At 40.9% G+C, this 72,089-nt stretch overlaps 2 protein-coding genes, 1 long non-coding RNA gene and 2 pseudogenes across 3 annotated transcripts; 3 read left to right on the top strand and 2 right to left on the bottom strand.

Annotated features, from left to right (window-relative positions):
* Window positions 1-12,180: 12,180 nt before the first annotated feature.
* Window positions 12,181-13,840, top strand: LOC115692939 (probable aspartic proteinase GIP2; annotated as a pseudogene).
* Window positions 13,841-27,191: 13,351 nt separating this feature from the next.
* Window positions 27,192-28,807, bottom strand: LOC115692938 (probable aspartic proteinase GIP2). Its single transcript, XM_030619925.2, has one exon. The coding sequence runs from the start codon at window positions 28,668-28,670 to the stop codon at window positions 27,360-27,362; it is 1,311 nt and encodes a 436-aa protein (XP_030475785.1). The 5' UTR covers window positions 28,671-28,807; the 3' UTR covers window positions 27,192-27,359.
* Window positions 28,808-37,798: 8,991 nt separating this feature from the next.
* On the top strand, window positions 37,799-39,123 carry LOC130140305 (probable aspartic proteinase GIP2; annotated as a pseudogene).
* A 689-nt stretch (window positions 39,124-39,812) lies between these two features.
* Window positions 39,813-46,443, bottom strand: LOC130140312 (uncharacterized). The gene is made up of 2 exons (XR_008818324.1): window positions 45,959-46,443; window positions 39,813-40,098 (listed from the first exon to the last, which is right to left on the bottom strand). It is a non-coding gene; the product is annotated as an uncharacterized LOC130140312 (long non-coding RNA).
* An 8,092-nt stretch (window positions 46,444-54,535) lies between these two features.
* On the top strand, window positions 54,536-56,090 carry LOC115664527 (probable aspartic proteinase GIP2). The gene has a single exon (XM_030586451.2). It carries the CDS (start codon window positions 54,572-54,574, stop codon window positions 55,895-55,897), a length of 1,326 nt encoding a protein of 441 aa, XP_030442311.2. The 5' UTR covers window positions 54,536-54,571; the 3' UTR covers window positions 55,898-56,090.
* Window positions 56,091-72,089: the final 15,999 nt, after the last annotated feature.

Raw genomic sequence — 72,089 nt, 5'->3', positions numbered from 1 at the left:
AGGACAACAAACAACGCATGTAGATTACGGAAAGCACTATATGGGCTCAAGTAATTGCCTAGAGCCTAGTTTGAGAGATTTTCCAAAGTTATGAAAGCTTTGGGCTACAAACAAAGCCAAGGTGATCATACCCTCTTCATTAAGCACTCAGCAATAGGGAGAGTGACAGCACTTCTAGTGTACATTGACGATATTATTGTCATGGGTGACGATGATAAGGAGAAACAGGAGCAAAAACGGTGTTTGATTAAAAAGTTTGAAATAAAGGAGCTGGAAAGACTCAAATACTTCCTTGACATTGAAGTTTCTCACTCTAGACAAGGAATTTTTATTTCACAATAGAAGCATGTGACCAATCTCTTGAAGGAAACCAAAAAACTTGGTTGTAAACCAGTAGCTACACCTATTGAGCCTAATAAGAAACTTAGGGAGGCAAAGAAAGAACCTGCTGCCGATCGAGAAATGTATCAAAAATTGATTGGAAAATTCATCTATGTAGCTCATAATAGGCCCGATATTGCCTATTCGGTGAATGTGATTAGTTAGTTTATGCATGACCTAAGAGAATCACACTTATAAGATGGCAATCGAGTGCTACATTACTTAAAAGGAAGTCCCAAAAAAGGAGTCCTGTTAAGAAGAAATCAAAAACTAGTACTACAAGCTTATACCGATGCTGACTATGCAGGATCCATGGTGGACAGAAGGTCAACATCTATTGCACATTACTTGGTGGAAATTTAGTAACTTGGAGGAGTAAAAACTAGAACGTAGTTGCAAGATCAAGTGCTGAATCAGAATTTCCAGCAATGGCCCAAAGTATATGTCACGACCCGCGACCTTCAGGGGTTATTGTTGCGACGTCCTAGGCTCGTTGCCGTCCCATTTCTTTTACCTTGTTAATTATACATATGCGAAAATGTGTACAAACTAACTCCCAAACAACACAACAAACAAGCAGCTAGGAAAACACCATACATAACACACTACTTCCATATTGACTCAATATATTTGCAAGCTCCTCTTTTTTTTCTACGGGCACTTCTTGTTTATATTATCCACCTATCCAAAAACGTAGGCTAGGGGATTCTTATTTCCTCTAGCAATGCTACAACTCCAATACCGGTACACCATGACGAAGAGGAGGTGAGACGTCCATAGCTACAAGTCTAAAAAGACAACGGAGTGAAACGAAGACTCAGTAAGTAAAATTAATAATCCTAAGTTAGAAGGATGTCTCATCGTCGAACCTAGCATGGGAACATCACTCGTGTAACAGTTTGAATTTTCGATCATTTTTCCGGGATTTAAGAAATGAATATTTTGGCCAATGCACTTATAGTGAGATCTCACCCGGAAATGCGCATTCACGGGATGCTAACCTTAGGGGTAGGGCTATTACGGGATTGAGTTCGCACGACCAAAGAACTCGACTTGGGTTCGATCTTCGACCATAGGGATTGACGAGGGAATGTTTTGAGCCAACCGAGACCGGTCTATTTGATTGATCGTGTCCGAAGGGAACTAGCGACAGACCCTCGCAATTATATGACAACCGAGGTCGTCCCGGGTAGAGTGAACTTAAACGTGATTTGACTTAGTGTCGGTCACGGGTCAAGAGCGCGTAATCCCAATAAGCCACCCGTTAGCCAGAGATAAGCTAAAGTCGCAATTGTTCGATTTTAGTAATTTCTTGGAATTTGGGCCCGGGAATCGAGAATTTTGAAAGTGACAATTTTGAGCGGCTGATGACATTTTTGGCTTGGCCAACCTTGGGGCCAACCATTTCTGCAAAAAAATGGATTTCGGTTCAGGACCGGAAAAATTACGATTTTGCGCCTCGGGACCCCGATGTTGATTCTGAGGCCGTATGAGGTTATTTTTCGAGGCCGATGCCATTTTTGGGTGGCCATGCATATTTAGAGTCATTACGGTCAAAAATTGGAATTTTGGCTCGGAAGTGAAAAATAATATTTTTTTATTCCCAGGACTTTGCAGTCGATTTTCGAGGGCTTAAGAAGCTATTTTCACTATTCCGACGCCATATTATTTTGGCCACACATATTTAGAGTTGATTTGGACAAAAATTGAAATTTCGCATCGGGACCGGAAAAATGACCATTTTGCCCCTGGGCCATTTTCAGTTCCGAATTTTGGGAAAATTTTGGGGATAATTATTTGGATAATTCAGCTCAATTATTGGGGCCAAAGACCAAAATGCCCCTCAATTATTTGGATAAGATCAACCAAGACCGTTGGATTAAGTGCGTTTTAGTCAAATCTCCCGGATCGGCGACACGTGTCCCCGCCCAGCCCACTTTTTTTAGCAATATTGACTCTCTCTCTCTCTCTCTCTCTCTCTCCTTTTCACCTCCTCATTCGGCCACTCCCCCAACCAGAACTCCCCTTCCCCTCTCTCTCCACAATTTCTCTTCTTTGCCGATTCTCCCTTCGCCGATCGTGAGCTCGCTATCGCCGGAGCTGCTGGGCCGGCTGTTCCAGCCGTTTGTCCAGCCCGTTTGTCCGCCTTTTCAAAGTAAGTGAACTCCCCAAATGTTGCCTAGGACCTCGGGTATTGTTAGACTGGTTTAGGGCTCGGTTTAGGGTGAATTTAGTGGCTGGTTTGCTCGGTGGTGCGTGTTGACTGATTTCCGGCTAGGCTGCTGCTGCGTCGCCATATTTTGATATTTTTACTGTGACTTGTGTGGCCCGAATTTGAGGAAGTGTTCTTCATGAAAGTTGTTTCCAACATCTTTAAGTATAACATACTTTAATTTGGGAATTTTTGGAAATCATTTGAGGCCATTCGGAAGTCCATCTTTGGACCGAAACAAAACTGCCCGATTTACTGTTCACTCCACCTTTTGGTCTGTTCGAATTTTTATAAATTTTTCCAGGACTATTTTCAAAATACTTCCTTCACAAAAATCGTTGGGGACATTTGTGGCTATAACATATAAAAATTTCAAGGCTTTCCAAAATGATTTGGATACTGAATGAGTTGTATTTTGATGGCCTGAGGGGCTGTCCGAGCGAATCGGATTTTGTCCGACTTTGAGTGTCAAAACGAGGTGTTTACGGTTTGAACTGGGTTTCTAGTTCTACACGGAAAATGTTCATTGAGATGTTTTGTACAACATATTCAAATTTCATAATTTTTGGAGTTGGTTTACTATTTATTTCAAATGGATTTCTGTCACTGCGCAACTGCCCAGTTTGGACCCGATTTTACATATTCTCAGTTTTTCTCTCTCTCGAGAATTATTCGGTGTTATCGTGGCATTTTGACGGGTAGTTTGATGCTTGAATGAGCTCGTATGTGTGATTGTGTGGCTGTGAGGTGTGGTGGCATGATTGTGCATTGAGTTCGCGTGCCAAGCTTAGGTGTTTGTGTGGTGTTCGCGTGATGAGGATGGGTAATTGTGAAAAGTGTGTGCGAGATGTGAATTTGTGTGTGTGACCGTGTGTATGTGTGGCCGTGTGGTACGTGTGGAGAGTGTGGAACGAAGGTACGGGAATGTAGGATTGATGGGAAAAGTGATACCTTGAGGCGTGTTCGTTTACGCGGGGTAAGGTCCGTCCTAAGGCGTGTTTGTTTACGCGGGACGATGCCGTCCCTGACGAGGTGACGATGCCTGACGTGGTTAGAAGACCGTTGGCCTGATGCGTTTTACGCGGGCGCGGTAGAAGGAAAGTGTGTGTAGGATTCCGTCCTGAGGCGTGTTCGTTTACGCGGGACGATGTCGTCCCTGACGAGGTGACGATGCCCGGCCTGACGGGGTGTTTATGCCTGACGAGGTCAGAAGACCGTTGGCCTGATGCGTTTTACGCGGGCGCGGTAGTGGTGGAAGAATTGAGAATGAGCGGGAATTGGCTTGAGGTGCGAGGTTTGAGAAAGTGACGCGTGGTGTGAGTTGGTGTGCGAGTGTGTTTGTATCGCGTGGTGTGATGCTCGATTATGAGGTAAAAAACTGCTAGGCATGGTATGGGACGTGCCCAAGTGGGTTTTGCTCTATAATTGTGGCACGCGCGCGGCTGTGATGTATTTCTGTGGCATACTGGCTGTGTGGTTGACTAACGTGCAGAGACGTGCATGAAGAATTCCAGGTAGGGTCGCGTGTGATTGTTAGTTTGGTTGATGGGTTGTGTGTTATGCATATTTTCGTCTGGCGGTACGTGAATGCCTGTATGGGGTTTGGGGTTGTACACTTATTGAGATTCGTCTCACGGTTGTATAACCGCCACTTTCAGACCCCCAGCCTTAGACCCAGGAGGCCCGCCTCCTCTTTTTGGAGTTTTGAGGAGCCGCCCAGGTTGCCCAGTGAAGTTGCAGGCGATGCCTAAGAAGTCTTCCGGAGGATCGAACCAGGCGAAGTAGGAGCATGAAGAAAGGAGGATGAGCCCTAGGTTTTTCCTAGGGTATTATAGGGGTTGTTCAGACTAGTTTAACCAGTAGTGAAGTTAAGTTAACCAGACCCTGATATTTTGTTATGACGGTGATTTCGGATGCTGGTTTGCTGTATATGTTTGTAATATAATGTTTGTATATTTGGTGCAGTAGTATTGTATGAAATGCTGTTATTGTTGTTTGTCTGTTCTATTGTTCTACCCCGTTATCGTCATCTTTTTGTCCGGGGGTTTTTATATCCGCTTCCGCATGTGGCTCTGATGTTTGGGTTGGGTCGGCGACGCGTCCTGGGACGTCGCAACCATTCGACCGGAGCAGGGGATGTCGCAAGCTCGATGGGGGTTCAAGGCGTGACAACTCGCACAACAGCATCGATGGCAGATCAATAGCAATACTATTGTTGTTCCTCGACTAAATGCATGTAATCAATTTCGGCTTGCCATCAAGGCATGATTTACCTTCGGCTTATCTATAAACTTAACAGCACACATCAACATGCATTAAGGGTTCATTAACCGTCTCACACGGTTTTTCCCATACTTTCAGGGGCTTTCAACCTTAGGCTGGGCATCCAGAATCCACCAGGCATCCTATACTCTCAGGGGCTTCCCATACTTTTATGGGCTTCCAGCTTCAAGCTGGGCATCCAGAATTCACTAGGCATCCCATACTTTTAGAGGCTTCCAACTTTAAGCTGATCATTCGGAATCTACCGGGCAACGTCACCAAAATCCATTGACGACGGCTATTTCCTTTATGTGACCACACAACAAGCATTCACGCAAGCTGGATTCTTATCTTTGTTTATTAGCTAATGCAAATAAAGCCCGAAAGCATGTTCATACGGGTGTGTGTGTGTCATAACCCTCACTATATGGTATGCCGGGAATAATCCTTGATTCATGGCTTGAACCGAATGGCTAACACCAATTCCTGCACCAAACAAAACTTGGAACCGGCACACCTCAATGCCGACCAAGGTCTTGCAGCTTAGTTATCTTGCCTTAACGTTGATTCCATGCAGAGCAAACCTTGACCTTGTCTCAGGACATGAACGCACTCAAGCATGCAACATGAGCAAACCATAGCAAAGATCTTCATAACACGTTCATGGCTTTTATGGGTGAGTACACAATTAAATCGACAACGTAGCATATAGTCCTAGCCAAGGGTTAGTAATTTCACTTACTTTTGATGAACTAAAGATGTTTTGCCAAGGAATGGCCAGCTGAGGAGGTGGATGCGCGAGGAGGTGAAAAGTGAGAGAATAAGCCAAAGAGTGGAAATGAAAAAGGGGGTGCTTCGATTTATAGACTCCATCCCCATCATTACTTGTCCAAATAGTCCAATAGGTTTTCTTGAAGTGGCATGCCTATAAGGATGAGATGGCAAGGTTATTGGATGAGTGGCAAGTCTAGTAAGGATAGGTTACATGTCTATAAGGAGGAGGTGGCATGCCTAAGTATTTAGGGGAATGATGGAAGCCAATGTGTGCCATTCCAAATGGTACACTTAAGCCATGAATCACTTGCTTCTTCTCCAAGCCAAATCTTAGGCCATCATTATCAAATCTTCATAAGGCCACCTAACCCATGAATTACTTCTTCTCCAAGCCAAATCTTAGGCCATCATTACCAAATATTCACAAGGCCACTTAAGCCATGAATTACTTGCTTCTTCTCCAAGTCAAATCTCATGGCAATGATTACCAAATCTCTTCTTGGCCACCTAAGAGGGTGATTCACCCCTTGCATTAATGACTAATGTTCTAGAGTCTTCAAGTGGCCTATGGCCAGTTCATGACCGGTCCACGGCCAAGTATGATTGATCCGTGACTGACTCTCGGTTGTCATGTAATTGTATGAGATCAATCATTCCGTGATCGACACACGATCACATGGATCGATCCATAACCGTCTGCGGCCAGTACATGACCATGCAAAACTACCCGCGGTCGAAATAGGACCGCACGGGATCGATCCATGATCGTCCATCGATCCACGGTGATTCGTGACTGTCCAATGACCAACCCTTATGGTCGAATGTCCATGGCCAAATAGCTCGGGTCACTTGTGTGATCAGTGAATTGGTTCACTGCCGATCCCTCGATCATTCTAGGGCTGATCCATCAATCATGCCATCACTGATCCCTTGGTCACCCTTCCAATCGGGTCGATCGATCCATGACCATTCCTTGTTTGGTCTAAGGATGATTCCCCCCACTATCGGCACACTAGTTCCATAACCATTTATCATGACCAAAATCATGAATGTCACAGCATCTGTGAGCTATTATGGCTCAAAATCATCCTAGAAGATTTGAAAATTGAATGGGAGGGTCCTATGAAGCTGTATTGTGACAATAAATCAGCAATTAACATTGTCCATAACCCCGAACAATATGATAGGACAAAGCACATTGAAATTGACAGACATTTCATCAAAGAAAAGTTAGAAGAGAGGTTGATCTGCATGTCCTACATACCTTATGGAAATAAACTGGCAGATGTACTAACCAAAGAACTTAATGGTGGGTTCTTTCATGAAATAATTTCCAAGCTGGGAATGGAATAGGAATGGAAGACATCTATTCCTCAACTTAAGGGGCAATGTTGAATTATCCAGATTTATAGGACTTGATTATTAGGAATATTCAATCCTAGGTTTAGATTATTAGGAAATAGCTGTAAATATTTAGTTAGGAAATGATTTCTTAGTATCCCTTAATTTGAGGGATTATAGCTGTATTTTTCAAATCTGTTTTTTCCCAGTCTATACTTAAAATAATCCTATAAATAGCTTTGTAATCGTGGTATAAAGCGAAATGAGAATTATCACAATTCTTTTCTCTAAATTCATCAAGTTACACAATTTCCTATTATTTAGCAACACTTATCTACAAAAAGTTATATATCCGAAAATATCATTACTAAGCAGTTACATGTCGATGTCAATGATTTCATCCCCAGTGAAGGTTCTTGTCGATAACTGATGTACGCTATTGATAACTTTATTGGAGAAATTGTTGATTCTCTTCAAGTTTTCGACTGTTCAGCTCATCCATGACTCCATTCACCAAGCTTTACTATTATCAACTAAGGTTTTCATTTGTCTATTATTATCAAAGGTCGTTTTTGGGTGTTGTCTCGTGGTGAACCACTAAGAGAACACTAATATATTATTAGGTGAGAGCGAGCAATTACTCATTTAAAAATGGCGGCGTGGCGTGCCTAGCAACGGACTTTAATAAGCCCATACCAATCGTAACTTGTGGTTTTAATCTAACATGCAATTTCTATACCTTTTGGAGCTTCCACTAATCGGTTATGGATTGATTAGACACTCAAGTAAAATGCGGAGTATATTTTACTTATAGTAGCCAGAGATTCATATATATGGGGACTTGATTACGCTAGACTACTCTAAAACCCTTACCTTTTCACCTTATTTTGAAAATGTTTTGCATGCAATTTTTGTCAATTTTAATCCTAAACCACTAATAGGTGATGGGTGACCATGTGAGTGCACAAGCAATAAAAAAACACTTAATAATCAAAGCGAAAAATTAATTGCGAAAAATTTAAAGAACCCAGATACGCTAAGTAAATAAAAGCGAAGCCTCATTATCATCCAATGAAACAGGAATTTTGTAAATTTTGACTAGGAAGCAAACAACAACTATATGATATATGCATGTCCTAGATATGGCTTCTAAATGTAATTATGTAAGGACAACAAATTGATATCATGTAAATCTAATATGCATGTTAGACTAATATTCCTTACTTTCTTTTCTTTTTACTTCATAGTGATGATGATAGATTAGTAATGCATGACGTAATCATAAAATTCGAAGACAAATAGTTCTTTTTGGATTTTCTTGTTTATGAGATACACATAACTCAATTTAAATGCTATAATTATATGCGTTCTAACCTAACATGCATTAATGAAATATTAGAAAATCCTAATGGCATGCATACTATGCTATAATAAATTAAATACAACCTAAATTCAATACTAATATGGCATGAATGCTATGACATGAGATAGAACTAACATGGATTAATCCTATTATTCAAAATATGTGAAAGGCTATCTTTTGATGTTTTTTCTTTATAAAAATGAGGAATTAAATCCTAAGACACTAAACATGACCTAATGACTTTAATTTATCAGAAAGATAATGATTTACTGATGCAATGCTCATACATTTTTTAGTATTTTTCATTGATAATATGTAAACTATATGCAACATGAATAATGTATGAGCGGCAATTATTAACTAAAGCTATCTATGTGGAATGCTTAGTAAAATTTAGTCCTAAAAATATGCGACTCTTTAGATGACATGCAATATGCGACATAAACTTTACATTACTAATTAATCCTATAGCTAAATGATTTTTATATGAAGTCCTAATGACATTTTTTATTTGATTTTCCATTTATAGGAGAAGATGATGCAACTGTGTGCTGGAAGTTCATCATCGACATTAAGGGCCGATCCCTCCACAAAGACAGATTCACAGCTCCACCAAAAGAGGAGGTGTCCGAGAACGTGATGGGCTACACCCTAAAGCAAAAAAAAATGGTCATTGCAATAGCCTATTTTCTGAAAAAAAAAAAAAGTGACATAAGGCAACGAAATGTTTCTCAATTTTGTCGCATTTGAATTGCCTTCTGTCGCCTTAGGGTGGCCAAAGGAGACGTAAGGCAACAAATAATTTTGTTTAGGGCAAAAGCCAGCAAAAATCCTATATTATGCTCAATGTGACATATTTATCATAAATTTTTTTTCTATGATACCAAAAATCCAAAACTTGTACCTGTATAACATATTTACTCTCTATAAAAGTTCAATCAAAATCTGCCTACATGGATGCTAAAAAGTAAACAGTGTAGACATGGCATCCGCGTGACTTTAGTGAAATAAAAATTACATTTTTTTTGGCTAAAAAATCATCTAACTGATCATTGATGGAGGATAAATGTGTCACATAGGTACAAGTTTGGGGTTTTTTATATCACAAGAAAAAGTTTAGAGTAAATATGTCACGGTGGGCATAGTTTGGGATTTTTTATGTCACAAAAAATATTTAGGGTAAATGTGTCACAGTGAGCATAGCTTGGGGTTTTTTTTATGGCTTTTTCCCTTTTGTTTATTCTAAATACATGTGTGATATAAAGCTATCTAGGCAGGCATGAACTGTTACTTATTAAAGAGATGGTATTGTCGCTTAGCGCAAACTTTCTCAAACTCATATCAATTGCAACTTTAGGGTTGTAATTAAATCATCTGACATGTAATTCTATTCATTTTGGAGTCGCCATTAGTCTATTACGAGTCAATTATAAACCAAGTAAAATGTAGGAGATCATCTTACATCTCTGAACCAGAGATTTCATGGATAGGTGGACTGGATTACCTTGACAAATTCAATGCCTTTTCGGTACCTTTTATCTTTATTTCGAAAATATTTTTGCAAACAGTCTTTATCAATTTTAATCATAAGCAACTAATATGTAATGGGTGATCATGCGAGTGCATAAACAAAAATTTAACACTCAACAATCAAAGCAATAAATAAATTGCTAGAAAAATGGCAAAAACCTCAATACATTAAGCAAAGCAAAAGTAAAGCTCCATTATGTTATATACATTAAGTGTTCTGCAAAACGTTAACAATGTATGCATGACCTAAACAAGATTTCTAAATGTAATGTCAATCAATTTTTTTTGGGTTTTCTTTTATGATAAACAGGATTTCATTTAAATTATATGACTATATGAATTCTAACTTAACATGCATTAAATGAACTAGAAATCTAAGTGACATGTATGCCATTAAATTATTTTGAATGCAGCCTATATGCAATTCTAAAAGCAAACATAAGGAAACAAATTTAATTGAGGGTCCAATCTTTAGTCCCATAGATCAAATCCCCAATAATCATGCATATATATGAAACGACTGTAACAAGAAGATTGTTTATTCTATAACGTCGAACAAATCAAATCAAATTGAGTTAGAATCATATAATTTCAAATTAGGTAGTTAAATATTTTAATCGAGCATAGTTTAGGAAACTACCTAAATCGATATCTCGACTTGAATGACAATCAGCGACAAGGTTCACGGCAACGTCAAGGGTGGTGAGAACCTGGCAGGCACAACGAGGAGATTGTTGCGTTGAAAGGCCAACGGAATGCTTGTTGGCGCGAGTGGAATGTCGAGACTCGAGGCTGTAGCGACGGAACCGCTGAAATCGTCTGTAATGCACCCGTTGATTGCCGGAAAACCGTTAGAGAGTATGCTGGGTGCGGCAGCAGGACTGGTGCTGGAACTTGGGTATGCTGCAGGAGACGTGACCGTGTTGTGAAGGACCGACACTACTGGAAATCGCAGACACGAGCGGAGGATCGTCAGGCATCCGAGGCTGAGGCAGGAGCTCGAAGCGATGCCGGTAGGGGTTAGAGCGGCAGAGCTCGGCCGCGTGGGAATGACCGTGGAAAAAGTAGAGCTTTTTCTCTTGCGTTTCTTTTTTATGTGAACTGTGCTTCTTTTCCCTATATTTGCCAAAAACCCCCCAATTTTGAGAAAACCTTAGGTTTATGTGAGCATGGATTGAGGCTTTCTCTCAAGATATCACTTTCGTATTTTAGCTCAAAGCGGTCACATCTTAGGAAATAATTATCTCCATATAATTAAATTTCCAAATAATAATAACTTTATTTCCCCCAATTTTGATCAGATATTGCAATCTTTCCAAATCAAGCACTCCATGTGCCCCTCCACATGCAAATTTAGGCCACTAAGGTCGTCGATGGGTTTTGCTGAATTTTATGTTCTCACGGGCTTAGACCAAGTAATTAAATTAAGATCAAATGCCTTTTGCTTTGAACCATTATCCGTAGTCAAATCATAATACAATTTATGAAATGCTCCTATTATGAATTAATAATATTTTGTTTAGGGGTTGATACTGACTCCAAATTTTTTATGCAACGAATGACTATATGAGATCGCCAAATTTTAGGTGTCAACACCGCTAAAATTAAAACATTCAGCGACATCCAGTTTGGTGCCACTATTTCAATTCGCTACAGGTGTAATGTGGCATCCATTAGTCGCAACGTAAAAGTTTTAGAGACATGGTTTGGAGCATTAGTGGCATGACAGTCGTGCGACTAAACGGTTAGTTCCTTGTAATGCCTCAACACAACTTCAATCTATTTATATGTCTGGGCTTCAATTGAAACTCCAATTTAGCAAAAAATTCAGTCACAAACTTGACAAATTGGATTTAAATTACGCAGTTTCAAAGGAAATATGATTGTGGATGTTTATTTAGTGATTGTGTATAGTATAACCCTTGACGAAATTGATCTTAAACTTAAGTCAAAATATCGATGGAATCGTCTCCATTTTCTTCAATCTCAACAATTACACCATTAACTCGAGTAATGATGGACAAACCGACAAAAAATTAGTTGTCACCGACTTCTTTAAATCTCATTGACACGGATTCGAGAGAGTTAAGTCAAACAAATTGCACTTTGTCAGTCCTCCCCGTGCCTTAAAATCCGCTAAAGATGAGGTCTCTAGTCCCAATATATCTCACTCATAACGTTGCTTCTTGACTCGTGCCACAGTTACAATTGACCTAATTCATGAGATTCAAAAGGTTATGCTCCAAAAATATTCAAGCGCCTATAAAAGACCCACCAATCCAAACCATCAAATCCACCTGCAAGCCACTTTGCATCCATGGCTTCTTCTAGTAATTTGCTTTTCCTTTCCTTTTTCCTCTTCCTCACAATCTCACAAACTCAAGCCAAAACCTTTCATCCCAAAGCCCTCCTCCTTCCTGTGACTTAGGACTCCTCATTACTACAATACACCACCCAAATCAAGCAAAGAACCCCTCTTGTGCCCATTGAGCTGACCATTGATGTCGGAGGCAACTTCATGTGGGAGGAGTGCGAGAAGGGTTATGTCTCCTCTTCTTATAGGCCTGTCTCATGCGGCTCTAAATCTGTAAGATCTCACAATCTGGGGCTTGTGTAGTGAAATGCCCCCCTCCGCACGTACCGGGATGCCACGACGACTCTTGCAACCATCTCTCTTACAACCCATTCACCCGCATCTCCACCCTCGGTGAGTTGGCGACTGATGCCGTGTCGATTCAATCCACCGATGGGAGGAGCTCCGGGCCCATGGTTTTAGTTCCAGGGCTGCTCTTCTCTTGCACCCCAAGTACTCCTTCGCTTCTCAGAGGCCTCTTTAGTGGGGCTAAGGTATGACGCACTATAGTTAATAGGCCGTATGACAGTTGAAGTACTCGCCTAGATTCGGTCTAATTTGGACCATCTCAATCATATGTTGGATAGTGATGGGCTGCACCATCTCAATCGCGTGTGGACCACACATGATTCCCAAGGTTGTAATGATTGTTTGATAAATTCGGTCCATACATAAAACGTGACGGTCGATCACATTTTATTCCAAAACCACATTATATATAGACACACACATCATTAATGTTTCATTAAATAAATGAAGTGCATTATATATTGTCTATTGATTAATATCATGGCTAAGGTACATGCTAACACGGACTTGACAATGTTTTGCTCAGGGGATTGCCGGGCTGGGAAGATCGCTAGTTTCCCTCCCTTCGCTGTTTGCTTCGGCTTTCAAATTCCAACGGATCTTCGCCATGCATGTGCTTGAGCTCATCCTCGCAATCAAATGGAGTCATCATCTTCGGCGACGTACCATATGAATTCCAACTCAACAAAGAGGTCTCTAAGTCCCTCATGTACACTCCCCTAATACACAACCCAAAGAGCACAAGAAGATTTTACTCCAAGGATAGCCCTTCGACGAACTACTTCATCGGTCTCACCTCCATCAAGATTAACGGCCGAGCGGTTCCACTAAACATGTCGCTACTGAACATCGACAAAGAAGGCAAGGGGGGTACGAAGATCAGCACCTTTGATCCGTACACCGTGATGGAGAGGTCAATCTTCACGGCAGTCCTCAAAGTATTCATGGAAGAAACTAAGGGCATGACTTGGGTTCCTAGTGTTAAGCCGTTCCAGTACTGCATAAGCTCGAAGAACCTTGGGAGTACAAGAGTCGGACCGCCCGTGCCCACCATTGGTCTGGGGTTGCATCATAAGAGTGTCTTGGAAGATCTTTGGAGCGAATTCGATGGTGCAAGTGAAGGATCGATGACGTCTTGTGCTTGGGGTTTGTCGACGGCAGCTTGAACCCGAGAACTTCTGTGGTTATCGGAGGGCATCAATTGGAGGACAATCTCTTGCAATTCGATCTTGTGAAACGGAGGTTGGGGTTCACCTCCTCGCTCTTGTTCATGCAAACCAATTGTACCAACTTCAACTTTACTTCTTCTGTTTAAAGATGCGGAAACTTTAAAATAAACCATCGTCGTGCTCGTTTTCCACCGCTTAACGTTATCCTTGTGCTCGGTTTCTCATTCTGTTAATTTTAAAGTGGATTATCTTTGAGTATCCAAAAAAAAGGTGGATTTGGTTCTGCATTGTGATTAAAAATGGCCCTTCCTTTAGATTAACGAGAAAGTTTTGTTTTGATATAACATATGCCACATCAACGTGATATCCAAATTTAAATTGATTTCTCCAAAAAGTGCAACTTATCTCCAGCCTAGTGGGCGACCCTTAACACGTTTTGCGAACATTAATGCAAAGTACCGGGAGAGAAAGACGCGAGCTCGCACCACGTAGTTGTGCTGCAAGAAATTTTACTTTCAGTACCAATTAGTTACTGTTTTAGTAGTGATTTTAATCATCACTAAAAGTGTAACGAACCCGGTTTGACGAAATTGAAGAGTGAATGCTAGGACCAGAGGGCCCACATTAGAAGCGGTTTCTAGCAGGCTTTTAGGATGATGAAAAGGACAATAATGAACTGAATTGCACCCCGAACAGGGGGAGAGTGATTTTGAGATATATGTGTGTGTGTGTGAAAACTTGAATTAACTCACAGATGTGCTTTTTGATATAGTGGCAATACTTAAGTTTGGAACTCCAAAGTTAAGCGTGCTCAGGTGGGAGCACTACTAGGATGGGTAACTTATTGGGAAAGTGTCCACATGTACACCAAAGGAAAAAACCTTGAGATTCGGTATGAGACGGGACAAAGCAGATAATACCTCAAGTAAGTTAAATCTAGGACGTCATAATATGGTATCAAAGCGGGACCCCCTACAGTAGATGTGTGGTTCGAGGACGAAACATGCGAAAGCTAGTGGGCCTGTACCAACCCGGTCCGACGAGAGCGAGGAGTGGGTGCCGGGGCCAAAGGGTCTGGAAAAGGAGCAGCTCCTAGCAGGGTTCTAGGATGGTGAAGCGAGGCTGGAATGAACCAAACTACACGCCGAATAAGCGGAGAACAGTTCTGAGATAAATATATGAAAATTGAAATTAGCTCATGTCACGCCCCGAACCCTACGAGCGTGCGATCATCCCTTAAAGGTCGTAATGTATGCGACATCTCAGGACTTGTCGCCAACCCAATCGAAACACTAGCGATTAAACGCACGCGGAAGCGAATACGAACACTCCATACAACATTCAAATAAGTGGGGTAGTAAGGAAAACACTTCCCATAAAAACCAGCAAGTCATTATAAGCTCACAAAGATAACTCAAGGAGGTTTACACAATTATGAGCCTCACATGAAGCCACTTCCTAACGAGGCCACGGATACAAAAGGGAGGTTAACTTAAACTCCTCTACAACAGGGCATCCAAAAGGATGATACATCCAATGCCCAACATCACCCCAGAACTCCGAACCGCACGTGATGACTACTCGTCATTCCAAGCCTGAAAAATGTTTAACAACGGGGGATGAGATAAATCTCAATAAACAACTACCTAAGCCTCGCTTAGGCTAACACGTACCTCCAGACAATCCTAAACGTGCAATTCTAACAAACAACGTGCCATAGACAATCACAGGCGTCCTTACCTTGCCTTGGCACATGCACACGCCCTGCACGTTAGTATACCGCCATAACATGGCAATTCGCTCCTCGAGCACATAATACAACCACATGACGTAAACGTGCATAAAACGGTTATTAATCCAAACATGCTCAACAGCAACACAAGCACATTGCATTTCCCAATGCATAGCACACGATTATAAATGTCCAGATTATTAACGACCCCTCGGGCCACCAAACCCCCGCTGGTCTTCTAGCGTAACCAGGCATCGTCCCGCTACTTCGGCGACAGCAACGTCCGAAACCCCCGCCTAGACGGCATTCCATAAAGGAGCATCGATCCGGCCTCCACCGCGATCGTCAACGTCTAGAACCCCTGCCTAGACGGCATCCGAACCCCCGTCGGGCATCATCTAGAACCCCCGCCTAGACGGAACGTGTCGTGACGATGCACACACTCAACAACCATTACCGATTCTTATCTTTATGAATTAACCAAATGCCAACTAAGTTTGTACTCATCAATTAAAAAGCCTCGCCTTTCTTTTGTAACAAAATCTCCAAAAAGTCCCCGAGAGAGAGAAAAACAGAGTATATACAGAATCGGGGCCAAATTGGGCAGTTGTGCAGTGCCCAAAATCCGTTTGAAACAAATAGTAAATCAACTCCAAAAATTCTGAAATGTGGATATGTTGTATAAAACATCTTGATAAACATTTTCCTTGAAGAACTCGAAACCCAGTTCCAACTGTAAAAACCTCTTTTTGTCACTTGAAGTCAGACGAAATTCAACCCGTCTGGTCAGGCCGCCTGACCATCAAAATGCATCTCATCCAGTACCCAAATCATTTTGGAAAGCCTTGAAATTTTTATATGTCATAGAAACGGATGTTCTTAACAATTTTCATGAGGAAGTTTGTTGAAAAGAGGTCTGAAAAAATTTATAGAAAATCGGAAAGACCAGAAGGTCGGGTGAACAGTAAATCCGATAGACTAAATTCGGTCCAAAAATGGACTTACGAATGACCCTAAATGATCTCAAAAAATTCTGAATTTAAAGTATGTTATACTTAAAGATGTTGGGAACAAATTCCATGAAGAACACTTCCTCAGATTCGGCCCACAATGATCACCAAAAAAAACAACAAAGCGCAGAGGTACAGTAACAACCAGAAATCCGAGAATCATTAAACTTGCACCATTAAGCAAATCAAACTTATACAACCACTAAACCAACTATCCACAGCCCCTAATCCATCCCTAGACATGCCATTAGTAACCCACTAGCCTAACCAAGGATTAGGAAGTCACTTACTCTTAGCCTAAGCAAGGAAACCAAGAAGAAAAGGCAGCAGCAACTCCGGCGGTGTGCTGAGCTCACGGTGGCTGAACGGCGTGGCTGTGATGGTCAGCGAGCAGCTGGTCTGGCAGGATGAAATGGAGAAGCAAGAAGCCGCAGAAGCCAAAGGAAGCAAAAGCAAAATGAAGGAGCCGAAGAAGCAAAGAAGAAATAGAAGGGAAGAAGAAGTAGCAGCAGCAACGTGGGGGTAGAATTGAAGGAGAAACAGCAGCAGGCGTGGGGGTGGTCAGCAAAGCAGCAGCAAGGGTCAGCAGAAAGCAACAATTGAGCAGCAAGGGAATGAGTGGAAGTCAGTCACAGCAGAGGGAAAGCAGAAGCAGCAGCAAGCAACGTAGGAGCAGAAGCAGTCAACCAACATGATCAGCAAGAGCAGAAGTCAGCACAACAGCATGGGTTCAGCATGACGCGATCAGCTCGGTTGTCATGTAATTGCGAGGGTCAATCACTAGATTCGAATGACGCGATCGTTCAGATTAGGTTTAGGATCGTTCGAAGTTTATACAATGGTCAAACGGAATCACCCGCGACCCAATTGCACGACATTTGCGAATCGTTCAATAACCATCCTTGAATCGGCCTTTAACGGCCCAAAATATTCCCTCGCCAGTCCTTATGGTCGAAGTGTCAATCCATAGCCAAGTTCTTAGGTCCACATACTTGATTCCTAGCTAGCCATTTCCTAACGGTTAGTCTACTCGAGAGTGATCAATTCCAAGCAAGATTTCACTGAAAGCGCATTGAAGAAATATTCATTTCATAAATCCCAAAAATGGGTCGAAATTCAGAATGTCACAGCTCACATATGGGCATTTTGACGTAATGGTAATGCAATTGTTAAATCTAAGGTGTCACAAAAAGATTATTACATAATCTCTACTATGGGCAGTGTCACTAGAAGTTCTAGTACCGATAGTAGCAAATGTTGTTAATGTCCACCATAAAAACCGCTAAATTATATGACAATAAAAATAATATATCTATTGTGACCTTTACAAATGCCGCTAAATAATAATAATAGTAATCTATGGAATTGAAATCGAGAATTAAATTAATTATAAGACTATTATATTTGTTTGAGAAGATGCCATGCCTTCACTCGGACACGAACTGAGATGCTCTAGCAATGTAGTATTATTGCCATTATTTAGTATTGTTATTAGTAGTAGTAGTAGTTGTTGTTGTAATAGTACTAGTACTAGTAGTTGTAGATATCAAAAGCAATGGGTAATCAAACATTTTTCACTAAAATATACTTTCATTGATTAAAAGCCGACCCAATTTCGAGAAAAATTAAATGAAGAATTCTTCTAACAGTCTCGAAAAGACCACAACAAGCCACATTTGCAGTTTCCTTTTCAAATGAGAAAGAAACCTCAACATAATATTCATGAAAAAAGTAACTAGGTAAAATAAAATCAAAGAATAACTCTGCAATCTCGCCCATGGAGAGTCACCAGCTTGAATACCCCAATATTTTCCAATAGTCTGAATCTAATGTAACCTAAAAAGCAAGAAAAATAGTTTGGCTTCTACACCAAGAAAATAATCAAATAAGTCACGATTTGTAGGTGAATACATAGATGCAGCTTCCAACGGCTAGGAAAATCTGGTACATTATTGTCCAAAACCATATCAACATTCTCTGATCGTTCCTTGAATCTGAGATTCGATTCCGCGAGACCCGATAACCTTGCTCTGCTTCGAAAGTGCCATTGTGGAACAGACGAAGACTAAAATTTCTCGGCTAAGCAAGCATGCTAGAGCAAGTTGCACTTGGCTGCACTAAACGCAATAAGATTGAAAGTAAGTCCCTACACGTGACCTGTCAAAATAGGTTATGAACTCATTTCTTAACCCATATTTGATGGGTTGGATCACTATATGAATTAGTTATATTCAGTAAATTGGTCATAAATGGGTTTAGCATTGTGAGACCTAAAATAATATTAGTATTAAATTGATTTACAACTTACGTAGACCCAGCCAACCTCTATGGCTCTCTCTTCGCTCTCTCTTTCCTAATGTTAAGAATGTGTAGCAGAAGCCTGATACCTTTACCTGAGGAGATCGCCAAGAGGGAGCTCAAGTCCGAGCCCGTTAATATATCCGGTTGGACCCACCTTCACTCAAAAGCTTAATCCAATAAGTTATGGGCCAACTAGGATATATTAACTGCTCAACACTACATCAATTATCCGATGTGGGACTTCTCTAACACAACTCACACGTGTGTTTCAACAATTTCCCCCTCATATGTGAGCTTAGTGTTAGATTTACTCCCCATTAATTTAGGTATTCTTCTACATTAGCTTATCTCAACTTGAATCTCCAAGTCATTGCAATGCACCCGCAACTATACACAACAACCATCATTAACTGCTAACTTGGGATTGCATCACCCATGGTCTCTATCGCATCATCAGACCAATTGTCCATGGTCACTTCTTGCCAGACCAACCGTAATGGCAATTTCCACCCGAAACAAGCGTCAATCATGAGATTTCTTTCTTGAGATATTCACCAAACAACAGAACAGATTGGAGGCCCACCAATCAACCATCGGCTCTGATACCATTTGTTGGGCAATGCGCAGCAGAGGCCTGATACCTTCACCTAGGGAAATCGCCAAGAGGGAGCTCAAGTTCGAGCCCGTTAATATATCTAGTTGGACCCACTTTTACTCAAAAGCTTAAACCAATGAGTTATGCACTAACTAGGATATATTAACTGCTCAACACCACATTAATTATCCGATGTGGAGCTTCTCTAACACAACTCACACGCGTATCTCAACACCTAAATTGGGTTAAATATAGAAGTGTTTTAGTAATATGAATTAGATAAATGTTAGATTAGATATGGGTTGGCAAGGGTCGGGTCGGGTATGGATCACTAGATTTGTACCGCATGGAAATGAGTTAAAACGGGTCAAATGTATCAATTTGGGTTAATTTAGTCATTCCGCCCAATTTTGGCCGGAATTTACTGACGTAGAGGTTTAATTAGTGCCGAATGCCCGCCGATAGCGCCACATAGGGCGGTTGACGCTCACATGGATAATTTTTTATATTTTTTTATAATTTTTTTTGAACGTTTTTCTTTTTCTTTTTCTTTTCTTTTCTTTTTTTCCTTCTTCCTCTGGCCAGTTGTTGGGCCTTAGCGATGGCCAACGACCGGCCAAAGCCTCGACAAGGCTCGCCCTAGCTGGATCTAGTGAGCCTCCTTGCAGTCACTGGGTGAGGCTCGACCCTCGCCCTGAATTTGGCGAGGGTCAAGCCTCACCGGTGGAAGGGTGAGGTCACTCGAGCCCCTTACCGGATTTGGCAAGGCTGACCTCACCTCTAGCCGGTCGTTAGCCATCGCCGAGGCCCGGCGATAGGCCAGAGGAAGAAAGAAAGAAAAAATTCAAACAAATTTAGAAAAATAAAAAAAATGTAAAAAATTATTAACGGCAATGCTAGCTGTACCACATAGAACGGCTAGTGCTAACAATATCACCACATCAATGATTTCCGGCCAAAATTGGCTGGAAGAAGTAAATTGGTCAATCATCAAAAGGCTTACAACTAAATTGGCACAATTAAAAGATTTAAAACTAAATTGGTAATTTGTCAAAAAAAAGTTACCGAATTAGAAAAATTGAAATGTTTAGGGTTAATACCACAAAAAACTCCAAACTAGTACACCTATAATAAATTTGCCCCAAATTGCAAAAAACCCAAACTAGTACAACTATGATAAATTTACCCTCAATTTGTTTCCGTTAAATTTTACTGTCAAATTGTTTTGTTAAATGACACACGGCAATTGATAGATGTACCGGTTTTATGTTTTACCCTCCGTTTGTCACAAGTGTACTAGTTTATGATTTTTTATGGTATTAATCTAATTTAACAGAAACTAACAAAGGGTAAAATTGTCACAAATATACCAGTTTGGGATTTTTTATGGTCAAAAAATTAGTTTAAGGTAAATTTATCGTAGGTGTATCAGTTTGGGGTTTTTGGTGATCAAAAAATTAGTTTGGAGTAAATTTGTTACAGATGTACTAGTTTGGGGTTTTTTGTGGTATTAACCCAAAGGTTTATGACTGAATTGACCGCCATAAAATAATTTTAGGACTTTTTGGACAATTTTCCCCTCATTTGACTCATAAATATATATTAATATCTTAGTTCCTTCATGCTCCTTGAGTCCTTTTAGATTTCGGTTGTAATCGTAGTTATCATTTTAGTTTTTGCCTCCAATTTGACATTTTATGTTTTTCTTTTCTCATGTAATTGGATTCCGCAATTCAACCACTCGATGACACCACCTAACTATCTCAAAGCGAACATCGGCAATGAGCTTAGAGATGAGGTAGGTAGTCGAGGTTTCATATCATTGAAGAATTAACTATTAATCATTTGAAACGAGTGATCAAATCTAAGAAAAAGCACGGATAACAGAAAATCGAGCAAGAAAAACTTACTAATTACAGGAAAACATAAAAGGGCCGTCCGTCTAAGACTGAGAGTCGAGCAAGAGCCGAGTGCTATTGACATCGAGCAAGGCGTGAGACAAGAAAGAAAGGCGTCGACGTCGAGCGAGGCAAGGCCGTGAGAGGGACAGGCATTAACGTAGAGCGAGGCGTGAGACAAGAGAGAAAGGGGTCAACATCAAGCAAGCGAGGGGTGAGGCGAGAGGAAGGAAAACTAGGAATTGGGAAAGGCATATTAGAATTAGATTAGGGTTTCTTAAGAAATTAAAAATAAAATAAAATAATATATATATATAGTCAGTTCTGTCGGTCCAATTCTCACTCTAGAACCGAGAACTGAGCCGACCGGACACCGATTACAAAATAGGAACCTTGAACCTGATCGGCACCCATTGGAACCATCCAAAACCGGCCGGTCCAATCAAGGTAATTTCCGGTTCGATCGGTCCGTCTTGCTCACCCCTAATATTTACTCTCTCCTTCTTGGATACTAAACCTATCAAAATGAGTCTTATACACATTTGTTAACCCAAATTTGTATAAAAAGGTCATATATTGATCACCTTAAATTTGAGGGCTTAACCATAAGGAGACCTAAAATAAAAAGCCACAAGTAAATGGGCTTAAATTGGTAATGTTATAACTTATTTCCAACCGATTTAATATGTTCTCAGACCCACGCAATAAAGAAGGTGACTTTTCTTCCTTCTTCATCTTCGCTAGACAGCTCTCAGACTTCCTTCTCTCTCTGACTCACTAGCTTCTCCCTTGCCACCCGCGATCTCGGTGGCACTGTCCACGGCTCCCTTGTCGCCAGTCGTCGACGAGCGCACGGCCACTACGGCAACAGCGGGGCCGAGCAGGTGCGCAGATGGCACGTGGAGCTCACAAGGTTCAAGAGCCGGTGCAACGGGACGTTTTGGGGGTCCCATAGGTACTCGGAGCAGCACGGGCGCAGCTTCAACATCAAGAAGATGCGGAGGGAACAAATCTCGAAGGCCAACCCCGTTGTAGTACCCGAAAACTCGAGAAAATATGAAGGAGCCGTTCAATTCCGTTTATGACTTTCCCAGTGTTGCATATACTTCACGCCGGATCGACTCTCGTCGGCGGACAGCGGAGTCATCAGATGCTGGTGATTTGGGGGCGGGGTTGTTGACATTTATATATTTATGACGACATGCCAAGCTGTTTCCGTTGAATTCCGATAGAACGTATTTGAATCAGCATTTGATTATTCTCTTTACTCTTGCTTTTGGCGTAAGCGTAATTACATGAAAAAATTAATATGCTTTTGTGATTTTCTATTACTTGATGGAGAATAATTTCATAAGATTCTTTAGGCGTAATTAGACTGAGGAAGCTGTTTTAACTAAGCAGATGGAATCATTGGAAACCACTTGCTTTCAACGAGGAAGACCATGTAAGTCTAGACAATGCCCACGAAATCCCCGTGTCGGTTTTCGGTGCAGGTCGTTTAGCACTTTGATTGAAATCAGCGACTCTTGTGGTGAAGAAAGCAGCCTGACCAACCATCAGCTGTTATTTTTGTTTTGGCCATAGCTGTTTGTCCATTTGACTTTGTTTTATGGGTCGTGGTCCTCATGTGGTGAGAGTGGAAGGTTGTGAAGGGAGAACATCTTGCCAATGATTTGGTCTAAGTGCTTGCCATAGCATGGATATTAAGGAAATTCTTACTTGGAATTTATTTTATTTGTGAACACATGGTAGATTGGACCAATTCAAATGTAGAACATAAAGTTTGAGATTTTGAGTCCAGGAGTGTTAATTAGTCATCTTTATATGTATGTTCAAAGCTGATATGTATCAGTGAAATTCAGAGCTTTTCTCGATTATAAAATAAAAAATTGTACACTAGTGACAAAATATACGCTTGCCAAACAAACTATTGAGATTAACGTCTTGAATTTGACTACCATTGATCTAGAGTCGAAACCCGTTTCATGATTTATGGATGGCCTGAAATCTTAATATTACTCAAAACCAAACCCGTTTCATGATTTATTGATTGCTCAAGCCGGACTTTCATCACTACCTTCATACCCCCATCCATAACTTGACCCCCAAGCTCCTTTGCTAACTCAACGAGCAAGTTACTCATTATTCAAATACAATAATTTAAAGAGAAAAATCACTAAAAATGCATCCCAGATTGGATTAAGTATGAGCTGCTAAAGTTATATGCATGTAAATGGGTTAAAACGTATTAAATTAATTAATTTAGATCGAATTATTATCAATTCGATCTGACGCACTGAAACATTGACACGCGATCTCATCCCTTACGTCAAATATCCGCGGATGTAGATTTGCTCTAAATTGCAATGAATCACGCCAATTGTCTGAATCAAAAGTACTCACGGTACTTGTCTCATCTGAAAGTGCCAGACACCGAGTACGGACACTCTTTGCGAATTTATCTATCAGCTCCACAATGGATTGCATATATTCTTTGCCCTGTGGGACGTTAAAGGTATTCAATTTATTTTTTGGCCGTCTTTAATTAATATCCATGTCCCGATAAGATCAACACGTGGGTTGCTTTCAAAAGAAGGTTATGCAATAGGACAAAGATACTGGCACTTTACACATTTTCTTCAAAGAAACTATGTATTATATGTGCCTTTTGTAGAGGTCGCCCTAAACTTTGGTGCATCTTTCTCTTAAAATACGAGATACGTTGATTGTTTCAGAATCATTTTAAGTGGACTTCTAGGTCATTGAATGAATCCAAGTTATTCGACGACTATTTTAGGCTCCTATTCATCAAGAATAATGTTTTCACCAGAATTAACAGGTAAGATTACTAGGTCGTGATTCAAGCCATTTTGCGGGGACTTCATTGTTAGTAGAAGTAAAAATATGAAGAGAAGGACAGAATTGATTCACTAAATTGATGGATTAATTGACACCGGGGAAAAAGGAGAAAAGTGTCAAAAAAGTCCTAAACTTTTTGCATTGATGTCAATTTAATCCTAAATCTTTTTTTTTGTGTCAATTCAGTCCTAAACCTTTTGCATTGGTGCCAATTCAGCTCTAAACCTTTTTTGGTGCCAATTCAATCCTAAACCTTTTGCGTTTGTGTCAATTTAGTCATAAACCTTTTTTTAGTGCCAATTCAGTCATAAACATTTTGCATTTGTGCCAATTCAGTCATAAACCTTTTGCATTAATACCAATTCAATCTTTCGACACGTGAATGGTCGGAAGGACTGAATTGGCACCAACGCAAAAGATTTAGGACTGAATTGGCACAAAAAAAAGGTTTATGACCAAATTGGCACCAATGCAAATGGTTTAGGACTGAATTGGCATAAAAAAAAAGGTTTAGGACTAAATTGGCACCTATGCAAAAGGTTTATGACTTTTTTGACACTTTTCTCGGGGAAAAAGGGGCACGCAGCACATGCAACTATGATTAAAAGGATAGTTTCAAAAGAATCTCCACATATGCTCTCAAGCAAGATTTGTTTATTTTATTATTCGATTGCTTATTTTTCATAACAATTGGTATTAATGTCAAGCTTGAATGGGTTAAAGTGAATTGGTCGCAATAGAAGAAAAAAAGTAAAATCAACATACTTGATAGAAAGGATTCCGGTTTCTAGAATATGCAGATTTAGATTTATCTGTACTAGAGAAATTTGCACTAACTGCATCTCCAAAAAGAAGCTATAGTCAATGAAGCAAGTTGATTGGGGCTTTTGGATGGACGGGCATTGAGCTTTATTTGGCAGATGTTAGGTTTGATGAATGCCTTGTTAAACATATACAAAAGGGAAAATGACATAAATAGTCCATGAACTTTTGTCAAATGTGCAATGCTATTCCTGAACTTTTAATTTGTTCAATATAGTCCCTGAACTTTGGTACAATGTTCAATGTGGTCTCTGAACTTTTAAAAATTTTCATATAGTCTAAGAACTATATTGAACATTTACCGATTGTTTAGGGATCACATTGAACAAATTAAAAGTTTAGGAACGACATTGGGCCAAAGTTTAAGAACCACATTACACAAATTAAAAGTTTATGGACAACATTGCACATTGGATCAAAGTTCAGGGATCATTTGTGCTATTAACCCTATACAAAATGCCGTCTACCATAAGGTCTCCTTAATGCAAAGTTTGTTTTACTTAAAGATGGGCAAACGTGTGTCGATAGCTGAGTATATCAACGATATTGATGTTGTTGTTAGCCAATTAAGTTCGATTGAGATTGACTTTGATTATGAGATACATGCTTTAATTCTATTATCCTCATTACCTAATAGTTGGAGTACTAATGTTACTATAGTTAATAATTTCTCTTGGTCAAGAAGCTTGACGTTTAATGAGATTTGCAATTTGATTTTAGGTTACTCTAATAACCACGCCTACTAATTTACTAGGTGAAGGTACATGAAGAACTACTTTTCGTGCAAGCTGGAATAGTACAAACCTGAATAGACATAGCCAATCTAGAACATGTGGTATTGTTTGTTGGAATTGTGGCAAGAATGAGCATCTTAGAATGAATTGCCTTAAATATGAGAAGGGTAAGGCAATCAGAGTTGAGTCTTTTGATGATATTGCTACAATTGCTTATGGTTTCTCGAATAGCGATGATTGTGTCTTATCTGTCACTAAAGATGGAAATATGGTTGTTAGTTTCATAATACATCAAACAGGAACTATTTTATTATATATTAGTGCACAAACAATGGTAAAGTGCATTGGGAGAACAACGCTGAATACGGTATTATGGGTGTTGGCATGTTAGAATTAGAATGGATTATGATATCAAGAGAACATTGATTGGAGTGAGCCATTTCTAAATTGAAGAAGAATCTGATTTCCATTAATGCCCGGAATTTAGTTAGGTTTCAGTATATTTCAAAATGTGGGGTTTTGAAAGTCGTTCAAGATGTCCTGATGATAATGAGAGGAATCAAGTATAGTGGCATGTGTGAGCTTTCAGTGGAGGCAATGACAGATTTTGCCGCGAAGATGTCTGATGCATTTGTTCGAAAGTTTGAATTATGACATATGTGTCTAGGGCACGTTAAGGAGGGAAGCCCGAAAGTTTTGAGGGAAAATCTAACTGTTTTGCATCACTTTCTATTGTATAATTTCGAGATAGTCTTATGTCTATATGATGCTATTATTTTCAAAAAGGCCACATGGCAATTCCGTCGCAAAGTATATCTACTTCGCAAAAAGAGTAAGATAGGAAAGGGCAAAAAACATTTCTGGTTGGATAAGTCCTTGGATGAATATGATCTCATCCCTTACATCAATAGATTGCCTATATTCTTTGCCCTAAGGGACGTTAAAGGCAATTTTTTTTTAAACTTTAAATAACCAATTCAAATTGACTGAAAGTCTAATTGAATATCCATGTCCAGATAAGATTGACACGTCGATTCCTTTCAAAACTAGGTCATATAATAGGACAAAGATAAGGGCACGTTACACATTTTCTATGACAACCACGTACTGCATGTGCCTTTTATAGAGGTCGCTTTAGACTTTAGAGCATCTTTACTCTTTAAATACAAGATATTCCGACTGCTTTAGGTTCATTTTAAGTGGACTTCTAGGTCATTGAATAAGTCCAAGTCGGTCTACGACTATTTCAGGCTCCTTTTCACCGGGAATAATGTTTTCACGAGAGATCGCTGCGTATGGTTACTAAATCGTGATTTGAGTCATTTTACGGATATTTCATCGTAAGGGAGAGGAAGAATACAAAGAAACGTAAAATCAGACAATTGGGTCGAGCTTGAATGACTGGTCTTTGATTCACTAAATTGATAGATTAGTGGACACTAGGGGAAAAAAAGTAATGATTTACAACTATCATGAGAAGGACAGCTTTTTAACGAATCTCCGCATATGCTGCCAAGCATATCAGAGGCAGCATATGCCAGATCTGTCATCAACCAATAAACATATTTTACTCTTTATCTCATGGATCAAAATGATTATACAAGTTACATATTCCAATTGCAAAAAAATTTATTAATATATTTTTGACCCACCAATATATCTCGCCCTTTATTAATTAAAAGAAAAAAAAAGGAACCTTCATGGTGGCATCCCACTAGGCTTTGGTTGTGAAGTTGAAGTTTGAGCAGGTGGTTTGCCTGAACAGGAGAGAAGAGCTGAACCCAAGCCTTGATGTGGCCAGATCAAACTGCAGCAAGTTGTCCTCCAATTGATGCCCTCCAATCACTATTGACGTCCTTGGACTCGACCCTCCATCCACAAATCCCAAGCACAACACACCCTCCTTCACTTGCACCATCGAATTAGCCCCAAAGATCCTCCAATACACACTGCTACTTTGCAGCACCAGGTCGATCTGTGGCACTCCGGGCCCAACCCTCGTGCTCCCGATGCTTTTCGAGTCAAAGCAGGCCCCGAAGGGCTTCACCGGCGCGACCCTCGGGACTTGCGAGAGCTCTTTCACGAAAGCCCCGACCACGGCCTTGTAGATCGAGGTCTGCATCACGGTGTACGGGTTCACAGTGCTGATCTTGGTGCCGCCGTTGCCTTCTTTGTCGATGCTCAAGAGGGATGCGCTTAAAGGGACTTGTTTGCCATTGACTTGTATGGACTTGACCCCGATGAAGTACTCTGTTGAGGGCTCACCCGCAAAGTAAGACGATGCAGTGCTCATTGGGTTGATGATCAGTGGAGTGTAGATGAGAGACTTTGAGACATCAATCCCAGGAAGCATCATGTAAGGCCCACCGCCAAAGAAGGCCACTCCACTGGAGCTTGACGATGAGCTCAAGCAAATGGCAAACTTCCTATCAAAGCTGAAGGAAGCAGAGAATTGAGAGGGGAGTGAAATCCTAGTCCTCCCTAACCCTACCATCCCCTGTGCCCCACTGGGCAGGCCTTGCAGGAGAAATGTGGCCCCACAGGTGAAGAGGAATTTGGGCACCAAGACGACCGGGCCCGGGCTCGACCCGTCGGTGGACCGCACCGCCACGACGTCCTGGGCCACCTCGCCGTCCGTGGAGGTGCGGGTCACAGTGTTGTCTGGGGAGAGGCCACACGTGTTGTTGCTGCAGCCGGGCAAGGGCCCGGAGAAGCAGCTGATGCAGATCTTGGACCCTGCGAGGGAGCACTGGGCCGAGCGGCACCGAGCTGGGGTGTAGGAGGACGACGAGTAGCCTCGGTTGCAGTCGACCCAGAGGAACTTGCCACCAAGGTCGAGGGTCAGCTTGACAGGGACCAAGGGGGTTCTTTGGTGCAGGGTGGTGAGGTATTGGAGAGTTGAGGAGTCCTTGATGACTGGAAGGACCAGTGCCTTGGGCCTCAATGAGGCCTGCGAAGTGATGGGGAAGGTGATCGATAGAATGATCGAACAAAGTGTAAGAAAGCGGAAAGAAAGAGAAGCCATGGATGAGAGCTGGAGAGAGAGTATGTGAACTGGAAGATGAAGATGAGAGCAGATTTTAGGTGGAAGAGAAGAAGAACGTCGTTAAATAGCATGTTGGTCTGAACTTTTCATATTTTCGGCATTTAAAATTTGCCTTTGTGTGTCAATAGCGTGTTGATTTTAGCGAGATGGTGGTGGATTCTTGACTTTGACTTTTCAATATTTGCAGTGGAGTACACCCTGTAGGGGTTTCTTCCTATCCAATTCGCTCTCGCGCCAATTCATTTATTATTTCTTATGTTATCAGATCATGGAGCTTCTCCTGCTCTTTTGACAGTAGAAAGGGTAGAATTATTGTGCCCACTTCGCCCGGTGAATAAAGCAATTCAACAGATAATGCACGTGAAGCACGTGAAGCAATTCATCAAATCACAGGCACGAGCCTCGCCCAGTTCCCCGAATTTGGCGAGACCTGAGCTTGACCTCGCCGGATCAAGCGATGCAGAGCCTTGCCACAGGCCGACGAGGTTGAATTAGGCGAGCTCGAGCCTTGTCGGCCTGTGGCGAGGCTCAAGCTCGCCTATGGCCAGTCGCTGACCGTTGCCATGGCCAACAACCTGCCAAGGAAGAAGACAAAAAAAGGGGAAATAATTAAAATAATTAAAAATTCAAATTTTTTGGTAATTTTTCCTAGAAAATCAAATCGAATACCAAATGGCGAAAAATATTTTTCAGTTTATTTTCAGGACTCAAGCGACCAACGGAAAATATTGTCATTTCCCTAATGAATGACTTTTCGGAAAACATTTTCCAGAAACGTTATATTTTTCGCGAAACGAACGAAGCCTGAATCACACTTGAGTTTCTAGATACGTTCCTTCGCAAACCAACCATGAGGATGTCTCTTTACTAACCCGCTATCGAGATCATCTCTTCTTCTTTTGTTTGTAGTCATCTGAATTTTCTTATTGGATAAGATATAAGTCGGATTGAATAAAGATGGGATTTCTAATATCTTATACAGTATTAGCTAAGTATCGGCGTCTTCAAGTTCCTTGAATTTTTATTATTAAGACAGAGAGGATATCGACGTAATGGCTCTCGCCGCCAACAACCTCCGGACGTAATAGCTCTCACCACCGATAAATCCCACTTCAATCTTCTTGCTGTCCTCCACCTCCTCCTCCTCTTCGCCCATGCCAGATTGAATGTCGACCGTTCGAAACTTCAAACTCTCGCGGAGCTGCCTAGGCATCACCATCGTGCAAAATCTTCAGCACCACCAATCCCTCCTCCATCTTCATTGCTGGCCTGCAATCTTCAGATTCTGGGTTCATCTCCTTCGTTCATCCTGGTTTTCTCTGTTCCCATATGTGAAAGATAAATCTTGTTTTAATCGGCCCACTTTGTTTAAAATATCATGAAGATATTGCGATTTTGGTCCTTGAGGTTTCCTCTGTCACTGAAAGTAGCATTCTAAGGTTGAGGCCGAGCTCCACCGTGGTTATGGTCCAATCAAGCCCGATTCGGCCATAGAGCTCCTCTGTGAACAAAGAATGGTGCCCCAGAATTGGTTATGGAGCTCCTCCGTGGCTGAAGACCACTCGAGCTCCATTGAGTTGAGCTCAGCCATGGACGAGCTCTACGTCTGGTCATGGAGCTACCCCGTGGCCAAGATTGAATCAAGCTCGTCACCACGACGAGCCTCATTAGTAGCAACGAGACGGAGCTTGGTGGGAGGCCATGGGTGGCAGAGGCTGTGGATGATGGCCAATGGTGGGTATAGGGAACAAAAAAGAGAGATGAGTGTGAGACATATCTTATGCAGGTATATTTCACTCCCTAGGTGAGTTTATTTTATCTGGACTATATCCAAATAATATCCGGACATATCCGGATTTTTGGTTGCCTCAAATTTCGGATAGAATAAAGGTTAGCATATTTGGTGTTATATCCGCCACATCAAACACAGCCTAAGTTCCTCACCTGGACTTTGGTCTTATCCACCATCAAATTTCCGGGGAATACAGCACATTCAAAGGAGATAATTGGGGATATGCAAGACTTAGTATTATTCATGCTACGAGATAGAGTCAATTCTTCAAATATTTGCTTGTTTGGGATGTAACAAGAAGGGTTTGATCAGGTTCCAAATGAAGTATTAATTGGGGGTGACGCTTTTCAATGCTCTAGCTAGTACCAAGAACATGCTATAATCGAAATTAATCCCAACGCTCCACGGTACGAGAACTTACGGGTTATAAAAACCTCTTATAGTACCCTCAAGACTTTCTACCATGTTTCGAAATCCTGATCTCTAATGACCGCTACTTTAGCATGCTTCCTCCGATCAAGAACTGATGCCACCTTCGAGACATGTTAGGAAAACAACCAGGTTGAGAAGGAGTGCTTCAAGTAGGAAAGGAAGATATGTTTTTATTTCGTACATGTGGTCTCTAGCCAGCCAGTCATATCTACCTTAAGTAATTATAATCTGATTGTGAATACATGATAGATTAAAGCATATTTTTTGTCAAGGGATAAAAGGTGTTTGGGCTTACATAATGAATAGTGTCTAGGGTACAACAAGATTGTTTATTGTGGCTTTATGTTACCGTAACCAATGCATAGTAAGCTTAATGCGAGTGTACTCTTTGGTCACACAACCAGATGTGCCCGTTTGAGTTTTTTTTTTTTTTTTTGGTCATAAAAAAGCATCATTTCATTCAAATAAGAAATCCAAACGGGCCCTATAAATGGGCTTCACTTCACAAAAGGTCCAAAAGAGAAATTGCTTCCAAAGGATAGATATTATACCGACGAGATATACGATTATGGAGATTGCATCAAGCCCATCATGCACCAATGGGAGATGTTGGGTCTTAAGCTTGGGCCACTCATAATAGGCTTGACCCAAGCCCATCTCATTTGCATTTGAATGTTTTCTGGAGGGAACTGTCACCAAAATGCAAAGAAAACTTCTTTTGTGTGCAAAACATGTACAACAACATGAGTGCCACTCAGTTACTGATGTTTGCTTCGAACCCGAGTTTCGTCGTCGCAGGAGGACAAATTGTTGGCGAGCTCATGTCGGGAGGCTTTGATCTACGCAGCTCCTCAGTTGATTGCGTCACTCGATCGCAATCTACTGAGCAATGCAGGAGTCGGCACCGAGAGAGAGAGCACCAGACGTCGTCCTCGTTCAATTGTTCTGAGAGAGCACCAGATGCAGAAGTCGGCGTCAAGAGAGAGAGCACCAAGCCAGACGTCATCCTCGTTCAGTCGTTCTGAGAGAGCACTAGATGCAGGAGTCGGCGCCGAGAGAGAGAGCACCAGATGCAACGCAAGGGCGAGATAGCCCTAAAAGCCTTTTGCTTTAGGGTTAAACCGAAGTGTTTATTTCAATTCGGTTCGATTCAAACCGAATTGAAAAAAAAATTGGTTAATTTTGATTATCTGAACTGAAATCGAAACTGAACCGAAACGCACTAAAATTCCTGTTCGGTTCGGTTCGTATCTCGGTTCAGTTTTCCGGTTCAGTTCTGACACCCCTAATGAGTGGGGCATGCAAGTTACAAAAAGAGTATAGAAGTGAGAAACCACAAGCAACACCAAGATTCTACAATTGAGAAAATCCAAGCAGGCATTCTATGCCATGGAATGGTTCTTTCCTTGGTACAGATATAATACAAAAACTCACTATTCCATTTATTGTACCTATGTCAATAATTTTTATCTGGTGACAGTTAATTAGCAATTTCAACTTCGAACAATTTGTTGTTTTCTTCTTTCACAAATAACTTTTGAAAAAGTCCTTGATTTTATCTCCCTTTTTTTCTAAAAGTTGCGTATGTCATCATGGATATCAAAAATAAGGGTGGGTCTATTTCCACACCCTAAATGGATGCATGCACAATCTAGTTAAACTAGAAATTGCTCTTGACGAAAGTACCCTCTACATAAAAAGCAAATTTGATTGGATGATGATTTAAAGAACCTTGAACATCCCTTTCTCGCCTATCAAAGGGGACTGCTGGCAGCGAGATTCGAATTTGAGTATGGTGTGCAGAGAGTTCGAACCTGATCAGCTGAGCCAACTCACATTTGCAGTTTGCTTCTTATATTGCAAGAGGACCAATTGTTTAATAGATTAGTGAGAAGATTGGCGATAAACATTGTCATTAAAGACCCACCTGCGCATGGCCGAGTTGGTGGGCGCTTTCCTTCCCTCCTTAGAGGTTCTGGGTTCGAATCCCCGCTCGGTTCCGTAATTTAAGTTGAGGGCTATGGCGGTGGGTTGCTGGGCTAGTCTCCTCCGAGATATAGGCGCCCCGATTACTTGTGCGGGCTCGTCCCCGGAGAATAGTGACGGATCCTCGGTTACCAAAAAAAAAAAACATTGTCATTAAAGTAGCTTTACCTTTATATTCGTTTTCTTTTTTAATCAAGTTATTGATGCGATGCGAACTAACCCATACTTTTGAATTGATTTATTCCTGAATATTTCTTCAACTTTGAGTAAACAAAGAAAGAAAAGAATGAGATAGTAATATAAAGTTGCAATCTCCACAACCAGAAAAATTACGCGCGGAGAGAGAATCACGGAACAAAATTGGAAATGCACATAGTATCGCTTGGCATTTAAGTCCAAATAAAGGGCAAAAGAACACTACAAGTGCCATAACTTGTGTACGGCGCTCACTTTGGTGCCATAAGTTTTTTTTGGATCACTTTAGTGCTAAAATTTTTTGAAAAACGATCACTTAAGTGCTAAAAATTTTTAAAAACGATCACTTAAGTGCCAACTCGGTGCCGTACACAATTTTTCGCCGGAAATCCGACGTGGCATTTTTTTTATTAATTTCTGAAGCTGACGTGGCTCGCCGGAGATTGGCACTTAAGTGATCGTTTTTCAAAAATTTTAGCACTTAAATGATCGTTTTTAAAAAATTTTAGCACTTAAGTGATCGTTTTTCAAAAATTTTAGCACTGAAGTGATCCAAAAAAACTTATGACACTTAAGTGATCGTTTTTCCTCCGACTTGGCACCAAAGTGATCCGAAAAAAGTTATGGCACCAAAGTGATCTCCGTACACAAGTTATGGCACTTATAGTATCCTTTTGCCCCAAATAAAGTGTTCTTTTTAAAGCTTGCCATCTACGGTGTGGAAATAGAGTCGCTCTAAAACTAATTGCGGTCACTTTTCTATGGTTTAGCAATTTTCTCTTATTCGCATTGCAACTAATTGGGTATTACCATGGAAAAATCAACATTTGTACTAGTGCCCCGCTGCATAACTCATGATACATTAGAGAGAACGTATTCACTGAACTCCAAACAATGCGCCGGAGATGTATTATTTACACGTCCCGGCGCCGGTCACCAGAGAGGACAAAGGATAGGAAGGAGATCCCACTATGCGTGCAATCCGTACATGCTGGAAAAAAATAAGTCAAAAGGTCAAGAAATGACGACCATCTTCTCTGATCAACACACTATTGCTGTCCCAAACACATGAAATGCCATTATGAAAAAAAATTCGGAAGCTTGGACGCTATTAAAAGGACACCGTCCGCTATATCTTTTCCATGCAATGTGAAATCCACTCTCCAAAAGTGATTGGAAGGCATCAATTGGAGGACCATTTGTTGCAATTTGATCTGGCCTCGTCAATGCTTGGGTTCAGCTCTATTATACATTTATTATTCTGGCATGAACTGTGTGACTCCTTTTTTATTAGGAAAAAAAAATCGTTTTGCCCTAATTCGATAATTATAACTTGTCTAATCGGTTCTAGAGATGTGTGATAAATGTATATTGGTTGATAAGATATTCTAACATATGCTATATCCGATACAGAAGCTCGTCTACACGCTTTGAAAGTTGTCCTGGTCACAGTAGTTGGACGTCTATACTTTTAAGTGGATAAAGATGTGCAGCGGATGTCGTGCAAATAGCATGGAGGCTAACAAATCTTGCAATTTGGGTCTAATATGAGAAGAATAAATTATTAGAGAAATCAAAACAAAATAATAAAGAGTACGAGAGTTTTACATGATTCGGTACGAATGACAATAATGATTCGGTACGAATGACAATACCTACTCCATGAAGAGAGCTAACTACAAAGAATTAAGTAATCAATCAGAGAATTATAGAGTTACAATCGCTCAATTACTCAAAGTGTTTCCTAGCTAACCAAATTCACAGTGTTTAGTCCCATGTAATTGCTTGATAAAATAAACCACAGAGAATTACCTCATTGTTTGAAAGACTCATGTCTTCACAAAGAAAACGACATCAATTAGATTCGCTGCACAAATCACGGGGTTCAGAGAGCTTCTCTTGTGCAGCTAAAAGAGGCATAAAATACCAAAAATCCATCTCTCAACATATATATGTATGTTGTCAGGTGAATGTGGCCTTCAAGAAGAATTTGAATCCAAATAGGAAAGTGTGTTGGGACTGATTTGGGTCGGGTAACACAGGCTGGAGACATAATTTAACAGTGGATACATCATCAACAAGCTCCGACGAAGGTGTGGACATAGTGGCAGGGTGGGACGGCAGTGATGGCGGTGGGATGGCGTCCGTGCTTGGACCCGAGAGAGAGAAACGATGAGTGGGGAGAGAGGGTTTTTCCTTCACTTGTTTTTTTACGCTTCATTATTTTGTTGTTTGGATCGTGTGCTTGAAGTAACATTTGGGCGATATTAGAGCATTTGAAGTAGTAAATGCCCAATCACGATTGCTAAAGGTATAATTCAAATTTGTGATCTCATGGAAAATAGTGTCACCCTTAACCACTAGGCTATCATGCTCAGCGGCTTCCTAAGGGTATAATTCTGCATTTAAATTTTCACTTTGGCCTGCCCACCACGAGAATTCCCCAAGACACTTCGTGTGCTAAGAATTTGTGACCAAGTCTCTTCGAATATGGCGTGCGCAACTTGGTTGACTGCATTGCGCTAACGCCATACCCCTACGTTGAGGTAGTCTGGGCAATAAGATTGAAAGTTCATCAAGCCTGACAGCTTCTGATGAATTCAAAGAGATTGGTTTTAGCAACATCTGGAAAGTTTTGTGAGATTTTTCTTCTTGGTCGACCTGGTGTTGCTCACAAAGTGAGTTCATTTAAACCAAACTGGTAGATCAATAGGCAGAACAAGAAAAGACATCTGAGAGTTTGATGCTAAGGAGACCTGTCCTTCTCGTACTCTATACTACACTCTCTCCTCATCTCCAGTTTCGTACTAACTCAAGCGCATGAGAGTTTTGAATGGTCCACAGCCAGGGGACTTTCTTTGGGATGCGCAGGTCGAAGACGCTCCAGATCTATTACTGACAAATTGAGAACCTGCCAGATTTGCCCATCGATATATCAGGAATGACAAAACATTAGAAACAACACGCCGAAAAATCTTGCGAAAACTTTGTATCACATGCAAATATACACGGCTCATTGACACGAAAGTACTTGTATGGGATGTAACAAGACAGGTTTAATCAAGTTTCAAATGAATACTTGGAGGTAAGAAGCAGTAGAACACATTATTTACGTTTTTTCAAAAGCAAAACGCAACTTTTTGCTTTGCCGCTAAAGTTTATTAACCTAATATGTAAATGATAAGCAGCAGTAAAACATATCATAGAGCTTGAGCTTTCTATTTTGTTATTGTACTTATTTGATGGTATCTGTGCAATGGAATAGTTCTTTTCCTGGTGCATATACAATACAAAAAGTCACTGAAGTTGTCTTTGTTTAATATAAAGTAAATATGTCAACAATTTTCTTGATGAAGAAGGCCTTAATTTTAACTACGGGTGATCAATTCCCAGGTGGCTGGTTCCCACCTAGGAACTGGGAATTGGCCCACCTAGTCCTAGAGCTAGACTGGATCGGACCGACCGATCCGGTTCAGTTTCTGAGCAGGCCAATGGAACCGGTTGCATGTTCTTTTGTTTTTTTAAAGCATATAGTCCATAATCCATTGCAGGATTCTATGCTACCATCCCACAAACTTCTAGTCCCTTCAACCATAGATTTCATTCAACTTTTTTCCTTATGAATTTTTGAATGATGACGCATCTATTTTAAAATTTCTCTTTGCTTGCCAAAACATTAGTGGGAAGATAGACCATGACTTTGCATTTAGTTCGCAAACATGGTCATCGAGGCGAGGGTTTGGCACTGATCAATTTGAAAATGAGATCTAGACACAGCATAAAAAATGGTGTACAAAGAACAACAAAAAAAAAAATAGAGTATTGGATATTTACCTCAACGAGATGTGATTGCGATCACGATCGGCCAAAATAAGAGCAAGAGAGGGAGGCAAGAGGTGAGACTCGAGACTCGAGATGAGACCCGCGAGATGGAAATGTCAAGCTCGAGCGAGGGGGAGACGTCAAGCTCGAGCGAGAGGGATGCGATTCAAGCGAGAATGTAGCATCTGAGAATCAAGCGAGAGAGTGTCAGAGAGAGTCATGATTGAGAGTTGAGCAAGACAATGACCGAGAATCGGGCGAGTGTAAGAGGGAAAAAGCAATTACGGTTTGTGAAAGAGGTGTGAAAGTGTGAACGATTAGGGTGTCTGCATGCGTGAGTGAAATGGGAGTTGTATGACTCGTGCGCGTCTGCGTGCATGAATGAAGTCTGCAATGGGAGATTGATTAAAGTTTTTTTTACAATGTTTAAGAAATACAAAAATTTTAAAATTTTAAAAAACTTTGGTCCAATCTGGGTGGGCGATATCCCTGGGAATTGCTCAAAACCAACCGGTCCAATCCGATTCGGGCGATCCATTTTGCTCTTCCCTAATTTTAACTCTTTTTCTTTTCTAAAAAGTTGCATGGTCATCTAGGATGGTAAAAATCATTGTTTAGCAATGTTCTTTTATCAGTCAGCGCAAAGCCCCAGTTCGCCACTCGAGAGGATAAAGGATAGGAAGAAGAGTCCCACGGTGCGCGCACTCCCTACAAGCTGTGGAAAGTAAAGTCAGAAGGCCCAGAAAACATGGCCATCTTCTCTCATCAACACGCTATTGGTGTCCGACGCCCATTCAATGCCAATTATGGAAATTTCAGAGGCTTGGACGCTATTAAAAGGACACGGTCACGTATCCTCCCCATGCATTTCTCGGTTATCATGGCTTCTAAGTCTTTCTCGTTGCTCATGCTTTGCTCAATCCTATCAATCACATTCCCCATCACTTCCCAAGCCTCTTTCAGGCCAAAGCCCTCGTCCTCCCGGTCACCAAGGACTCCTCGACTCTCCAGTACCTCACCGCCCTCCACCAAAGAACCCCCCTAGTCCCGGTCAAATTGACCCTCGACCTTGGCGGCGAGTTCCTCTGGGTTGACTGCGACCAGGGCTTCTCATCATCCACCTACAACCCGGTCCACTGCCGCTCAGCCGAGTGCTCGCAAGCCCCCGGGCCACCCTTCAAGTCCTGCAGCACCTGCCTCTCTAGGGCCCAGCCCGGGTGCAACAACAACACATGCTCGCTCACCGCAGATAACACCGTGATCCACTTCATCACCAATGCTGAGCTGGCTCGGGACGTCGTGTCAGCCCGATCCACCGATGGGTCAAGGGCAGGACGGGCTGTCTCAGTGCTCGGGTTCGTGTTCTCCTGCAGCTACAGTTTCCTCCTGGAGGGCCTAGCCAATGGGGTCAAAGGGATGGCAGGGCTAGGGAGGACCCGGACTTCACTTCCCTCCCAATTCTCAGCCTCCTTCAGCTTTGCCTGGAAGTTTGCCATTTGCTTGAGCCCATCCTCAAGCTCCAGTGGAGTGGCCTTCTTTGGTGATGGGCCCTATATGATGCTCCTTGGGATCGATGTCTCCGAGTCCCTCTCCTACACTTCCCTGATCACTACCCCTGTGAGCAACGTGCCAGGTCACGTGGCCAATCCCTCATTGGATTACCACATCGAACTCAAGTCCATCAAAGTCAACCGGAACCCGGTTCCGTTGAACTCGTCCCGCCTGGTCATTGACAAAGAAGGCTACGGGGGCACCAAAATCAGCACCGCGGACCCGTACACCGTGTTGGAGACCTCAATCTACAGGGCCGTGGTAGGGGCTTTCACTAAGGAACTTTCACAAGTCCTGAGGGTGGCGCCGATTAAGCCTTTTGAGTCATGTTTTGACTCGAGGAACATCTTGAGCACAAGGGCTGGGCCGGCCGTGCCAACGATCGATTTGGTGTTCCCAAGTACGGATAGGGAGAGGATTTGGTATTGGAGGATATTTGGGGCTAATTCGATGGTGCAAGTGAAGGAGGGTGTGCTCTGCTTGGGCCCTGTGGATGGTGGGTTGAATCCTTTGACTCCAGTAGTGATTGGAGGGCATCAATTGGAGAACCATTTGTTGCAGTTTGATCTAGACTCGTCAGCGCTTGGGTTCAGCTGTTCTTAGCTCTACAGGCAGACGACCTGTTCAAACTTCAACTTCACTACCAAAGCTTAGTGGGATCGATCCCATCGTGAGTTACTACTACTCGTTGATTAGTAAAAATCGTTTTGCCCTATTTCGATAACTATAACTTGTCTAATCGTTTCGAGAGATGTATAATAAATGTAGAAGGGTTGATAAGATCTTCTAGCATATGCATTCTTCGATGCCAAAGCTCGTTTACACACTTTGAAGTTGTCCTTGTCACGGTAGTTGGATGTGGCTATACTTTTCAGTTGATAAAGACGGGCAGTGGATGACGTGCAATTAGTATGGACGCTAACAAATTTTGTAATATGAGTCAAACATGAGAAGAATAAATTATTAAAGAAATCAATAAAAAAAAATAACTAAGAGTATAAGAGAGTTATGTGGTTCGGTACGAATGACAGTACTTACTTCATGAGAAAAGCTAACCACAAAAAATTCGCTAAACAATCAAAGAACTGTAAAGGCACAATCACTCAATTTGTTCTACTTCCACATTAGTTTCCTTCTCCCTAACCCTTTTGGGTGTTATACAGCTTTATTTCCCCTATCCTTTTTCATCATTTGCGTGTAAGTTTGGGAGTCTCCCCAAAATGAGGCCAAGTGAGCGATTCCCTTTGGTTCTGCCCTCTGAACTTTCCCCACCATAATCTCACACAACAACCTAATCCTTTTAGCCATTTCCATGGCCCTACCCACAAGAATATACTGACCTCATTGAATATCTCAACTTTTGGCTTTTTCCTTGCCCTTTTCTTTAATCTAAAACCCTAAAATTACCATTACATTACTTCTTTTTTTCCCCTGTCATACCCATGTTTTTTTCATCTGCTCTCCATCTTGTTCAAACCCAGCCTTCTCCTCCAGAGGCTCGGTGGTTACTACAGCTGTTCCTATTCTTATGTCCAGCGGGTGAACCCTACGTTGCCTTGGAGTGGACCTGCTCGCCCGTGGCACAATGGAAGGCAACAAAAGAGTTGAAGCAGCTCGCCTGGCCTCCCTCTGCAAAAGATTGGGGTGGCTATGGTCAAAAGATGATATAGAGACATGGGATGATGAAGCTCCAAAGGAAAAAGTAAACGAATGTAAAATTATTCCGGTGGGTAAGATACTGTCTAACCCATCCATTTAACTTTCAAGCTTCCCAAAACGCTATGAAAAAAACTTGGTGTGTTGATACTGTGGAAATTTCACAAAGGGAAATAGGGCTATTTGTGCTCAAATTCAGAAATGAGGGAGAGAAAAATAGGGTCTTGGAGAATGGTCCTTGGCTATTTTCAAATCATTTAGCTATTCTCAAACCACGGACTCCTGATACTCCCCTAAATTGTTATGATTTCACTACTTGTGCGTTCTGGGTTCAAGTGTTTGGTCTTCCTTTGGAGAGGGGTATGAAGGAGGCTATTCATAGAGCTATCCTAAATCTAGGGAGAGTTCTTGAGGCTAAAGTTGAATCTAAAGATAGGGCTTCACTTCGAGTTGGGAAAGCTAGAGTGGATATTAATATTCTGGAACCCCTTAAAACTAGAAAGCTAATTAAAATGGAAGGGAAGAATAACTGGTTAGATTTTCGTTATGAAAGGTTATCCTACTTTTGTTACTCGTGTGGAAGAATGGGTTATTACGCCATGTATTGCAAAGATTTTCCTTTCAATGAAGATAAATTGGAAAGGAAAGAAGATAGAATTTATGGTCAGTGACTTCGAGCTGAAGTGTCAGAATACAGCCCGTTTTGGAAAGCTTTTAATGAGAAACAGGAGAGGACAGATAAAGAGGAGGAATTTACTCCGGAGACACTAAGGATAACAACCCAACTAGTCCCCTTTGAGCCAAACAGCTGCTGCAAAGGTAAAGGCGTAGCGGAGATAAAAGATACAGCTATGATGAATGTAACACCAGGAATCTTGAGTAAACGAAACCTAAACGGAGTGATGGTCTTGTATAACAAAATGACACATGAGGCCGCTGGTTTTCTTCCAAACTAGGAAACTTAGGGTATGGAGAAGGGTTTGTCGAAGACTAAAAGGTTGAAGATCTTTTAGAACTCAAGGCTTATTCTTCTAAGAAGAAAAGGCAACATTTTTCCTCTATGGGCCAATAGCCAGCACATAAGACGTGATACATGAGACTAACCTGCTAGATACCCCGGTCATTGAAGTGGAGGGGTCTAGAAAATGGGCTTTGGTGGCTAGCCTTAATAAACCACTAAGTGACAATGACGCTCATAAACTGGAACTATTAAGGTCTGGGAAATAACCTAACAATTCATGCTCTTAGAACCCTCGTGGCTTAGGAAAAGCCCAATTTAGTGTTCTTAATGGAAACCAAAAATTAGGAGGGAGTGGTCCGGAAGATTCAAAAGAGGTTCAAATTTCCCTTCTGTTGTGTGAAGGGTCCAATAGGAATAGCAGGGGGTTTAGCGCTGTTTTGGAATGATATGGTGTCCCGCAATATAGTGAGACAAAATCCGGAGTTTATTTATATGATTTGCGATGAGGTGGAGAGTGGAAAAAAGATGCAAATTACCTGTCTATATGCTTCGATGTGTTATCAAAGCAAGTTACAACTATGGGAAGCGTTGAAAAACATTAGTTCATTTAACAACCTACCATGGATATGTGTAGGAGACTTCAATGAAGTTCTCTACCATTGGGAGAAGGCCGAGAAAAGGACTGTTGAATATTATAGAATGAACTCTTTTCGCGAGTTTCTAAATGATTGTTCCTTGATGGATTTTAGAGTAAGGGCTAAGCATTCACATGGATTAACAATAGAGAATGAGAGGAATTTATGAAGAAAAGATTGGATATGGTGGTATGCACCATGGATTAGAGATTGATGTTCCCAGAAGCTGAGGCTTACGCATTACCCACCATAGGTTCGGACCATTGCCCACTATTGTTGAATTTCAAGGTAGAGCGAGTCAATTGAAAAAAGGAGTTTAAATTTGAGACGTATTGGTTGGAGGATGAGGAATGTCGTACCGTGATTTCTGATTCATGTGCATCTTCGGGTCTAAATAGTACTAACCTCTCTAGAAAGTTAAAGAGTATGTCTTTAGCACTCACTAAGTGGAGCTGGAAAAGATTTTCCCATGGCCATTAGAAAATTATTACCATGAAGCAGGAAATTTAGCAACATATGAATAATTCTTGTGGTTTTTTTAATAGGGAGCAAGTTTGCCACCTCCAAAAGGAAATTAAAAAGGCTTGGATACAGGAGGAAATATATTGGGGCATGAGGCCTAGAATCAATTGGCTTAAATGGAGGCACCTACTATCCAATGTAAGTAAAGAAACAGAATAACTATGTTGCAAAGCTCAAATGGTACTTGGCTGAGGGCCCAAACTAGATTGAAGGAGATGACGGTGGAGTATTTTGAGAAATTATATCAATCAGTTGGGTCTCAAGACTTCTGACTAGTGTTATCACAATGTCCGCGTGTGGTGTCAAAGGATATGAATGACTATTTAGTGGCTGAGGTAACGACGGAAGAGTTACAAGAAGTGGTTTTCCAACTTGGGGCTTCCAAAGCTCCTTGTTCGAATGGCCTCAATGGGTTGTTCTACCAACACCACTGGGCGATTTTAAAGGAAGACATTTTCAATGCAACAAACGACTTCTTCGTTTCCAGGAGGATGGAACTAGATTTAAATCGGAATATTATTTCCCTTATACCCAAATCACCCAATTCTAAAACACTTGAACAGTTCTGTCCTATTAGCCTGTGTTACTTTATCTACAAGATTATCTCCAAGGTGATTGCTAATCGACTAAAGCCTTGGCTATCAAATCTTATTGTACCAGAGCAAAGTGTGTTTGTGAGTGGGAGGCAAATTCAAGATAATATTCTAGTTGTGCAAAAGGTGCTCCACCATCTCAGAATTAGAAAGAGAAAGAGGAAATTTCAGGCTGTTTTAAAGGTAGATATGCAAAAAGCCTACGACCGTGTAGAATGAGACTTTTTAGAGGCTTGCACTATCAAATGAAGTCAATTGCCAGTGGAGTTTCAATGTAGGTGGGGTTTCACGCAAGGTGGGTTCATTGGATTATGGAGTGCGTGACTACGATTTCCTTCGGTGTTAAATTCAATGGAGAACCATCAAGGTATTTTCAACCTTCGAGGGGTCTTAGATAGGGAGACCCACTCTCACCTTACCTCTTCATTTTGGTGGCCAATGTGCTCTCCACACTCATTAAGAACGTCATTGGTATGGAACATATTAGAGGTATTCAGCTCAACAGGTGGTGCCCTACACTTTCTTGTCTATTTTTCCCGAATGACTCTATTTTCTTCTTGAATGGGAAGTTACGGGAATGTCAAAACTTAGGCTAATATTCTAAATCAATATTGTATGGCCATGGGACAAGCTATTAACCTAAACAAGTCTGGCATCTTTTTTAGTAGGAACTGTCCTCTAAGGCTGAAGGAAAACTTGGCTAGAGAGTTGAGACTGCATTTAGTCATCCAGATTTCTAATCAGGATAGGATAAGAAATACTGGGATTTTATTATACCCTATCTATTATTTAGTGAACTGCGGATTTAAAGTTGGATATTTTTATATCATATCCTATTTATTGTTTGGTAGAAACTGGATATCAATGTAAAGGACATATAGGCTCCTACGTAGTCTCCATGAAATAATATCGATCTTATCATCATAAATAACAAAAGTTGCACTTCCTTTTGTCGATATGTTTATGAGAGCAGTAATTTTTTTTTTTCAAACTTGTGTCAGAAATTAATTAAAGAGCCAAAAGAACAATTGGTATTCTTGAAGCAATGGATTAATAAGGTTTACTACTATGATGCAGTCACAAATTCACAATCCCCAAAATTTTCACTATCACCTTCCATAGTAGAAGAAATTCATCGTCGGCATTTTAGCAATAATGATCATATTTCTACATGTGCAACACATCCTTTCCCCACAAGATGTCGTACACCAAAACGATTGTGATATGTACACTTTGAACACCTCAAGTTCAAAAATATATCCACATGCTCTTGGTTTGTACTACAATTTAGTCACATAACACAATCAGTATTTAAATCACTTGAAGAAAGTAAACCAAAGCATCGAGGGAAAGAAAACCCTAATAGACATTTCATCGAATAGATTACGTGCACCTGGTTAGAGAACAAGACCTGGGTAATTCAAACTCAGATTCACAACCTGACTCTATCTAGATCAATACACGATGTTTGCAATCGAAGTAATAAACTCAGACGAAGCAGAATTCAATCCTCGAAAAACACACAATACCTCATCTATTTTCCTCAAAACAGAGTTGTATATGAGATTCGATTTTACCCGGTTAATGAGCGAATCCGAGACTACAAATGGCAGCTTGAGAGATCAATTACCTCCTAGTTAGGAGAACGGAAAATAAAACAATAGAAATGTTTTCCTTCCGAAGCTTGAGTTTAAATGGTGAAGGAAAAAAGCTGCGATAAGATTGTTGAATTTCTGGAAAATGAAGAGCAAAATTCAGCAACAAAGATTTTGCGGATTGAAGCTTGAACTCGCCGGAGATGGAGCTTGAATTCGTAGGATTAGAGCTACGGAGAAGAAGACAGTTTGACTCTCGCTGCTTTCGTGAATTGTTTTCTTGAAGCTTGGATATGAGAGGAGTCGAGCGTGTGAACGAAGAGAGTGCATAGGGTTCTGTGAAAAATTGCTGGACAAGAGAAATCTTATCTGGGTCTATCCCACCTCCCCCTTGGGATTTTTTTATCCGCGCTATATCCCCTCTATATCCGACTTTATCATATCCTGAACACCCGCCAAACACAAGATAGGATATTCCCAACTTTTATCCGGACGATCAAACGCAACTTGAGGATTTCGATGATTGATAGGATAAGGAAATATTTGGGGATTCCATCAGGTTGGGGTGGCTCAAAGAAGGAGATGTTCGCTTGGATATTAAGGCAAGTGAACTCTAAAATAGAATAGTAGAATGAATCAATAATTTCCAAGGCCGATAAAGAAATCTTGATAAAATCGGTGGTTCAAGCATTTCCGCAATACGCCATGTCGATTTTTAACTCCCAGTGTATATTTGTAAGTTAGTGGAACGGAAAATCGCAGCCTTTTGGTGGAAAAGCTCAGTGGCTAAATCGAGTTTGCATTGGAAAAAATGGGAATTACTCAAAACAACAAAAGACTTGGGAGGGCTTGGATTCAAAGACCTAATTGCTTTCAACAAAGCAATGTTAGGCAAACAGGCGTGGAGGCTCCTCCAAAAACCAACCTTCTTTATGGAGTCAAGTTCTCAAAGGAATTTACTTTCCTAATAGGGACTTTTGGCGAGCGGAGAAAGGATCAAGGCCATCATGGGAGTAGTAGAGTATTTTAACGGGTGGGGACGCTATTCATCAGCAAGTACAGTGATATGTGGGAGATGGCAAGAAAGTACATATCAGAGAAGATAGATTGTTAGAGTAGGGAGATAATAGGAGGACCAATTCCTAGAGGAGAACCAAAGCTGGTGGCTAATTCTATAAATCAAGAGGAGAAAACATGGAACACTCAACTTGTGAGAAACAGTTTCGATGATCAAACAGTGAAGCAAATCCTATCAATACCGGTTAGACCCCAAGCAATATCAGACCAGATCATCTGTATAGGGACACAGATAGATAAATATGCAGTTAAAAGTGGTTACAATTGCTTAAGGGTGGCAGAACAAAACAACAGCCATATCTTAGCTTCCTCCTCTTTCCAAGTACCACGCAGCCTTTGGAGAGGCATATGGAAAATGAGAACTGCTTCCAAAATTAAATTTTTTCGTGTGGTCTCTTTGTCAAAATGCCCTACCCACGAAGGACAATCTCTTCCGAAAGAAAATCCCACCTGACTCGGTATGTGATTTGTGCCACGATGGCATCCCATAATGGACGGAGCATCTCCTTTTGCAATGTCCATGGACACGAGAAGTTTGGGCAAACTTGCAGCTTAGCATCCAAATTCCATTACAGGGTTTATCATGAATTAAAGTGTGGCTAGCAGATCTGGAGGTAGTTGCTTCGGTCCTCTGGCAAATGTGGAAGGCGTGGAATAATTTCACATTCAGGAAACTAAACCTAGATCCGGTGTTTACGGTGGATTCAGCGCTCGCCACCTCAAGAATCTCCTATTCCTGGGATCTGCAGACCACCAGCAGCACACATGCCTACAATGGTTCCTCCTAGACTTGGCTTCCTCTGAAAATTGAAACTCTGAAGGTAAATATAGATAGTGCTTACTTGATGTGAGCAGCGAAGGGAGTTGTGGCCTGTGTGTGCCGCGACCACAAAGGACGATTGATTGATGGCCACACCTGGAATGTCCAAGCTTTGTCATCTTTGCAGGTTGAGGAGCTGCCACTTTCTCAAACCCTCAACTTTTTGATTCAGAAAAGGAAAGAAACTAATAACATAATAGTCAAGTCAGACAGCCTGTTGGTAGTAAATGCGATACTCAATTCTAGTTCTGTTCCTTAGGAGATATGTGGATTTCTCTTTGACTGCACAGCTTTGCTCCAATCATTCACGAAACTCCAGATCCAGCATTGTAGAAGGGAGGCTAATTTTGTTGCTGACTAGGCTACAAAAGCTTACGAACGCAAGTATCTTCCCTCTAATTGGATTGTATCTCCTCGTCTTACTCTTTTGGATCTATTATGTTCGGAAGCCCATTTAGTGGGGCCATTTGTTTTTCCTAGTTAAATGAAAGCACTTTCGTTTTGACCCAAAAAAAAAATTTACTCAGTGTTTCCTAGCTGACCAAACCCACATTGTTTAGCCTCGCGTAAATGCTTGATAAAATAAGCCACATAGAATTACCTCGCTGTTTGAAACACGGGCAAAAGCCACAAAAAAACCCTAAACTTTACCCATCGTGACACATTAAATCTAAATATTTTTCTATGACAAAAAAAAAATCTCAAACCTGTATCTATGTAACACATTTATCCTCCATCAAAATCCTAAATTAGAACCATTAAAAATCTGTCTACATGAATGCCAGAAAGTAAATAGTGTTGACATGGCACCCACGTGACTTAAGTGTAAAAAAAGAACGTTATTTTAGCTGAAAAATCATTTAACGAAATCTTGACGGAGGATAAATGTGTCACATAAGTACAAGTTTGGGATTTTTTATGTCACAAGAAAAAGTGTAGAGTAAATGTGTCACAATGAGCATAGTTTGGAGTTTTTGATGTCACATAAAAAAAATTTAGGTATGAATGTATCACAGTGGCCATGATTTGGGATTTTGTATGACTTTTTCCCTTGAAACACTCACTTCTTCACAAAGAAAATGACATAAATTAGATATGCTGCGGAAATCATCGAGTTTAGAGTTGTGCGGCTAAAAGAGGCATAAAATACCAAAAAAGTCATCTCTCATTATACATATGTAGGATATCAAGTGAACGTGGCCTTCCTTGACCAAAAAAAAAAAAACGTGGCCTTCAAGAAGAATTTGAATCCAAATACGAAAGTTTGTTGGGATTTTGTTTCCTAACAAAGTCGGTCAAGATTTCGCACCAACTCAGACTTCTAGTAAACTGGAGAAGTAATTAAACACCGGGATAAGTACAGCAGCAGTGCCATAACTTTTGTACGGCGCTCACTTGAGTGCCATAATTTTTTTTCGCTCACTAAATGCCACATCAAAGTAAAATAAATCATTTGAGTGCCACTTCTGGCAAATTGTCCTACATGATTTTTTTAATTAATTTTCCATCCGATGTAATTTTTTAAATGTTTTTTATTATTTTTTTGAATTTTATTTATTTTAATTTTTAGTTTTTGTTTTTCTTTTCCTTTTTTAATTTTCTTCTTTTTTCAAGGCTGGCGAGGGTCACCGATGACCCTCGCCGACTGCGAAGCCCTTGCCCAATGGGTGAGGGCCGCCGTGCCCTCCGCCATGAAGGCTTTGGCAAGGCCATCGCGGCCTTGCCGGTAGTGGACGAGGTCGCGAAGGCCGTTGCCAACTCTAGGCTGCCGCGGGCAAGGCGGCGTTGGCTGTAATGCCTTACCAGCCGCCGCCCAGATCTGGCGACGGCCTTCGCGGCCTCGCCCACTGCCGGCGAGGGCCGCCTTGCCCTCCACCTTGAAGGCCCGGGCAAGGTCATCACGGCCTCACCGGCAATGGACAAGGCCGTGAAGGCCGTTGCCAAATTTGCCGGCAGCCTCGCCAGATCTGGCAGCGACACCTTGCTTGCGGCCGCCCAGATTTGGCGACGGCCTCGACCATTGCCGGCAAGGCCGCAATGGCCTTGCCCGAGCCTTCGTGACGCAGGGCAAGGCGGCCCTCCCCCATCTAGGCGAGGGCTTCGCAGCCAGCAAGGGTTGCCGATGACCCTCGCGCGGCATTAAAAAAAAAAGCTAAAAAAAGAGGAAAATAAAAATTCAAAATATTCCCAAAAAAATAAAAAATCAAAATCAAAATGAAAATTCCAAAAATATATTAAAAAATTATCCACGTCAGCGCCGGCGAAGCCATGTCGGACGACCAGCGTCCACGTCGAATTTTCCGGCGAAGCAAATCGCCGATGTCACTTAAGTGACCATTTTTTCAAATTTGTGGCACTTGAGTGATCGTTTTTTCAAATTTGTGGCACTCAAGTAAGTGAAAAAAAATTTATAGCATTTAAATAAACACCGTATAAAAATTATAACACTCCTAGTGTTTTTATCCTTTAAGGACCGATGCGTTGTAAACAAGCTCCAAAGATGGTGTGGACATAGCGGCTGGGTGGACGGCAGTGATGATGGTGGGATGGAGTTCACGCTTAGACCCGAGAGAGAGAACGATGAGTGAGGGGAGAGTTTTTACTTTACTTTTTTTTTTGGATTGTGTTTGAAGTAACATGTGCGTGATATTTAGGGCTGGCAAAATAGCCATTTTGTAACTTAGATTTTTTCTTTGGTCAGGAACTCGGATTTAGTGGGCCCAATTTTGGATAACTCGTTTGTTTCTAAATTGGTCAAAAATGGGTTGAGAAAAAATAAAATCCATAAATGGGTCACTAAATATTTCAACCTATTTTCCAAAGTCCGTTGCTCTTTTTTGAAATGCTCACCGCTCGAACTTGCCATCCTCCGAGTTCGAAAGCTGAGACCAGACTAGCCTGGCTATTTCGAATCCTCCGAACTCGGATCAAATCCCAACCCGGAACCCTAACTTGGAACCCAAAAATTCCTCCCGGGCACCAACCCCGCACGAATCAGGAATGCGAGGCGAAGGGGGAGTATCATGCCAAGTGAAGAGCACGACCTGGGATCGACGATTGAGCTCGATTGAATTAGTGCAAAAGCGCGACGAAGAGATCGAGGTTGAAGAAATGGAGGGAACAAACAAGGGCGTGAGATTGATTAGAAGAAAGCAACAGAGTTCTAAGAAGCTATCAAGTGCAGCTTGCGAACGAGAGAGAGAGAGAGCGCAAGGGACTGCGAGTTTTTGTTAGGGCTTTTTTCTTTCTTTGAAACGAGTTTTTATTAGGGGATATTAAACTATTGGGAAAATTTCAAATAAGGGAGCCATCATTTTTTCAAATAAAGGCCTTAAATAAATCTCGTTTAAAAAAAAAAAAAAGAGGCCTCAAGTGGCCATGATAGTTCCAAATAAGAGTCTAAAGTGACCATAACAGTTTTAAATAAGGGTCTAATCTCACCGATTAGCTAAATTTCCAATCGGTGAAGTGCATTTTTGTCCAAAGACACCTAAATTTTAGTTAAATTAGATTAAAACTTAAGAAATATATTTTTTCAAAAGAAAAAAAAGCTCAAACTTAGAAAAAAAACAAAAAGAAGACCAGGCGGTGTGTGTGTTTTATTGTTATTTTTGTAGTTTTAGCTTTTTTTTATTTTTTGAATTTGTCTTTTTATGGAAAAAAATTTTGGATTTTTTTATCAAATTTTAAAAAATTAGGATTCATATCAAAACGATGTCTTTTTAGTACTTTAGTTAACCTTAATGCCACATAGCACGCCACGTGGGAGAGATAAAATTAAAAATAAACAATGTCAATATTTTTGGTTAGTCAAATTGGACGGAATTAGCAAAGGACTCTATTTTTACACAAATTCGAGTCTTGGGCTAGGGTCGGTGGGCGACCCTCACTTGTGGCTTTTCAAGGGCGGCCTCGCCCGACCCTCTCCGGGTATCACCGACCATTGTTTGAGATTAGCCACCGACAAAAAGTGAAGAAAAAAAATAGAAAATGAAAAAAGAAAGAAAAGAAGGGAAAAAAAAAGAAAAAAACCAAAGAATAGGTCATTCTTTGAAACTGACATGGTTACTTCATGCTCTTATTTGAACAAAATTCACTTCTAGCCCTTATTTGAGAAAATAATTGCACTTTAGGCTTTTATTTAAGAAAATGAAGATACTTTGGCCCTAATTTGAAATTTTCCGTAGACTATTTCTCATGTCTTTGCTCAAATTTATTAGGGGATAATAATAAAGTACTTGAGAGGCGTAGAACCGCCCTACACCAAGGTCGTTCGCTGTCGCGGCAATATCAGCGAGTGCGCGTCTGAGGTTGTCTATTGACCTATAGCTAGTAATTAACTATTAATTATCATGTTAATTGCTAAATCAGAAATAACTTGCTTGAATGAGTGTGGGTGTGGGCTTTTGACCCATTTATGACCTTTTTTTTGGCTTTATTTTTTTTCAACCCATTAATGATCCATTTAGAAAAAAAAAAGAGTTACCCATACGAAGTCGGGCTCATTAAATCTGAGTCACAAAATGGATATGGAACCCATTTTGTCAACCTTAAGTTTTTTATAAATATTTCAATTTATAGGTCATTACTTTCTTTATTTAATTTGCCAATTTTTTATTGTTTAATTTGCTTTTTTAATTTGATATACACATGAAGAGCTTAAAGTGGGTTAAATGGGTGGATATAGGTATTCCTAAATCAAGTTAAATATTAATGTGTTTTGGTAATATGAATCGGGTCGGGTATGGGTCGGGTAAGGGTTGGGTTAAATTTACATTGTATGAAAATGGGTCAAAATGGATTTAATAGATCAATATGAGTTGGATCATTTTCGACCTGACCTACCAATACGACGGTCCCAATGATATTAGAGCATTTAACCACCGATCAGATATTGCTTGGGGTGATATTATAGCCCTTCGACTGTTTCTTACCTTCAATTACGTATTGAGGCTGAAAGGTCAAACACTCCGAAGACCTTTTTCTTTTGTAATTTAAAGAGAATGAAGAGGCAGCCGACACAACTGCCCCTTTTGAGCATCACTATGAGAGTCTCCATCCATTACGAAATTTTCAATTTGAGTTATAACTACTTCAGTCCAACTATGGTATATGAGTCCAACATCAAAAGTCAGAAAACCTCTCCATATGAAGTAGTAAATGCCCAAGCACAAGCTTGCTAAATGTATAATTCAAATTTGTGATCTCACGAGTGTAACCCTTAACCACTAGGCTAGTATGCTCACCGCTTGCTAAAGGTATAATTCTGCAACTAAATTTTCACTTTAGCCTGCCCACCACAAGAAAATTGCCCAAGACACTCTGTGTGCTAAGGTCATATGATAGGGCTTGAGTTATTTATTTTGTTATTGTACTTATTTGATGATATCTGTGCAATGGAATAGTTCTTTCCCCAGCGCAAATACAAAATACAAAGTCACTAAAATTGTCTTTCTTCAATATATAGTAAGTTAAGTAACTATGTCAACAATTTTCCCGGTGAAAAACTCCTTGATTTTGACTCCTTTTCTTTTCTAAAAAGCTGAATAGTCATCTAGGATGGTAAAAATAACTACGGTCACTTATTTTCAGCGTTTAACAATATTCTTTTATCAGCTCGTGCAAAGCGCGAGTTCGCACCTAGTTGGGTAGGGGTGAGCGGTTCCAGGTTCCGGGTAGGTTTCGCTTGGAACCTGGAACCTACCGTCGGGTACAAGTTCCTCAAAATGAGGAACCTGAAACCTACCCGTCGGAACCTAGAACCTGGAACTTACCCTGTCATAGGTTCCAGGGTCGGTTCCAGGTTCCAACAGGTTCTTTTTTTTTATTTCGGTTCCAGGTTACAATTCCATTCCATACAATACAATCAAACACCCCCCCCCCTCTCGAAAAAAAGAAGAAAAAGAAAACCTATCATTCACAATAAAGGTGCATCACCAAATCATCCCCAGATGATTCACTATGATCAAAGCAAGAAGAAAGCCGAAACCTTGCATAATATCTCCAGTCACACGCTCACACAAAATAAAGAAGTGCCAATGGATTAACAGAGAACACGATAATGTTGATTAGATTAAACATCGAGAATTAGATGACAGCGAGATTCAATGATTAGTTTCTGCTTCCGCGCGGTACTGTCATACATCAGGATTGTTAAATGCTTGGAAATGCACAACATCAGCTGAGAGGGCCTCATCTCGATACTTTAAAAGAAAATATCAGCACACACTTCAAGAGGGAAAATGGTCTTAAATCTATAAAAAGCTTTTTATGATATAATCATGCACTTGTTTCAAAAACAAAACATGTCGCGCAGCTTTCAAAGTTAGTGTTCAGAGGATAAATCTATAACAGCCTCATTCCTATGAGAGGAGAAAAAAGACAGAAACACAAGGAACTTTGAAACTTACAGGCGGCACTCCACACTTGTTCCATGGTTGCGAAAGGGCAATTTGAAGACCGTATCAAGTCTGTCCATCCTCTTCTTAGGAGGTGGCTTTGCCTGAGACTTTCTCTTCCCCATAGCTCTAGTTCCTTCTGCTTTTAGTCTGCAATCAATCAAACATGATAAATCCACAAATCCCAAATGTAATGCTCATACAGCCTAACCACGGCACCCGTGCATTCAATCTATGCGATTCAGAGTCAATAATACAGGCCAATTACTTATCACACAAAAGTTTAAAATTTGTAATCCAGAATAAAAAAGGGCATTCAAAAGTCAATTTAAGCAAAGAAAAATAAAATTAGAAACGGAGAAGCCCCGGAAAGAGTAATCTCCACCTGATAATAAAAACCCAATTGAGAACTCTTACTATTGTGATGAATGGAAAATATGCCTCAGGTGAAATTCTTTCTGATTCTACTCTAGTTTCTCAGGAAAGATAAGAAAATCGATGCACTACGCGAAAACATTAAAAACCCCTTTTTTATTCAATTTCACTCATCAAAAAGATCACAGGATCAAGAGACAAAAGTCTTCCTCTATCATGCCATTATAAGAGTCAGACTACCCTTCCACGAAAAGCCTCAAACAATTCAATCTAATCTCTCTATCGATCCAAAATCGCGAAAGAACAATTCTTTCCCCTGATTCTTCCATACCCGCTCAGTCCCAATAAAAAACGCAGAAAAGACAACGATTCCAATAAATTTCGCAATCAGTGCCTGGTTTTTCACAAGAAATAGAAAGACAAAGACGACCCAGAAGACCGAAACCTCCCTATTCGATCGTGAACACCGAACTACGCGCAATCTACGAAGAGATTAGCAATGCATCAACGAACAAAGCCCAATCGAGTCATTCAAGAATCAAAAGGAGAGCAAGAATATGTACCGAGATCGATGAACAATGCTGCGGTTCTTGAAACGAGAGCACAAACCCTAGGCCCCGAGAGAAAATTTGACAGATTTGGGAAGGCAATGAGGCAGCGCGGTCGGTATTTATAAGGTAGGGTCGATGTTTAATCTAATCGGAGCAACGGAGCTTCAGAGGAGGAAGACGGCGGCTAGCCCGAATAATCGGAGCGAATCCGTATGGGGAGGTCACAGAGCCTGCGGCGAAGAAGGCGGAGCGAGGCGGAAGTGGGAGAGAACCGCGGAAGCGGAAGCGACAGCGGGAGCGAGGGCGAGGCGGAAGCAGAAGCAGGAGGGAGGAGCGAGGCAGAAGCGGAAGTGGGAAGGAGCTTTGGAGGATCGGGTGTGATTCAGGAGGAGAAGGGAGCATTTGGGAATTAGGGTTTCTAATACTAAGTTTATGTTTTTGGTTCCGGTTCCGGTTCCAGGTTCCGGGTTGAGGTTCCGGTTCCGGTTCCAGGTTCCGATTCCTAAAAATGGGGAACCGAGAACCGGACCCTCTGTCCATGAAACCTGTAACCGAATCGGATTTACCGGGTCCAGTTCTCCGATTTCCGATTCTACCCTGGAACCGCGCTCACCCCTGTAATTGGGTATCATGAAGGAGACATAGGAAAGATTTTACTCACTAATTTACACATCCCAACGGCGGCCACTCGAGAGGATAAAGGATAGGAAGAAGTGTCCAGTGGTGCCTGCGCTCCGTACAATCTGTGGGAAAGAAGTCAGAAGGTCGAGAAAACATGGCCATCTTCTCTGTACCAAGACGCTATTGGCGGCCCACACCCATTCAATGCCAATTACGGAAAATTCAGAGGCTTGGGCGCTATTAAAAGCACACGGTCATGTATCCTTCTTTAGCTCTCTCAAATTTCTCGGTTATCGCCATGGCTTCTTACTCTTTCCACTTGCTCATACTTTGCTCAATCCTCTCAGTCACATTCCCCATCACTTCCCAAGCCTCTTTCAGGCCCAAAGCCCTCGTCCTCCCGGTCGCCAAGGACTCCTCGACTCTCCAGTACCTCACCGCCCTCCACCAGAGAACCCCCCTAGTCCCGGTCAAATTGACCCTCGACCTTGGCGGCGAGTTCCTTTGGGTCGAGTGCGACCGAGGCTTCTCGTCGGCCACCTACAGCCCCGTCCACTGCCGCTCGGCCTCATGCTCGCAAGCCCCCGGGGCGCCCCACAAGTATTGCAGCTCCTGCCACTCCAGGGCCGGGCCCCTGTGCAACAATGACACGTGCACGGTCCACGTGGATAACACCGTGATCGGCACTATCACCGGCGCCGAGCTGGCCCGGGACGTGTTGTCGGTCCAGTCCACCGACGGGTTGGGGCCGGGCCGGGCCGTCTCGGTGCCCGGGTTCCTTTTCTCCTGCAGCAGGAGTTTCCACCTAGAGGGCCTGGCTAGTGGGGTCCTGGGGATGGCGGGGCTAGGGAGGACCAGGACTTCACTCCCCTCCCAATTCTCAGCCTCCTTCAGCTTTGCTAGGAAGTTTGCCATTTGCTTGAGCCCATCCTCAAGCTCCAGTGGAGTGGCCTTCTTTGGTGATGGCCCCTACATGATGCTCCCTGGGATCGATGTCTCCAAGTCCCTCTACTTCACTCCCCTCATCACTACCCCTGCGAGCGATGTGCCAGGTCACGTTGGCAATCCCTCATCGGAATACTACATTGAACTCAAGTCCATTGAAGTCAACCGGAACCCGGTCCCGTTGAACTTGTCCCTCCTGGTCATCAACAAACAAGGCTATGGAGGAACCAAAATCAGCACCGTGAACCCGTACACCGTGTTGGAGACCTCGATCTACAGGGCCGTGGTCGGGGCTTTCGCCAAGGAACTTTCGACAGTCCCGAGGGTGGCGCCGATTAAGCCTTTTGAGGCATGTTTTGACTCGAGGAACATCTCAAGCACAAGGACTGGGCCGGCCGTGCCGACGATCAATTTGGTGTTCCCAAGTAGGGATAGGAAGAGGATTTGGCATTGGGGGATATTTGGGGCTAATTCGATGGTGCAAGTGAAGGAGGGTGTGCTGTGCTTGGGCTTTGTGGATGGTGGGTTGAATCCATTGACTCCAGTAGTGATTGGAGGGCATCAATTGGAGGACCATTTGCTGCAATTTGATCTGGCCTCGTCGGCGTTTGGGTTCAGCTCTTCTCTGCATTTCAGGCAGACGACTTGCTCAAACTTCAACTTCACTACCAAAGCTTAGTGGGATTGGTCCCACCGTGAGTTACTACTCTTTAATAAATGGCCAGACATTGTTGTGGCGTGAATTGGGTGACCCGCCTGTCAAAGATAAAATTTGCGTTTTGGCCTGTTTTGATGCTTGTAACTTGTCTAATCATTTTCATCTCTAGAGATGTGTAATAAATGTTTACTGGTTGAGAAGATATTCTAGTAAATGTTGTCTCTTATGCAGAAGCTCGTTTACATGCTTTGAAAGTTGCCCTTGTCATTATAGTTGGATGTGTCTATAATATTTAAGTTGTTGAATCTTCAATGTTGTCATGTTTTAACTTCCGCCAAGGCGGAATTTATTGTTGAGGAAAGTGTTTGCATGCATTAGACGTTCATGAGTTCTACGACAACATAGGAATGTCCATTGACTTTTATCTTTGTTTGTAAAGTCATTGAAGGCTACAAATTACATAATTTCAAATTAATAACAAGGAACAACAGGAGATTAAATTCTCGTTCTTTTTTATTACTAACGACATCTGAGTTATCTTTAGAAATAATAACTAACCAAATTATATAAGAACACAATTTAAAGGTCTTGCACAGATGCAAATTAATCACTCAGTTACTCGTTGATATGAAATGTACGATAGAACTCTTTAAATGTTAAGCCAATAAGAAGTTATAATGATATACTCATGAAAGATTGTAAATTATATATTTCCTAATTCCAGATTATGACCACCCATGCTTAGAGATTTACCAATAAAACTCTATAAGAATTATGTCCCTCTCAAACTTTTAAGAATTGATATAACAGGAGAGTATAGGATAAGAAATGAGTGTTATGGAACTTTTGAAATGCCTTTGAGAGGTCTCCACTGAAAAATGAAAAGAAAAAACTAATAAACAACGTATATGCAATCCTCTAAAACTAAAGAAAACAACTAAACTAAACTAATCTACATATAGCAACCATTGAGACGATCAACGGAGGTACTCAACACATGTCGAACGGGTACGAAGTATTTATGATGGTACGAAGTGTTTATGACTTGATCGGATGGTACGAAGTTTTCATGACTCAATTGCAACATTTCATAGACAATATGAGACTAGACCCGTCAAATGGGCTTGGGTCAAGTCAGTTTGGAAAATGGTCCGACCCAAATTAATCCATTTTCATGCAATACAAATCTAGTGATCCATACCCGACTCATATTACTAAACACTTCCTATTTAATCCATTCTAAGAAAATTCATACCCAAATTAGGGGTGAGTATTGGTCTAGGGTTGACCCTAGATCGGCCCAACTCGGCCGGTCCTGGTCCTGTTCCCAGGGGGATTGGATCGGTCCCTAGTCCTGGGGCCGCTGGAAGCTATACTGTGTGGGTTGATCTTTAGTCATGAGGCTTTAGGGTTGGTCCAATCCAAAAAACCCTATAATTTTTTTTCCAAACCCTATGTATATAACCTAAAGTGCCTAGCACCTTGTCTTCTCTCACCCTTTTCCTCTCCATCTCTCCGAGTCACGGTCTCACTCTCTCCCTCAATCTAAGATTCTTCTCGACCTCTCAAAGGCTCTCTAGATCTCTCTCTCTCTCTCTCTCTCTCTCTCTCTCTCTCTCTCTCTCTCTCTCTCTCTCTCTCTCTCTCTCTCTCTCTCTCTCTCTCTCTCTCTCTCTCTCTCTCTCTCTCTCTCTCTCTCTCTCTCTCTCTCCAGGCTCGTTTATTATTCACCGATGCCAATCATCAACAACGAAGACTCTAGGATCTCAACAATTTAGATTGATCATCGTTCATAGTCAACATTTGCATCTCAAAGGTAAGTACCTTCATATTCGATATTCGGTTCTAAGAGAAATAGAGGCCGAGAATCTTAACTTGAATGGCCATATTCATTTTGCATCTTCGTCGACAATCACAGTAACAATTTCTTTTTGTTAATGTTTGATGCTTCAACATGAATATCATTGACATTAACAAACATCTTAATATTTGAAAAAACAATAACAAAATGGGGCTTGTATTTAGGGTCCCTGTCAGAATCGGTTATATCATAATCACTTGAAACAAAGATAATAAATTTGTTAATTATGGGTTCTTAATTCAACTCACACTAATAAATTTGTCAATCTCAACAACTCTGACTCTATTAGAGTTAAAAACTCATTCAAGAATGAGAAATACCACATATTATTCATCATTAAGTAAAGTATGAGCACAATTTATTATGATTTTAGTAGCTCTGAAATTTCATGTACATTTGTTCTTTCAAGGAATACAAAGAATGAAACAAAAGAAGAATCAGTTGATCCCGGTTTGACCCTGGAATCGGACCGACCCTATGGAATCGGATCAGACCCATAGGGTCGGTCCTATTCTCAATCCTAGGTTCCAAAAATTAGGGACTATCACTATTCGGGTTGGTCTCTGGGTTAGGTGTTGGACCGGCCTAATTCGAACCATGGTCACCTCTAACCCAAATTGAGGTGAAAGGGCGGAATGAGCAAGCACAAGATCGAGTAAGGATAATAGAATTATAAATGTGGGTTGAGTCTAAGTAAGCCATATTATATTGGGCTTTACTATTCTAAACCCATTTACTGAATATAACTAACATGTATAACAATTCAGTCCATCAAATATGAGTTAAGAGATGGGGTCATAGAGCCATTTTTGCAAGTCTATGGGAGACCCTTATGATAACGCCCAAATAGGGTTATTAGAGCTGTTCATCCTTCTCATCCTTTTACTTCAATGGAAAAAAAAACATGCTCTCGCTTGATCAAGTCCAAGTTGAGCTCAAGTATTAACTCTGCTTGAGTCCAACCATCAAAAGTGATGATATAGCAAGGCTGGCTCAGGCTCGGGCATGTCCAAGCAGTTTTAATGACTGATCGAGTTATAAAAGCTAGATTAATGAATCTTCCTTAAGCTTGAATCAAGAATAAAGTACTAATTATTGAACTTCTCGGTTGCCAATCGGCATGTAACCCTGCTGAAAGGGATTGGGGGGTGGGGTCAGAAAGCACAAGATCCAGGATTTGATTCCCGTGAGCACTGCACACACTTGTACACAGAAGAAATGAGTAAGACCAAAAAAACAAAAGAACTTCTCAGTTTTGTTGAGCTTTAATGTGATTTTTCTTTTTACGAGACTATCTGTTGCACATCTCAATTAGAGTTTAGAAGAATAAAGATCTACATTTCATTAATATGGGTATAATGTAAATATCATTATTTCTGGATGTGCATTAATATGGTACATCAGAATAGATTTACACCATGATTTCCCGTTTAATAAACTGAGGCAATACACTCGGTAGGGCTTAGGATCAGGCAATACATGGCGATAACAGTCGACATACCAATATAGTTTAAAGTTTCACATGAGTCATAAAACGTCAATTTCAATATTTTGTACTGATCGTCGCTTTACCGGTCCGGTCTAAGAAATTCACCAAATCAAATCCGACTCTGTGGGCGTAAATTTGTGACCGAGTCAGTTAGAAGAATATAATGTTTGAGATTGGCGGGTACTTCATAAATTTAGAGTTTACTAAGAATGAAATTCTTCTTCATAAAAAAAAAAAAGAAATTGATTGCATTTATGAATTGGTTGATGCAAGGTGAATAAAGAACCCCGTTAGTGGTTGAATGCAGCCATGAAGGACCACATCAATAAAGTGCACGAAAGAATTCATCGGCGTCGACATACATCATCTACCCTTTAGCCCCTTCTTTGAACAATAAAAAAGAAAGTGGTGGAAAGAAAATGAACAACGGCGAATTAAAACTAGATTTCGTAGGATTATACGCGAATTTATGACCTAGGTATAAAAATGTTGTAATAGACTTGTCATTTTATGCTAATCGCTCTCACAATCTCTTATCTATCGACGAAATTAGTGAGGTACTTCGCTTTCTTTCGTCATAGATCGTCAGATTTTTGTGGATACCATGTGAAATTTTCGAACTAATTTATATCCTTAATTTTTTCCTTTTTTTTTCAAATAAGTTGAAAGCAATACATAATCCTGATTTCGCGAAAGAGAGACTTTACCTTTTAGTGTCCTTGGCTTTGTAGCTTCTCGATCTTAGTCCCGACTAAGGGCCCTTCCAGAAATCCGTTAAACTCCTTGAGATTCACTTTGGGAGAGTCGCGGCAACGTATAAGTTTAGATCATAAATTGGTTAAAGACAATGATAGAAGTACATTGGATTAATTTTAAAATGTCAAAAGTAACATTGAAAAGAAAAAAGATTAGAACCAAAGGAGCATAGACCAAAAGGAGCATAGACCAAAAGGAGCATAGACCAAAAGTTAGTGACGTTGCTATCTCATTCTCTTTTTCCTAAAAATCCTTTTTCGCTTTTCTTTTTGTTTTTTTTCCCCCTTCTCTTAGCATAAATGCACCGTTAATGATAGTGATGCGTGGACGCTAATGTGTTAAAAATGAAGGATTATATATAATGAAAAAGAGTTTAATGCTACATTGAACAACAAAGAAAAATTCGGAAACTTCTCGTTGGGGAAAATTACCAAAAAAGTCCTCAATCTATTGCATATGTGCCAATTTTGCCAAAAACCTCTCAATTGTGCCAATTCAATCCTAAACCATTTGATAACTTATCAATTTAGTCATAAACATTTTAATTTGCTAATTTAGTCATAAACATTTTAACGATTTGTCAATTTTACCGAAAACCACTAACGTAGAGATCTAATCAGCTCCGGCTATACTACGAGGCATGGCCAACGCTCATGTGGAAATTTTTTTGTAATTTTTATATAGTTTTTCGAAATAAATTTTTTTCTTTTTTTTCTTTTTTTCTTTCCCTTTTTCCTCTAGCCAGTTGTCGAGCCTTGGTAATGGCTAGTGATGAGCCAGAGGCAAGGGCCGGCGAGGTCCACCTTGCCCGCCCCTAGCGAGGTCAACCTTGGCAAGGCTCAACCTCGCCGTCGCTGAGCAAGGTCGACCTCGCCAGTGGCCGGTGGGGACGAGCTTTCGGCGACCGACTAGAGGAAGACGGGAAGAGAAAACAAAAAGAAAGAAGAGAAAACGAAAAAAATTTCAAAATTGTCCGCGTCAGCATCAACCATGTCATGTAGGATGGTCAGCGCTAACTAGACCACCACATCAGCTATTTCCAGCCTAAATTGGCAAATCATTAAAAAGTTTATGACTAAATTAGCAAATTATCAAAAGGGTTAGGACTCAATTAGTATAATTGAAAGGTTTATGACTTAATTGGTAAGTTGTCAAAACGTTTATGACTGAATTGGTACAATTGAAAGGTTTAGGATTGAATTGGTACAAATACAATAAATTTATGACGTTTTTGGTAATTTTCCCCTTCTCGTTTCTCCTTCTATTCAATGAATTTACAAAAAACAATGACATCATAAGCACTTGAACTTTCAGCCGTTTTACCATCGAGTGTCTAAACTTTTCTTTGTACAATCTAATGTCTCAACTTTTCAATTTGACCAACGTGAGGCCCCTGTTCAATAGATTACTATATATTGTGATTTCGGTGACATGACTTCCTTACTTTGCAAAATTGTGCCATCTCTATATAGGTGTTAGATAATGACGAGAGAGAGTGTTGGTTTAAAATATTTTAGCCCTCCAATATGTTTGTACTGTCGTGGTATCATCTCAAGAGGCCACATTGGATGTCAATTTGAATAGTTAGTGGCTATTAATGGCGTTATTGTCCAGATTGGCATTTCCGTCCACGATTTTACTAGATGCCTCAAATTAATCGACATTTTAAAAATCGAGGTACTTAATTGAATAAAGGTTATATAGATACCCTACACTAAACCGAACAAAAATTCAGATACTACACTGTCATTAGCCCAATTTACAGATCCGGTTCCACAGTAAGAACCAAGCTAGTTCTTGTGTTATTTCTGACTTAGTTCCTGATCCCTTGGCTTCTTTCAATTTTGTTCCTTGTAATCAGAAGTCTGTTTATCCTTGTTCTTCTAAAACCAATGCAATGATCTTCAAATTCGTCCTCAAAGACACTAAATTTATCTCCACTTTTTCGCACTTAATACATCAAAAGGAAAAACAGTAATGTGTAATTACACATATAGCATCTACAACTACAAAAACGCCATGGAACTGAAACCCGACCTCAACTCAGAACAAGCCAATCGTCTCGTCAATAGTGACGGGCCAAACCCCAACCTCAAACCCCCAAAATCGAACTCCAAGGGCACATCCTCCACGTGTAGGCTCAATATTAAGTTTGATCTCCCTTAATGTAGATATCCTTCTGCATCAACTTATTTCAGCTTGAATTTTCAATGCCCACCTTCATCCCTGGTCTCTTTATTCGAACCGGACCATAAAAGGTGTCATTTGGACCGCGTTGCTGCACCACAACACTTACTTGCCCATAAGCCAATTGGTCACCAGATTCGGTCCTCAAGATTTTTACCAAACACTGATACACATTGGAAGTGAGTCACCAATCAACATCAGCTCTAAACCTACTTGTTGGCAGCATGCAATCGAAGCCCGACACCTACACTCAGAGAGATCGCCAAGAGGGAGCTCAATTCTTAGCCCTTCGATATATCTAGTTGCAGCCATTTTCACCCAAAAGTTTAAAGTAATGAGTCATGGACCAACTAATATATATTAATTGCTCTACACAACACCAATTCTTCGATATGAGACTATTCTAACACAACTTACACATGCATCTCAATAGAGTTCCTCCCACCAATCCTCCACCTCTTGTCCAAAACGTAAACATATGCATAATTTAGATGTTACACACACTCTTCTAGCATCTGCCTCTTGTCCATAACAGTTTACGAAGAGGCTTGACTTATAGCTGCATGCACTATCAACCGTACCCCGTCACCTATCATAGGTAACATTTCTCCTTATGAGCACTTGTATGGCATTGTCACCAATTACAGTCTTCTTCAAGTCTTCAGTAGTGCTTCTTTTGGACATCTTCCTCCACATGAACACACAAAGCTAGAACTTCATGCTCGTTGATGTTACTTCCTTGGGTATGGCATTGAGCACAAAAGGAAAAGATGTTGGGGTCCTATCTCTAACCATCTTCATGTGTCTCGTCATGTTATCTTTTGGGAACACAAGATGTTCTCATCCCTTCGTCCCTTCCGATCATCGACTCACGGCCCTTCCTTCACCAACCCTTCTATGGATTTATTCCCAGAAGATCTTACACCTCCGTCTCCCTGTGAATCTTCCTCTCCAAAACTGTCTTCTTATAATCTTAATGTAGGTCCTTCTGGCAATACCACCATAGTAACTTTTGACATGTTTGCCCCTTTTGCGGATCCTCCACTAGCAAACATTCTTTCCTCCTTTGTCCGTTGTTCCACTAGAGTAATTCAACCTTCTTTTTGTTTTCATGATTATCATTGTTACTCGACCATTGCTTCCCTTTCTGAACCTCACTCATATAGAGAAACTAGCACTAATCTTCTTTGGCAACAAGCAATGACGGATGAGTTGCAAGCTCAAGAAAAATCTCACACATGAGATTTAGTCGAATTACCTCTTGGTAAGTCTGCCAGAAGTTATAAATGGGTACAAGAATAAAACAAAGGTGGATGACATTGTGGACCGCTACAAAACTAGGCTGGAACTTAAGGTTTTACTCAAGGGTATGGAATTAATTATGAAGAGACTTTTGCTCCGGTAGCACATTTTATTTTTATTTGTACTCTTCTTGATGTCGTTGCAGTTAAGCATTGGCCTCTATTCCAGATAGATGTTAAAAATGTATTCCTAAATGGCAATCTCTCTTAAGAAGTATAAATGGTGCCTCATCATGAATACACTCATTCTTCTAACAAAGTATGTTGATTATGTCAAGCATTATATGGTTTCAAATAGGCTCCTCATGCATGATATTCCAAGTTCAATTCCACAATGGAAGCCATTGGTTTTATATCCAATCCCAATGAACATGTTCTTTATGTTTGAAACACATCTCGTGGGTCTACCATGCTGCTCTTATATATAGACGACATTGTTATTACTAAAGATGATCGTACTAGCATTTCAAAACTCCGGCAATACCTTAGTAAACAATTGAAAATGAAAGATGTTGGACAACTGAACTATTTTCTAGGTTTGGAGGTTACTTTAGATTTCTCTTGTTATTATCCTTCTCAAGTCAAGTATGCCACTGATCTTTTTTCTCGAGCAGAACTCACGGAACACATGGTCGCTACAAACCCTTAATGAGACTAATGCAATATTTGATGCCAAACATGGGACTCCCCTTTCAAATCCTACACTCTATCGCCAACTGGCCGACAGTCTTATATATCTCATTATTACTCAACCCGACATCGCTTATACTGTTCAAATTGTCAGTCAGTACATGACTACACTGCCATTGGATTCATTTTGCTACAGTCCTTCGACTTCTTCGCTATATCAAGGGTACACTATTTCATGACGTTCACTTTTTTTTCTCATTCTATTTTGGAGTTGACGGCTTATTCTTATGTTGACTGGGTTAGTGACCCTCAAGATTATTGATTGACTACGAGCCATTGTCTTTTTTTTTTTTTTGGCAGCTCACTCTTTTCTTGGCGTAGTAAGAAACAGACGATTGTCACTCACTCTAAATAGAAGCAGAATGTCGAACTCTTGCTGATATGACATCAGAGTTATTATGGTCGCGATGACTACTGGAAGACATGAGAGTGCATAATAATAGTGGAACAGTCTTTCATTGCAACAACCGAAGTACCATGCAAACATAATGATGTATTCCATGAGTGCACCAAACAAATTGAAATTGATTGTCATTTCACCTGTTATAATGTGCAAAATGGCATTGTACAACTCATCTCCACTTCATTTATAGACCACACTGTTGGCATCTTCACTAAAACACATCCACCTAGGCGTTTTTTGGATTTTTTCTCCAAACGTTAATTGCACACAAGAAATTATAGTGGTTCAGCTTAGATCAAGCCTACGTCCATTCTCTCATGCTAACAGCCTACCGGCTGGATTTCACTATGTGATAAAAAAGGATTACAAGTTCTAAGTGATATCACTCGGTGAATGATAGAACTCTCTATCTCACACAATCACTCTTACAAAATGTCCCTCAAGATATCAGTGTTTTGCTCAGGAAAGTCAAGTAGTAGAATTGGAGTATGCTCAAACTTTGGACTTGTTGATTCTTGATTTTGTTCAGTACCTTCTACTCCTCGATAATCTCCTTTTATACTCCTCCACTTCCAAAATAGCCATTGAACAGTCTTCAGAGGATCATCTTTCAATCTTCACCTTGGATAGATTTGTATAAAATTGATTGAGTAGCTATTGGTTGACAAAATTTGAATCCCGCTAAATGCGGTTCCTCATACAACCAGAATCTTGATTTTCATAAGTAGAGCTTTATCCATTGTGATATATATTTGCCATAATATTTGATTGTCAATCAATTATAGCCTTAGATTAAATCAATCAAAACTTTCCTTCTGTGAAATCCACGCCAGATCACTAGCCGTTATGTTTCGTTCTGAATAATTTCTGAGTCTGAATAACTTTTGATTTTTGCTTTACATTCAGAACTTAAGTCATTGTGGGTCTTCAGTAAGGTTTGAACCTTTCATAAGTAAGGTCTGAAGTTGTTTGTCTACTTAAAATAGAGTCTGAGTGACTTTTATGGTAGAGTCTGAACTTCTCGCTCTGAATCCCGTAAAATCTAAAATCTTCCTTTTGAACCTCGTAAAGTCTGAGGTCTTTCAGAAAATTTAGTTCTCTCAAAGTATTAAAGTTGCCACTTCCAGAATACATCTACCTAAATCAAAATACTTCAGAGTATATGTCAGATTTATAAGATTAACATGGATACTTTTGTCAACATCAAAATCTATTAGGAGGTTTCCTCAACACTTTCAACTCACCTTAAGTTTAAGGGGGATGTTAGATTATATTGAGATTACTATTTAGGGTTAAGTAACTTGTAATTTACATTAATTTTACTATAGGTCTTGTATTCTTCATTTGGTAATATACAGAACATTACATTCATTTCTTTTTCATCACAATTCTTAACTCTATGCATGGATTAGTTTTTTTTTTACTAATTTTATGTATTGTTTATTACTTTTTTCTTTTCATTTTTCGGTGATATAACTAGCAAACTTTTATGCGTTGTTTGGGACGGGAAAAGTTTGAGAGGGAAGTAAAGTTTTCAATATTTTCTATATTTTCTTATGATATAAACTTCCACCTTTCTACACTTAGGGTGTATTTGGTAATCATTCTGTCCCTGGAAATAATTTCTACTCATAAATGATTTTTTTTATTTTGTTCTCAGAAACAATTTTTGAGCATTTGAAAGCGCTTCGTAACGCCCCAAAATTTCTATTCTTGAAATAGAAAAAAAAATAAAAATACGTTTGGAAACTGCACAAAATTTCTTTTTATTAATAATATTTTGAATTTTTTTAATAGTTCTTTCTTTCTTTTTTTTCTTTTCTTTTTTTCTTCTTCTCCTTCCTTGGCCCATGGCCGGCAACCGATGACAACCTTGCACAGGAGGGCGAGGGCAGGACCCTCGCGGCTTGGGCGACCCTTGGCAGGTTCGGCAAGGGCAGTTCTCGCCCAGGCCGCAAGCGGCGAGGGCCGCCCTCGCCCAAGCCGTGAGGGTCCAGCCCTCGCCTTCGCCGGCGAGGGTCGCGACACCCTCACTGGCCCTAGCCTGTCGCTGGTTGCCAGTCGCCGGCCACAAGCCAAGAAAGAAGAAGAACTGGCCACAGCCAGGAAGGAAAGAAGAAAAAGAAAAAAAATTGTCTTCTATTTCCGATTCTTGTTCTCAGAATCAAGAATCAACTTTTTTTTTAATTCTTGATTATGTTTCAAAACTGATTCTGGGAATAAATTTGTGCCTGGGAATAAAAAATTCACCAAACGGATTTATGTTCTTTTTTTGTTCCCAGGAACAAAAGAATAGAATCAGGCACTGTTTGGCCGGTTATCAACCAGGCCCTGAAGGTCCGATTGTTAAGCGGAAAACATTTTCATCATTTTTCGGCGTTTGGTTTGCTTAGAAAAATGAGTCTAAAAGATGTTTTCCTATGATAGCTCAAATTCAGGAAATGATTCCTCTTTGAAAGAACCAAAAAATGTTTTCCGACATATAACTAGATATCGGCACTTGGACCCGAAATTCTACTTTTGGGCACGAAAACCCCAACGTTGGTTCCCGGGTCTCAAGGTTCAAAACTAGGTCTCCAGCAGCCGAGCCCGGGACCTCGGTGTCCCGGGCCCCTAGCGCCCATGCCTGGGTCCATCGAGGCTAGGTCCAAACCCCTAATGCTCGTACCCGATGCTTCGGCACCCGAACTTGGGTCCATAAAGGTCGTGCTTAGGTCACCGACGCTCGAGCTCTAATCCTGACCGTTAGGCCTAGATCCTCAAAGGCCGTGCACGGGTCTTTAGCTCTCGAGCGGGGTCTTTGGTTAATGAAACTTTTATTTTTATAAAAATATTTAAAAAAAATCAATTTTTCAATTATTTTTATTTTTTAAATAGAATTTTTTATTATATTAATTTTTTAAATAGAATTTTTTATTATTTTAATTTTTTCTTTTCTTTTCTTTTTTTCTTTCTTTTTCTTTTTTTTCTTTTCTTCCTTTTTTTTCTTTTTGCTTCTTCCTCGGCTAATCGCCAGCCACGACGACGGTCAACGATCTCGAACCTTGCCTGATCAAGCGAGCTGGCGGCCTCTAGCGGCGAGGCTTGAGCTCGCCCGAGGCTGGCAAGCTCACGGCCTAGGGCGGCGAGCCTCGAGCCCTGCTGACCTTGGGTGAGGTTGGAGATCGGTTGTGGTTCGTCGCCGTGGCCGCCGACTTGCTAAGGAAGAAGCAAAAAGAAAAAAACGAAAAGAAAATATATATAAAGATAATAAATAATTAAAAAATAAGAATTTTTTGATAATTTTTCCCATCAGATTTTTCTTACCAAACGATTGAAAATATTTTTCAGGCCTTTTTTAGGTTTTAGACAAACACCAAAAAATGCAATCATTTTTTCGAAAATATTTTCCAGAAATTGTATATTTGCCACAAAACAAATGAACCCTTAACCCATTTCTCGTTTTCCTCGCCTCTCCCTCTTCCAAACAAGGACTTAGCTAACAAGACGATTCTTTGCCGAGGACTCCTACGCTAAAATGCTTAAAAATGGATTCTAATTTTCTATGCCTAGGCTAGTTTAAGAAGTACCCGAAATGACTAGCAACATTCAGTAAAATGCCCTTTTCGAACATTGGAAATTAGATGAGATTCTCATGATTCTTATCAACAATCGGATTAGATCCGAATCAAAATCAAAATTCATCACGTTTATCATTAATAAGCAACAAGAAGGACAAGTCAAGCAACACTCATCAGAACATATAAAGAAAATTAATTCCCTCAACACTAACAAAAATTTGACCCAAGTTCCTCTATTCATCCAAATTTTCCGGTTTTGTTTTCCATCCATAGACCATCTTCCGGACCTTCAATTTGACCAATTCATCCATCATTAGAAAGCCCTGAGAGTCTATTTCACTTCATCAGTTCATGACTTTTTCAGATTTTGCCGCTATATTTATGAAATTTGCAATTTACCCAAACTGGTCACTCTGATCCTAAAGCTAACTCCCACTGACAAACACGATGATTGTAAGCCCAATTTGACCGAACTAATGACCTTCAATTTTAACGAGCTACCTATCAAATTAAAGCCCTTGAAGCCTGTTTTATTTCTCTAGTTTATGACTTTTCCAATTTTGACCATTAGACCTTGAAATTTCCGATTTTGCGCGACGTATCTCCCAGGTTCCTGAACACAGGTTTCCTAACCATGACCTGGATTACGGGGTGATTTTGCCTGACCTAATGAACTCCAATTAAGGCATATGACCTATCAAATTAAAACCATTTTTAAGTCTCTTTCAATTCATTAGTTCAGGGCTTTGCTCAATTTTGACCTTAACTAGACAAAATTCCCGAATTGCTAGAACATGTTGCCCCGGTCGCAGTCGATCCAGAGGAACTCGCCGCCGAGGTCGAGGGTCAATTTAACCGGGACTAACGGGGGGTTCTCTGGTGGAGTGTGGTGAGGTACTGGAGGGTTGAGGAGTCCTTGGTGACCGGAAGGACAAGGGCTTTGAGCCTAAACGATGGTCGTGATTTCTTGACCTTCTGACTCTTCTTTCTACAGCAGGACTCTTCCTTCCTATCCTTTATCCTCTCAAGTGGCCGACTCTCGGCCATGTAATGATATATCTCCTACCGTTCACTACTCATCGACCGACGCATTGTTTGGAATTCAGTAAGTAGAATCTTTCTTATGAATCATAAATTTTGCAGCGGTGCGATCATACAAATGTTAATCCTTTTTTTGTGATACCTAATCATAAAAAGAAAAGGAGTTAAAATCAATGAGTTTTTCAAATTTTAACGTGATAGATGACCATTCAACTTTCAGAAAAATTTGAACAAAAAAAAATTTCAGAAAAAGCAAAGGAGTTAAAATCAATGAGTTTTTCAAATTTTATTTGTGGAAGGAAAAGGGGAAAAAAAAAAAACAAAGCAATCTGTACGAAGTTTAAAATGTGGACATGGGCAGTTTATGTGGAAGACAGACAACGTTAGTGACCTTTTGTATTATGTTTGTACCTTGAAAAGGACCAATATGCCATGGCAGATAATGCTTCCTTGGATTTTTCTCTATAGGAGAATCCTGGTGTTGCTCTTGGTTTCTCACTTGACGCACGAGCACTTCTCCTCCTCCTATCGTAACTTGCATGCCCCACTCATGGCGTGGTACATGTGTGGTACACAAAAGAAGCTATCTTTCCATTTTGGTAACGTTCAAATGCAAATGGAGAAGACTACAAAAAAAAAAAACCTATTTCAATTGTGCAAATTCAGTCATAAACATTTTACATTTATGTCAATCCTCCATCCTGCCAATTTTGGCCGAGGCTCGCCTCACCAGTGGCTAAATGAGGTCAACCTCACCCTCACCGGCCAAATGATGAAGGAAGAAAGGAAAGAAAAGAAAGCGAAAGAAAAGAAAAAAAAGGAAAAAATAATTAAATATTTGAAAAAATATTATTAAAAATTATCCACTTCAACGCCGACCGTGCCATGGTAGAGCTGGCTAGCCAAAATTGATTGAATGAACTGAATTAGCATAAATACAAAAGGTTTGGGGCTCAATTGGCAAAACTAAAGGTTTATGACTAAATTGGCACAATTGTAATAGGTTTAATACTTTTTTGTAATTCTTCGAATGCAAATGAGTTGGGCTTGGGCCGGGCCAAGCCCTTGTGAGTGGCCCAAGCTCAAAACTAGGGGTGTTAATAGGTCGGGTCGGGCTTTCATGATACCCTACCTGACCCAAAATCAATAGGGTTGCGCTTGGCCCGCCCAGACCCGGCCCAAGACCCTGTTCAGCATATACCTCAAGATCCGGGTCAGGTCGAGTTAGGCCGGGTCAGGTTTCAGGTTCATCACTCAATTACGACCTTTCCAGTTTTTTCATCCTTCTCCAACTCCATGCTTCTCTGAACATCGGCTTCTTTGGGCCCCAACACCGAAATCGGCATCGTAACCCTGAATTGCCTCGCTGCCATCGCCATTACCGGTACGGGGGGTGGCGACTCCCTCAATCCCTCCGAACTCACCATCCGAGACGAATCAAATCAAAAATGCAAAAGCAAAAGACAGAGCCTAAATCGAGCAAAGAACCGTCCCAATCGACGAAAAGAGATGTCCCAAAACAGAAAAAGGTCTCCGCTTTCTCCCCTGAAGAACAACACCACCCCACCAAAGGGGAAATCCACAACCGGAGGATTCAATCGACGATCGCAGGGACGTCGGAGCCGAGGCTTGATCGGAGGAACGGCGAGGGAGCGGGCGAGCAAAGGCGCTGACTTTCCAGTCCCATCGGGAGGAGCGGATGAAAGGAAATCGAAACCCTAATCGAATCGAATCGGATCAAATCGGGATGCGCCGGAGGAAGGAGGGCGGGGGGGGAAGCGGATCTCGCCACAAATTCAAGAGGAGAATGCGAAGGAGAAGAACATCCCCGAAGCCCTAGATCATGTCGTAGAAGAAGGAGATACAGAAGAGAGAGAAAGTGTTGATTTTTCTGAGTTGAGGAGAGAGAGGGAGATGTGTGGACTGTGGCCCATGGGTGGTTTTGTGGTGTCAATGAGTCGGGCCCAACCCTATCCAAACTTAGTAATACCCATACCTAAAAATCCTATCCAAAGTAGACAACACCCAACCCCAAAATAACCCAAATTTTAGGGTCGGGTCGGGCCAGGCCGGCGTGGGCTTTTTGGACACCCCTACTCAAAACCCCACATCTCCCACTCGCGTGTGATGGACTTGACGCAATCTCCATACTTGTATATCCCACATAAATATAATATTGATATAATATCTATCATTTAAAACTAGCTTTTCAGCATATCAATTCATACAAGCACATTTGGTTGTGTGACCAATGAGTACACTGTTAGTGGTCTGCCCTAAGAATCAATCAAGGTTGATACTCTAATATTAGTTGTGGATTAGGTTGTGTCGGAAAACCGATCTTCACTATACTTAAGTAGTCATAATGTGTTGCTAGAGACCGCTTATGACTTGTGGGCCAAAAGAGTTTTGGGCACCTTGCTAATGTTTAGTGAACCTACGGGAGTCGCATTACAATAGCGAACGGACTTAATATTGTCTATGCGCCTTGATCTACTTAAGAAGTAGATTTTAATTTATTCTCCTATTTAAATTATCTATGCGGTCGTACGCGTTATGAGATAACGATTAAACGTACGATTGAAGGTGGACGGTTTGGCGGGCCCAAATAGCCTGGCCCACTTCTTTTAATTCCGCTAGATAATGAGGCTGTATAAATAGATAGAGAATCATTCTCTGTCTAGGGTTTTTCGATAGAGTATCGAAAATCAAAAGGCGTTCAAGAAAAGGAACTTCAAGATCTTTCGCTAGCACGTGGATCGTTGGAGAATTCCGTTCGTGTGTGTGGATACCGGTAGAGACGCAACACTTGGGGCGCTCATCCAGACACAATCAGTTGCTGATTTATCTTCGATCTGCAAAAGGTAGTATCGAACTTCCGTTTCGATTTCAATATACACATGGATCCTGTCTAGGGTTCTATAT

The sequence above is a fragment of the Syzygium oleosum genome, unplaced genomic scaffold, assembly GCF_021117445.2.
Source record: "Syzygium oleosum isolate NSW1041296 unplaced genomic scaffold, Sole_v2.1 Sole_v2.17, whole genome shotgun sequence".
Classification (NCBI taxonomy): Eukaryota; Viridiplantae; Streptophyta; class Magnoliopsida; order Myrtales; family Myrtaceae; genus Syzygium; species Syzygium oleosum.
Note: the sequence above shows the minus strand (reverse complement) of the source record. Positions and strands in the feature narration are given on the sequence as shown.

What these genes read in the sequence shown, in the direction of transcription:
- LOC115692938 (XM_030619925.2), bottom strand. Translation starts at nt 28,670, where the DNA reads ATGGCTTCTCTTTCTTTCCGCTTTCTTACACTTTGTTCGATCATTCTA.
- LOC115664527 (XM_030586451.2), top strand. Translation starts at nt 54,572, where the DNA reads ATGGCTTCTTACTCTTTCCACTTGCTCATACTTTGCTCAATCCTCTCA.